The sequence below is a fragment of the Blennius ocellaris genome (assembly GCF_963422515.1).
Source record: "Blennius ocellaris genome assembly, chromosome: 15".
In the NCBI taxonomy this organism is placed as follows: Eukaryota; Metazoa; Chordata; class Actinopteri; order Blenniiformes; family Blenniidae; genus Blennius; species Blennius ocellaris.
In genome coordinates this window covers 1802846-1874411 of record NC_137664.1, presented here as the reverse complement: position 1 = coordinate 1874411, position 71566 = coordinate 1802846, and the positions used below count along the sequence as shown (strand labels likewise).

The following is a 71566-nucleotide window of genomic DNA, read 5'->3' as shown; positions in this document are numbered from 1 at the left end:
TACCGAGTCCTTGTTAGACCGTACTGAATCTTTATTAGACCATATCGAGTCCTTAGAGGGTAGAGTCTTTATTAGACCGTACCAAGTCTTTATTAGACCATATCAAGTCCTTAGTAGACCGTATTGAATCTTTATTAGACCATATCGAGTCCTTAGAGGGTAGAGTCTTTATTAGATGGCATCAAGTCTTTATTAGATCGTATCGAGTCTTGATTAGACCGTATTGAATCTTTATTTGACCGTCTTGAATCTTTATTAGACCATACCGAGTCTTTATTAAGACCATATCGAGTCTTTATTAAATGGTATAGAGTCTTGGTTATCAGACCGCATTGAATCTTGAATCTTTATTAGACCGTATTGAATCTTTATTAGACCAAATCGAGTCTTTATTGGTCCACATTGAATCTTTATTAGACCGTATTGAATCTTTATTAGACCAAATCGAGTCTTCATTGGTCCACATTGAATCTTTATTAGACCGTATTGCTTTATTAGACGATGTTGAATGTTTTCTAGACTGTATCGAGTCTTTATTACACCGTACTGAATCTTGAATCTTTAGATCGTATCGCTTTATTAGACGGTATCGAGTCTTCTTTAGACCGTATTGAATGTTTATTAGACCGCATCGAGTCTTGATTAGACTGTATCGAGTCTTGATTAGACCGTATCGAGTCTTGATTAGACCATATTGAATCTGTAGGAGACCGTATTGAATGTTTATGAGACCGTATTGAGTCTTTATGAGACCGTATCGAGTCTTGATTAGACCGTATCGAGTCTTGATTAGACCGTATCGAGTCTTGATTAGACCGTATCGAGTCTTGATTAGACCGTATAGAGTCTTGATTAGACCGTATCGAGTCTTCTTTAGACCGTATTGAATCTTTATTAGACCGTATTGAATCTTTATCTTTCTCTCGTCTGGCAGTTTCTCCTGCCCCTCTGTCGCCATAGCAACCAAAGCAAGCAGATGATTGGTCGGCATTAACTGGATAAATGATCGTGTTGTCGAGTAGTAATTGTGGCGAATACGATTTGCGGTTAACGTTCAGATGACGTGAATGTTTTTTTCACTTCGAAATTGCTTTTGTACATATAAAAAAATGTAACTCTGAGAATGCAAAAGACAGTCAATTACCAATTTGTTTATGAATAATCGCGATTAATCTATGTTTTCCGTGATACAAATTTGCCTTTCGTGACATGTGACATTATAAATGATGAATTTGCGATATTTTGTGGACCCGCATTGGAGACCCGTTCTCTCATTGGCCACTTCATCGCCGAACTCGACAGTTGTTCTCCGGCCATTATTCAGATCAAAATCTAAATCGCATCAACTAGAAAAATGTTGTTTTCACAAAAGTCTAAAAAAGCCCAGTGAAGGTCAAACGAGGGCCACTGTGGTGTCTATATTTAGAGCAGAGAATGACCGTTGCATAACGGTCCTCTTGTGTGACCCTGGCTGGGTGGCCCCGGGAATTCCCCGCTAGGCGTCACGACCAAGAGCCCGAATAAAAGCAGAAAAACACAGCGGCTGACGTGATCGCGTGACGGACACGACCTGAATCTAACATCTAATCTCAGTCGATCGCAGCGCTCTCGAGTCGGAAATCAATACGCGTGTCCACACGTTTGACGAATTGCAACCTAAAAGGGGGCGGGGCTTAGCGAGCCTCAGCTACCCAACTATAGGCATTGAGGAAATATGGTACCGGACAAGGCCGAAGTGGGAATTCCTACCTCGCGAGGAAATATAAAAGTAGATCAAAGCGGGAATTCCAACTTCAAAGGGGGGGGGGGGCATGTCTTATACAGCCCCACCTACCAAACGAGGAAATATGGTACTGGATGAGGTCGATGTGGGAACTCCGGCCTCGAGGGGGCGGGGCTTATAGCGCTCGAACTGCCGACCCTGAAACCAACTTGGAATTCCGACTTTGTTGAGCCAGCGTCATTTTTTTAAAACATGGATTCTTCACGACCTCACGAGGAAAAATTATTCTGAACAAAGGTCATTCTGGGAATTTCTAACTGGGAAAGCAGAAGGGTTCCGGGATCCCACTTAAGCGGAAGTTTTTCCACGCGGTCGAAAACAGTTGCGACTGTACATTAAGAACGCAGCAGTGACGGGGGGGCGGCCATGTTTGTTATTGTCATGCTGTCAACTGGGAAATCGTAAAAATCCCATCTGGTAGCTAATGTCGGCTGTCAAGTTCAACCCGGTCGGGAAAACGGTTTATATAGAAAGAGAAGAGTTCAGACATCCATGTTGGAAGTGGAAGCTTCTCTTCGCGGCTCCGTCGATGTGATCAAAACAGATTCTACAGCGACAGAGTCGACGGGGGGGGTGAACTCGCTAAGCTATGAAGCTAACGGCTTCGCCACCACTAAACATGGAGGCCGGAGCACGCCGCCGCAGGTCTGGGTAAACAAAATGACTCAGCGGGACTTGAATTCCTGGGATTCCGTCACGGAGGGTGATTAATCACGTCGTTGGAATATCAATATTTCATTACCCGAGTTGAACTCTTCAAAACAGAGTGCGGATGGGAGATTCATTTTCTCGGGGCTCAGCGGTTTCTCGTGGAAGCGGCGCTCGCAGACGACCTACATTCAACTTCTCTTCTCCGCCGCAACCGTTTGTGACTTTCCACCAAGTAAAATCTGTTCGGAGCCGCAAAACGTGCTTTTTGCCAGATTTTTTCCCCCCTTTTTTTCCATGGCTTTCTTCCTGTTTTTAGTGATTTTATCATTTTAAGCCGTTTGTTTATTTCATCCATTTTTAGAATTCGCGGCTATTTTTAGCGTGGTATACACATAAAATAAACATTAATATTTATTCCCATACAACTTCAAAAGCTTCAGGGAGCTGCAGACCCCTGCGCTACACAAACAATGCTACAGCTGCTATGCTAACCCTACAGCCGTCGCCAAACCTGCCAATGCTCCGCAAAAATAAACAGCTCCCCACTTTTCCGAATCGTATATCATTCTAAAGCTAACGCTATGCTATCCCGCCGATGCATTGCTAAGTCCAATGCTGCTACTGAACGGAGCCTGTCGCTATGCTAAAAAAAATTGCTACAGCTACTACGCTAATCCTGCTAAATAAACCATCGGCCAATGTTTTTTGCTAAACTTGATAATTTACTATTGGCTCCGCCCGCATTATGAAGTCATCTACATGTCTTGTGCATTTTTGGTGTGACAGTTACAACTCCACCTAAAGGTCTGGCAGAGGTACTGCATATTTCTTTTCTTTTTAAAGAACGCCAGGGAGAAAAACAAGATTGTTTATCCACTAAACGCGCCGCTGCGAAGCTAAACTGGCTACTAATGGATTAGCCTACTCTATTCTCTAATAAACAACATAAACTGTGTGTTTCCTGCTCAGACGCCTGGTACAAGGTCAACACTGATTATGAAAAGAAAAAAAAAAAACGATTTTAAACCACTCTATTTGCCGTTAATCGGCTCCATCCGGTCCGCCATGGAGTCGTGGGAGTGTCTCTGGGATCTCGGGCCGAGAGAACGAGAGCGGCAGATCAAGGGTTTTGCTCATTTTGTTGACAGGAGGCGTCCCACCGGGACGACTGTACCGCGAGGAAACTGTTATTGTGATCTGCTTTCCTGCTGGAGGAACTTCACAGAAAGAAGAAGAAGAAGAAGAAAAAAAAAATGGAGTGGATGGGAGCTGATAAACTTGGCAGGTGGTCTTTTAGGTCCGTTATCGCGCTTAAAAGCACGACTGCTGTGTTTTAAATGGGCTGGAGGTCAGAGCGATAACGCGCGGGGGCGGCGGTGGGCGGCGGTGGGGGGGGTGGGGATGTTGGCTCGCAGATCCTCGGCTGTCACTGATGACGACCAGAAGCTCCCAGATGTAAACCAGGAGTTGGGGGGGGGCTGAAGGGGGCGGGGCTTCGGACTCGCTAAACTTCAGTCTTCCCGTTTCCACTCCGGCCTCTGAAACGCTTCAATTCACGGACGTCGCTACGACTTTTTCATCATTTTAAAGACTCAAACTGAAGCGAGGATCTTTGGCCTAATTCTTTTTTTTTTTCTTTAATTCTACAAGCTAAAATACTATTAAGGAGGACAAGAAGTAAAAAGACATGAATGCTGTCTGCACAAGTGTTTTGTTTGTTCTTGTAAATCACATTGACAACTTGATACTCAACAACTCTCGTACATTTTACAATGGGGTAAAAAAGAAAAGGAGAAAATAGAGACAAGAAAAGGATAAATATTTTTTAAAAAAGGACAAAGGAAAAACACATGCTGCATGTTAGCTGATCTCATGGGGCCGAAGCGGCAAGAAGACATTCGAGAATGTGAACGTGGGTCCTGCTCAGCGTCTCTAATTCAAACCGCACCGTTAGTCGGAGGCCAAAGCTTCACCTGCTCAGCACTAAAACATTATTGGACCGTTTATTGCAGTAAGTGTCCGGGGCTTTACCGACGGTGTCCCGGGGGCACCACCACGCCCACGCTCGCCACTTGCGGCGAGGACGGGGGGGAGGGGGGAGGAAATGACGGCGAGCAACAAGTGTGAGAGAGAGGAGGAAGAGGAGGAGGAGGAGGAGGGAGAATTAACACAGCCTATTCTCACAGGGCGTCTCAGACCTGGAACGGTAAGTAAACCGAGCAGAAGAAGCCTGCAGGGCGGCCATGCTCCCCTGGTACCAGGGGGAGGGGGGAGGGGGGAGGGTTGGAAACGTGACGACAAAACCAAAAGCAGCCTTGCCATCACAACACACACGACAGCGCTGAAGATGAGGACGATTTTAACAGTCTGAACACCAGCCTGAAACTGACCTTTCACTAGTCTGAAGGGAACACTCAGTTATTTCTCTCAGGACTATTCCGATAATGACAAGCTGCAAACGACCGTGACAAACCAACGCAGATCTACAAATCTGCTCTTGAACCAGCTAGAAATCTTCCGTAAAACCAACCCAAAACCCCCCAAAAAATACAAATAAAAATCTATACTGAAATCAGACGATTCTATCCTGAAGACAGCCCACGTGTTACTTGTCCAGCCCAACTCTACCCAGTAACCAGTCCGACTCTATCCAGTAACCAGTCCGACTCTATCCAGTAACCAGTCCGACTCTACCGAACAACCAGTCCGACTCTACCGAACAACCAGTCCGACTCCACCGAACAACCAGTCCGACTCTACCCAGTAACCAGTCCGACTCTACCCAGTAACCAGTCCGACTCTACCCAGTAACCAGTCCAACTCTACCCAGTAACCAGCCCATATCTACCCAATAACTGGTCCAACTCTACCCAATAACCAGCCCATATCTACCCAATAACCAGTCCGACGCTACCGAACAACCAGCCCGACTCTACCGAACAACCAGCCCGACTCTACCCAATAACCAGCCCGACTCTACCGAACAACCAGTCCGACTCTACCGAACAACCAGTCCGACTCCACCGAACAACCAGTCCGACTCCACCGAACAACCAGTCCGACTCCACCGAACAACCAGTCCGACTCCACCGAACAACCAGTCCGACTCCACCGAACAACCAGTCCGACTCCACCGAACAACCAGTCCGACTCCACCGAACAACCAGCCCGACTCCACCGAACAACCAGCCCGACTCCTCCGAACAACCAGTCAGACTCTACCGAACAACCAATCAGACTCTACCGAACAACTAGTCCGACTCTACCCAATAACCAGTCCAACTCTACCCAATAACCAGCCCCAATCTGCCCAACAACCAGTCCAACTCTACCCAATAACCAGTCCAACTCTACCCAATAACCAGCCCATATCTACCCCTGAAGCGAATATGAATCAACACCGAAAAAAAAAGTCCAAATAACAGCGTAAATCTATTTCTATAGAATCTATCTAAAATGTACCCTAGCAACCAACCAAATCTACCCGGAAACAAAAAATACTAGGCGTCTACAAAAGATCCAAGTTCTTAATCAAAGAGCGAAATTTTCAGTCGTGTCAATACACTTTATTCGTATTGTCGCCACTTTAGCGGGCTCCTCCTCCCCTTTCAGAATCACCATGGCAACCAGTGCAAGCAGGCCATTGGCTGACGGAAGAGCGTCGTTCTCAGACGAACATCCAGACACGGGGACATTTTTAATGTTTGACATTGTGAGCGAAACAATCTTGAGATTTTGACCTTGTCTGGTTTTATTTCTATTCCAAGGAGAAGTGTGGTCGTCCTGGAAAATCTCTCTTTTTTGTGTGTGTGTGTGTGTGTGTGTGTGGATGAAATAAAAACGTCGACTTACCGATTTTCTGGTTGAATATTTTGTCGAATGTCAGTTCGTCTCTCTCCTCCAGATATTTCTGCATCACACTGCGAATGCTGTCGACACAAAGAAGAGGTGGATTAATGGAACGTCTTTCATCTTTCGTCGTCTTTGTCGGTCGACCACAGTCCTCCGAGAGTCCGTGGTGCGTTCAATGTTCACTGGGAATCGGTATTTAAATAGCCTGTGAAACTGCATTGAATATTTCACCGTGATGCATTCACTGTCCACGAAAACTACATTTTTCAAACGGAATACTTTGTTTTTCATTAAAATAACTTGATGATGCATTTGAGATTATATTGTTTTTATATTGTTTAGGCTCATGATACATTCATTTTTTCACAAGGGGGAGATTTTTACATTTTTAATTACATTTTTTTTAAAGGAAAACTGATGCATTCACTGATCATAGTGATATTTTTAACTTTTAATTACATTTTTTTTTTAAAGGAAAACTGATGCATTCACTGTTCATAGGGATATTTTTAATTAAATTTTTTTTTAAAGGAAAACAGTGATGCATTCACTGTTCATAGAGATATTTAAATTTTTTATTTAATATATATTTTTTAAAGGAACAAAGTGATGCATTCACTGTTCATAATGATATTTAAATTTTTTTTTTTTTTTAAAGGAAAACAGTGATGCATTCACTGTTCATAGGGATATTTAAATTTATTTAAAATTTTTTTTAAAGGAAAACAGTGATGCATTCACTGTTCATAGGGATATTTAAAAAATTTTTTTTTTTAAAGGAAAACAGTGATGCATTCACTGTTCATACGGCTATTTTTAATTATTAATTCGATTTTTTTTTTTTTTTTAAGGAAAACTGACACATTCACACTATTTCTGAAGATGTTTTTTTCCCCACTATTTATGGGGAGAAAGTTCTTTTTTTTTTTATGTTCATTTAAGAAGCACTGTGATGCGTCCACCGTTTACAGGGACATTTATTTATTTATTTGGCTCCCTCCCAGTGGTTGAGCGATCCTGGCCGAGCTTTGGGACTCTCCCTGCCGTCTGTCCCCCGACACAGCGGTCAGGCTGGGGAGGGAGGGAGGGGTAGGGGAGGGAGGGGGGTGCCTGGAGAGAAGCACGCCGCCCTGGGAACAGGTGTTAATAAGACGCAGAGTAGGGAGAATGAATCAATTAGCACCTCCCCTGCAGGCCCATTAACACAATATCAGCAGGACACGACGGAGGACTTCCTCCTCCGCCTCCTAAATCAAATTATCGGATTCACAATCCGATCAGAAGTGGTGGAAAATGAGTCAAAACCGACTTTAAGAGAAGCCAAGATGAGTCCAATTGAATCTACCAGTTAACAAGTCCATGTTGAAAAGAGTTCTGCAGAAAAAAAATCAAAACAAAAACTCATTCGAAATCAGTCAAAAGTTGTTTTTAAACTCAGTCCAGAAGAAGAAAAATAAAAGCCCAAACCTACAGTTAAATAAACACAATAAAGTTCAATGAAAACGAGTCCATGACCTTAAAACCAGGTTCAAAAGTCCAAAACCGATTTAAATAGGTTGTAAGAATCAAAATCAGAGTTACGATCAAGAAGAGTTGCAAAACTAAATCCTCCAAAAAGTAATATTCATCTGAAACCTCTGCTTTATTACGGTGACTGCCAAAACAAAAGCACCAAGTTGGACTGTCATTACAGTGACTGTCAAAATAAAAGTACCAGGTCTCAGGAGAATCTGGACCGGGAGTCATGACGTGACAGAGGAAACATTCTTCTTGTGGTACGGCGTTTTCGTAAAAGTTGTTTTCCCCGTTTCCACGGCGACAAGAGCTTTTAAAAATGACGATGCTCAGTTTTCAACAAAAAACAATAAAACTAAAACTCAAGTGACATTATTCTGAAATTAACCTGAACTGGTTCAAAGCTAGAATCGAGTCTGAGACTCTATTCGACACTCAAATACAACAATCACACTTTTATATTATTCAAAACTATATATAAGGATTAGACCAAAAGTTTCCCCCAAAACTGCTTAAAAATGCGAAAAAACAACATTTGAAATGAGTGGTCCAATATCAAATTAATCAAAAAAGTAATTTAAAAGGGAGCCTGAAGTTATAACGAAACCAGAATTAAAAGCAGTTTTAAATAGAAAAACAAAGTCTGAAACAGAGTCTGAAAAGTACAAAACCAGTTCTGTTGAATTGAGTCTAAAAACAAGAATTAGACTTAAGATTATGACATTTACGTTGTTGTAACAGCTGTGAAGGTGTTTTTGTTGGCCTTAAAAGTTTTCCTCCTTTTTTTTGTTGTTGTGATTTTTAGTGGTAATTCTCTGAAGCACCTGTGTTTTTCCAACACGACCGGAGCCTCCGGTCTCCCGACGGGCTTCTCCGTCTAATAAAGGGCCGATATTTCCTCGCTAAATCACCGGAGCCGCTCTCTCCGGTGTCCAATGAGGAGCCGCGATACAAATAACCAGCAGTCAGCTGCTCGTGATTCTGACGGAGCGCACAAAGCTCACAACACTCACACAAAAAAAAAGAGGAACCGGTTACTTCCTCACTTCTTCTTGTTCATGTCAGTGGAGCAGCGTGGTGCATTCAGGATCACTGGGATTTTGTTTGTTAATGCATCAGAAAATGGTGCCTTCAATTTTCAATGTGACTGCATTTCAATAAAAAAAAAAATATATATATATATATTTTTTTTTTTTTAGTAAATCAACCCATGGTGCGTTCACTGGAATGCAGTATTTTAGTGTATTTTAGTAAATCAGCCCATGATGCGTTCACTGGAACGAAGTACTTTAGTAAATCAGCCCATGATGCATTCACTGCAATGCAGTATTTTAGTAAATCAGCTTATAATGCGTTCACTGGAATGCAGTATTTTAGTAAATCAGCTCATGATGCATTCACTGGAATGGAGTATTTTAGTAAATCAGCTCATGATGCGTTCACTGGAATGGAGTATTTTAGTAAATCAGCCCATGATGCGTTCACTGGAATCCAGCATTTTAGTAAATCAGCCCATGATGCGTTCACTAGAACCCAGTATTTTAGTAAATCAGCCCATGATGCGTTTACTAGAACAGATTATTTTAGTAAATCAGCCCATGATGCATTCATGGAACTCCGTAGTTTAGTAAATCAGCCCATAATGCGTTCACTGCGATGCAGTATCTTAATAAATTAGCCCATGATGCGTTCACTGGAACCCAGTATTTCAATAAATCAGCCCATGATGTGTTCACTGGTCACTGCAACACAGTATTTGAGTAAATCAGCCTGTGAACTTCAGAAGCGTTCTCCTGCTATTTGCCGACCCGCAGTTATAAATCACACGTGAGTGACGTCAATGTTCGGTGCCTGTTGTGATAAATCAACTCGGTCAACAGTGGATCCAGCATTTACTCTGATCTTTTTTTTTTAATTAAAAAAAAGAATCCTGCTATTATTTCTTTATTCCTCAAACTCCCCCGGTGATGCGTTCACTGTTCACTGCTCCAATATAAATCAGTTTGTGATGCGTTAACTGCTGAACGGGGAATAATTGCAATCATTTTACAGCTTGTTTGGCTGTAAAATCTTGCTTTTTCTTTTTACAAATAATTAAATCTACTGTTATTTCGTTTTCATTGTGAAGTACATAGTCGTTAACGGATGTTAGGGCTCATTCCTCCTCCATCCCAATAAAGACATTCAGAGGGGGGGAAATAAATAAATAAATGAATAAAATCCTGTGGAAGTGAATTTTCCTCGGTAACAACGGCGTCCCAGATGTTCTCGCCTCGCTTACGGGAGCAGATGACCCCAGCGGAGGAACAAAGGTCCCCCTCCCCCCTGCTGTGACAGCGAGCTGAGTGACAGAATGTCCGCCGGCACGCCGCAATAAATAAACCCAAATTATCCACGGCGGGTTCCGGGTCGGGGAGGGAATGGGCGTTGCGGTCTGCTGTGTGAGAACACAGCAGATTTCATTTAGGACGGGCCCTCGGTCGCAAAGAACCTCGGAGAAGACGACCACCGAATGAATCGGGGCTGATAAACAGTCAACGAAAGACAAGGTTCTATCAGGAACAGGCTTTCACCAACAGAAGACAAGGTTATTATCCACTCATTTTTGTCCGGAGGCCCCCAAATAAAAATGTTTTCCGTCGAATTCCCAATCAGGCTCGAGGGTCAAAGGCCTCCAAGAGACGAGTTTGTGATCCGGTCGTTCCGACAGACGACGATAAGAAAGATTGTTGTTCCAACAAAAGACGACAAGATGTTTTACTATCAGTCTGCATGAAGCACAATCATAGGAAAACAAAGAAATATCGTAGAACTATAAGTAAAGAAAAGGTCAACAAGAGATTGGATAGTTATCTATCAGTCAGACTTCAGCGTAGGACAAAAATAAGGAAATATTTGAGGGGTACGTTGCTGCGATGGGACGTCTAAAAGACAAGGACATTATCAACCAGTTACGACACGACGCCAAACGGAAAGCAGGAGATACGACTGTCGTCGTACAGTTGCAACGAGGATCGGAGGAAGAGCAACAATACAAAAGAGAGCTTGACAGATCTGGTCTCTTGTTCTGTCCACTTGGAAAAAAAAGTGTTCCGATGTGCATGAGGAGACGGGACGCAAGACAATTCGACGGCGCTTCCGGCAGCCTTGAGCGATCGAGACGCTTGAAATAGACGTCTTCCGTCCACCGCGCAAACGACAGGATCCCAGACCTCCTCCTGCCGACTCAGCGACTCCTCGCGCCGACGACGCCGAGGTCCAACAAGGAGCCAACTGAAGTCTTCCAACGTTGACCTTTTAATAAACGCTCCCGCCGGCTATTTCGGCACGCCGGTCGGCCGGGCTCATTACACGCCTCCCTGAACACAAAGTGCACTTTGACGCACGCCGACAGGTCTGATTTACGCGGTTTTAGGAGTGTGAAAACAGGGTTTTTTTGGAACACGAGTCCCAGAGTGGGGGGGATTCTAAAACCCCGGCTCGTGCCGTCCGACCCCCCCGGGGAAAAAAGATGGGGTAATCGCTTCCCCTCCCTCTCCCCCCACTGCGGTCCGTGATGTCATCAAATAACCACAAAAATCAGGGACTACAAGCGAGCGGCAGAAGCTACTGACGCTAGCAGCAGGAGGAGCGGGGCCATAGACCTATAGAACTAGAAGCTACTGACGCTAGCAGCAGGAGGAGCGGGGCCATAGACCTATAGAACTAGAAGCTACTGACGCCAGCAGCAGGAGGAGCGGGGCCATATACCTATAGAACTAGAAGCTACTGACACTAGCAGCAGGAGGAGCAGGGCCATAGACCTATAGAACTAGAAGCTACTGACGCCAGCAGCAGGAGGAGCGGGGCCATAGACCTATAGAACTAGAAGCTACTGACACTAGCAGCAGGAGGAGCAGGGCCATAGACCTATAGAACTAGAAGCTACTGACGCTAGCAGCAGGAGGCGCAGGGCCATAGACCTATAGAACTAGAAGCTACTGACGCCAGCAGCAGGAACAGCAGGGCCATAGACCTATAGAACTAGAAGCTACTGATGCCAGCAGCAGGAACAGCAGGGCCATAGACCTATAGCACTAGAAGCTACTGACGCCAGCAGCAGCAGGAGCAGGGACACTGACCTATAGAACTAGAAGCCACTGACACCAGCAGCAGGAGGAGCAGGGCCATAGACCTATAGAACTAGAAGCTACTGATGCCAGCAGCAGGGCCATAGACCTATAGAACTAGAAGCCACTGACGCTAGCAGCAGGAGGAGCAGGGCCATAGACCTATAAATCTAGAGTTATATAGAGGTATATGCGCAGGAGTCTACTTCTAAATATCTATGTGCTCGAGGGGGGTACGCAACTTTTCTTAAGTGCCGCTACTGCGCAAAACTTAACGGTTGCGAAAAACTACAACCGCTGCAACGCTAATGCCAATTTATGCTAATTGCTATCATAGACACAAGCTAACGCTAAAGTGACTGAAAGGCAGATTTCACGCCGTCCCGTTTCAGATCAATAACCCACTTCCTCCTCCGGTAAACAGGAGTTCAGTGAAATTGCTACAAAGCCAGCCTTTAGATGTGAATCAGTCAGACTGAGAACGTTTGGCGGCGTCGCTGGAACCGTCTTCTATCGGCGGCGAGGCCGCAGGCTCGCGGCTCCGCGCCCGCCGCGGCGAGACGTCCAGGAAGTGTGCAAGATGTGTCAATATTTAACACGTGAACAGGAAGTGGCCTCTGCAGCTGGCTCCGCGGGCGATAAGGAGGTCCCGACCCTCGCTGATCATCTACTCTGGCCTCGTTAAAAAGGCCACGGGGAGGCGGAGTTCAGGTCCGACCGTCTGCAAAATTACCCGTCTGCTAGCTGAATCCCCCCCCCCCTCCCCCGACCGGGGGAGGGGGGGGGGGATTCAGCTAGCAGACGGGTAATTTTACTCCTGAAGGAGGGGAAACTAGTTCGAGAGGTGAACTCCACACGCTGTCAAACAAGTTGTCATTTCCTGTTTTAACAGAACTGATGAATTAGAACGAGTGAATAATTTGGAGGTTCGTAACCTTCATGACCCAAAACAGACTTTTTTTGTCGATCAAATTTAACTGGAGCCACAAAAACACAGCTCTTAAAAGTTTCATGTATAGTTTTGATATAGAAACCGTCTTCTGTTACATATTTCATTGAATTTTTTTTCCCCCTCCTGCATTATTTAAACAACTTTCACATTTGGGCTCTTTTAGAACCAATTTCTATGGTTCATTCCCTATTTTAAGCTTTTAAATCCGCATTTTTTGGGGAATTTACACAAAAACACAAACCGTTTTTGCATTTTCTTCCATATTTTAGTCATTTTACACAAAACTCTGTAACCCCGGAACCTGAATAAGTTCTTCGGGAAGATCAGGACGCCACGACTCGGCGGCGATAAACTTGGCTTGTGGAAATAATTCTAATAATAAAATACCTTACATTCATGACACAATATCACAGTAGCGTGAACTTTTTATTTTGTTCAATAATTTTCACCCCAAACACAAATATCTGTTTTCTGATTATTGCATGTACACGCTTCACATTTCGGTTTTATGAATTTATTCATGAAATCAAGGAGTTACGTCAAATGTGAATTAACACACACTTCTGTTTTATATTAATAAAGCATGTGCATACATATTCAATCATTTCAGGTATTTTATGGAGGATTTGCATTTAGTGAGATTTTCTTAAATTTATCGATTTTTTAAATTGTATTTTGGTTTTTCTGTAGTTTTAATTTGATTCTTTGTACATATATATATATATATATAGACTCACTTGGAATTTTTATAACTTGAATTAATATTTAGTTATTTTATGAGATTTTCTCAAATTTATCGATTGATTTTTTTTGTTGTATTTCGGTTTTTCTGTGGTTTTAATTTGATTATTTGTACATATATATATATATATACAGACTCACTTGGAATTTTTACTACTTGAATTGATATGTAAAGTTATTTTATGTTGTCCTTATTCAGAACTTTCACCTGAAACATGTTGGTTTTGCATTCTGACGCGTCGGCGTTCTACATTTCAGGCTGCGACGGCGTTTCTAATCCCGGATTAAATCCTAACACCTGGCTGATTGAGTGGCCGCGGCGCCGGCTTCTCCTCCGCTGGACCTCCGACGGCTCAAACCTCGACAAGTCGGCGGTACGTTTGAGAAGAAGGGTAAAAAAAAAAAGTGGGACGATCACACTGCCGGAGGCAGTTTTTTTTCCTCATCGTCTCTATTAATTATGAACGTGAGCGACGGAACGACAGAAACGGCGGCAGACTGCAGGTCCTTCGTCGGGAAATCCGTTCCCATAAACGACCAGCGGCTCCCCCCTGTGGCCTGGAAGACCAACTACACGGTTTTTAGCACATCTGTGGAAAGACATTTTGACGTTTCTTCGGAGGCGGTTCAGGATTACGTACGCGAGCCCGGGTCAAATATACTCCTGAGATCTCTCGGTTACACCCCCCCCCCACCCACACACACACACACACACACCAACCCCCCCCCCCCCCCACCTCCAAAGCTGCTGTCAAAGTCTCACCTCTCCGCCAGAGGACTTCGCCTCGGCCTGCCGGGAATGTGGCAGCACTACGCTACCCCCAATGACCCCCCCCCCCCCCAACCCCCCCCCTACCCCCGCCCCACACCCCCACCCCAATCCACCGCAGTCACACCACTCAGGCTTGCTCACCAGGCGGTGTACAAAAAACAAAAAAAACAAAAACAAAAAAAATCCACCCCAAACCAAATCAATTAGCTTTTGTTTTCCTGCCCCTCCCCCGCCCGGATCTTTTACAACCCACCCCCGACCGCACGGGGGAAGAATAAAAACCATCACGTTAGCATTTCATCGCACCGACACGTTTCCCGGCGGCGAGCGCGGTTCACTTTTTTCATTTTTTTTTTTTGAACGCGTCCATTAAGCCGGCGCTTTTATCTGCTGAGCACAAGAAATAATAAAGCTCATGTCGTAGTGGAGAAAAATAACAATAATGACAAAAAGAAAAAAATCACTAAACGCGCCGACACACATAACGGAGACGAGCCGACTAATGTGTCAGTTTCACCTCGTCATCATCATCATCATCTTCATCAAGCCCGCACCTGCAAGTACTTTCTCGGAATTTGTGGACTTCAAAGGCGGCGAGATATGCATTTACGGACCAATTGCATTGTGGGTAATTTGGCTTCCCATGTCCACGCTGGTATGATGTGGGCGGAGCCAGAACACATCGACGTTTCACGAGGACAGCAGGTGGAAAAAATAAAAATAAAAAATGCTGAAAAATGTCGTTTGTCTTTGTGTTTTACCGCCTGAATATTTGATCAAAGCAGCGTTTGGAACCTGAAGACTCACTGAACTGACGGAAAGTCTGCAAATGTGCATTTTCAACTCATTGAACACATTTAAAAAGGCGGGAATAAATCTATATTATCTAAATATTCAGTTAATTGTGTTTAAAAGAAGCCATATACTGATAAACCACGACACTTTGTGGTTTAAGAAAAGATGAAAGGGGAAAAAAAGTATAAAGTGGGCATCAGTGGGAAACGCGTGAGCTGACGGTTGCTGGTTCGAATCCCTGGACTGAGTAATGTGGGGGAAAGTGAAAGCCTCTTATCGCCACCGTGGCCTGTTTGGGCAATAAAAACATGTGGAGGTTAAAGATTAACGTCACGAGTCAAACGGAGAGCCGTAACTTCCCCACGAAAAAACACTAAGTAAATATTCATTAAAACTGAGTGACGCCTTCAGAAAGACCAACAGATGTGTTTTTTTTTTTAGTTTACTAATAAACAAACTACAGTCAAATTAATACAGATGGATAACAATCCAACTTTGGTGGCTTTATTTTGACAGTCACCGTAATAACAATCCAACTTGGTGGTTTTATTTTGACAGTAATAACAATCTAACTTGGTGGTTTTATTTTGACAGTCACCGTAATAACAATCCAACTTTGGTGGCTTTATTTTGATAGTCACTGTAATAACAATCCAACTTGGTGGTTTTATTTTGACAGTCACCATAATAACAATCCAACTTGGTGGTTTTATTTTGACAGTCACCATAATAACATTCCAAGTTGGAGGTGTTATTTTGACAGTAATAAATATCCAACTTGGTGGTTTTATTTTGACAGTCACCGTAATAACAATCCAACTTTGGTGGTTTTATTTTGACAGTAATAACAATCCAACTTGGTGGTTTTATCTTGACAGTCACCGTAATAACAATCCAACTTTGGTGGTTTTATTTTGACAGTAATAACAATCCAACTTGGTGGTTTTATTTTGACAGTCACCGTAAAAACAATCCAACTTGGTGGTTTTATTTTGACAGTCACCGTAAAAACAATCCAACTTGGTGGTTTTATTTTGACAGTCATTCTGCGTTCAGTCATTCATCCCTTCTTATACAACAGTTTAGGATTATATATTCTTAAATAAATATTTTAATAAATTGTCAGAATACTATTTTTTCAGAAAACAAACTAGAAAAACACCAATTAAAGATAAAAACAAGCTTGAGCTAACCCGGGCGAGATCACACGGAGTATTTTAATCTGAAAGGAAACAATGTGAACGCGTCGAGAGGAGCCGCGTCGTCCGATCGCACACGAGCGCCACTCGGATCAATAAAGTGTCTCCCACCACCTGCGCTGCAATTTCCTCTCAGCAAGCTCTGCGGACGGATCTCATTCTGATTTACGGATTTAATAACGGCGCCTGCTGGTAATCCAATCACCTCCACGCCTTCCATTTGGACATTTTGGGGCGGCGGCGGCGGGCGGCGGACAAAAAAACTAAATCTGGACGTTTTAGTCAAAGGCCGAGTCCATAAAGTGACCGTGAGTCTTCAGAGACAGAGACGTCACATTGTCCCACAGGGATCCGCTACTTTAAGGACAAATCACTAAAAAAGACCAGCGGCTTGATGTCTGCATGTTTTATTTTAGTTTTTTTCATCCCTGCAAGACACCATGTTTACCCAGTCAACAAATCTCGTCCACATTTTCAGTACATCCTTGAATACTTTAAAAAAAAAGAAATAAGATTAATAAAATTTTGTGTTTAAAGTCAAACGATTTCCATTTAAAGAGGCAAACAAGCAGTGTGACGGCAATAAAACCAGCAGAATCAAGTCAAAAACTAGAATAATGAGTGAAGAAGCAGTTTAAAACTAGTGTTTTGAAAAAAGTAACTCAACAGAAACCAGAACTGGTCTGAATCCAGGTTAAAGTCACACTGAGTAAAGCCCTCGGATCTGAAATCAGTCAAAATGTACTAAAACTCATTCAAAAACACTCGTCGTGAATTTGTTCTCAAAACAAACGACAAAACCATAATTGAAATGGGGGAATTTAATGTAAATCCAAGTCCAACGCCAATAAAAAAGTGTAAAAATCCCGACTATCGTCCCGTCGAAAGCTTGATTATATAAAATAAAGACTGAATCTGGTTCAAAAATAGTTATAAAACCCCGTCGCAGGAGAACATGACACTGTGGAGGCAAACGTTGTTGTTGTTGTTGTTGTTGTTGTTATTCATCTACTGAGCATGTGCAGAAGTATTATTTACTATGTCCGCTTTGTGCAGCAGCAACATTTCAGAAAATAATTGCGTTTTCCCCAGTTTCAACATTAAAACATTTTTTTTTTTTAAATTGCATTTGGTTCCCGGGTACAAATTCAAGCATTTTCAAAAAGTTGGTGTCAAGAAAAGTTGCACTTTGCTCTAATTTTCACGGAAGCGTTTTTACGAAGTTGCGTTTCGTTCCTTTCCAATGGAGACTGAAACGGAGCACTTTTCAAAAATGTTGCTGTGTTTCCCCAGGCGCCACACATTCACTGTTATTTACTTTGTGTCGTTTTGAAAACAACACATCACCTGAGGTACTAATGAGGCACGATACTGGAGTTTCTTAGCTTTTAATCCAAACTGCTAAAACTTTTAAAATCTTCAGGTATTTTACCTGATGCATGCACTTAAATGGCAGTTTTTTTTTCTCCTTTAAGGTTGGAGTTTTCCCAAACATTAAATGGACCCAGAAAGAAAAACACTTCACTCCATTTAGCTGACGATCGTCTGTTTGACACATCATCCGTCTCTTCATGAGCAGAAACCTTCACCTTGGACCAAAACCAGCGACTCCTTCACTCAAATACACTACAACTCATTTCCGTTACTTCGGTTCTCCAACACGCCGTTCGGCCTCTGGGAGGTTTTCCGCGAAAACGCAGAGAAATACCACAAGTTCGCTAAAAAATTTGCATGTAGTTTTCATGCTGGGACAATAGTTGGTTTTGCAGCAGGTTGTCTTTGGTTGCTAAACCAACAAAAGGGTTGGGAATCGAAAAAAAAAAAAAAAAAAAAAAAGATTCTCGTTGAGCCGGTTCCCGGCGTCGCAATTCCTTGGAATCGTTTGCCAGTTTTGTAAACTGCTCTCGTCTTGATTCCAGCGGGTGAGCGTCCAAAACAAAAATGCGTAGCGACGTCGATCACGAGGGATTCGACGAGGAACCGAACCGTTAAGAAGAATCGAAATCGTACAAACGCTCTGGGACCGGCCGTCGTCGTGTGATCCATCGACTTTAAGACGTCAAGAAGTCAGACGTTCGTTGGTTCTGGATAAAAGTGGAACTTTTAAGAGAACCAGAAGATAGTGAACCTTACAGGAACCCCACAGAACCACCCTTGAAATGACGACCCACGACTGTCCAACTCCTTCACAACGTCAAAGCTTTTATTTTCCAAAACCAACGCCAGAGGGAAGTGAGAACCTCTTAAAAGGCGACTTAAAAGGTCCACAAGCAAACCAATTAAATGTGAGAATCAACAAACAGACCTAAAGGCAGAGAAACGTCGGGCCAGAAACCAACCGTTGAAGCTCTCCCGGGCCGTCGGCGACGAATCGCGGAGCTCAGACTTTGAGCTCAGCGACGCGTCTCGACGAATTACACGTAATATGACCGTCAGAATCCTCTGTGCATTTCAAACGATTCCAGCTGGGTTGAAGTCGTGGCCTCGTCAAGGAGGCCGAAAGGTCCATTATTGACCGAGCTTCTCATCTTTCTTTGACAAATCATGAATGTTGTTGTGGGCCTTCAGTTTCATGTTGCTCCGTTTAGAACCAGTGAACACAAAGGCTGTAAAAACACCCGACTAAAGATCTTTCAGGTATCGAGGCATCAACGTGTCTGTCGGGTAGAAGCTTTACTGCCACGAGCGATTCGCGAACACGCATCTTGATGAGATGATATTCTTGCAGTATCAACAAAGACACGCCTTTAAAGGAGTTTGATTCCAACATTTTAACTGGTTTTAAGCAAGAATAGGCTCAACGGTCCGTCGTCAGCCGTGAATCTCTTCCGCCCATCAAGGAACCGCGATACCTGGGAACTCGCAGTAGTTCTGGATTGACTTTTCTTTCCGCTTATATTGACTAAAGATCACTATCTGGTTAAGACTCTTCTTACAGCAGCAGTAAAAAAAAAAATAAATACTTAGGGAAGGATGGTTTGGCCTGATAAGAGGAAATGAAGACAATGGAAAAACTGCCTTTCTTCATTACAGGAAGAAGAAAAAAATGCACACAAAAAAAAAGAATCCAGCGTTCAAAGCTTTGACGGGTCGTCGGGTTCATCAGTCGACCCGAAAAACACTAAAGTGACACGGTTCCATTTCCTAAAACACATTGTTTAAAAGATATCCAACCCCCCCCCCCCCCCCCCCGAGTTGGACAGATTTAAGAACTTCCCGAAGAGCCAAAAAAGACCCATGGTTGACTTTGCTCTTCGTCTTTATTCTAAGAACCTGAGCCGGAATGTGGAACTCGCAGATCGAGAGAAACATTTCAGTTCGACCGCGAAACACCCGAACCGGAATCCATCGTTCGAAGCATCAACGCTACCGCTGAGTCATCGCGAGACCCTTTTGACTGCACAAGAGACCGAAAGTGACACGAAGGGTGGGTTTTTTTTCCTTTGTGGTCTAGGAAAGGAAAACTTTGACTCCTGCGAGTTCATTTCAATACTTCAGTCACGCGAATTGAAAGTAGCTGGAGGCCCGAAGAAGAACTTTGTCATAAAGAAACGTGAGAAAGAGTTGGAGGATGTTAAAGACGAGGTACCGTCAAATAAGTCCAGGGGTTTTAAGTAAACGTTTAACGAAGTGGAGGGAAGAGGGAGACGCTTCAAACTCACAAAGTGTATCACCTCAACGCTCAGCTTCACCACATGACTGGTGCTTTGATCTGAAACATCCTTTTTGAGCCATTGACTTTCATGTACTATGGAACTGCACGATTCTAGACTGGTCCACCAGTATTTCTCCATTTATCTTTTGTATGTCTTAAATTTTCCTTCTTATTATTAATAGCGAACTATCTTCATGATTGCGTGTACTAAGATTTTTACTCCCGACGGTACGCTGGATCTCTTCAGATCTCCATTCAATTTTCACGCCATTTCAGACGATTCCCCGTTTGCTCGAAGACTCTTTGAGAAAGTCCGACTTCGTTCTTCGGGCTGAATCGGTCGAACGTTGCCGACACTTTGAGCTGCGAGACGCCACAGCCCCTAGCGGCAGCTTTCCCCCCCCCAAGATGGCGTCGGTTTGATGCTTTTTGGGGGGAAATGAAATGACTTGGCATTTTTTTGGGGGGGTCCGATAGTCCGATAGAGTAACTCGAAGTGACGCCGACTCCGGCGGCTGACCTACAAGAGTTGCCGGCGTGCCTCGCGGGCGCTCTATTAAATAATCGCCCGCCGCAGCGGGCGCTCCGATGCTAAACCCGTGTCAGTTACTACTGACAGTTGGCAGCTAGTGGAGATAACCAGCTGCTCCCAGCTGCTGCTGCTGCTGCTGCTGCTTGTCATCGCGTTGCCAGAGGTGAGACTCCATAACGCCCGGCGCCTTCCTGCATCAACGTCGCCGATAAATAAATGAGGTATAAGAAGTTGCAAATCATTTATAACCGAAGGGGGGAGAAAAAAAATGAAAAAAAATAAAAGCAGATTTGTTTATCTAGGAGAGAACACGCTTTCATCGGTGGAGGGTGGGGGGGGGTGAGGGGGGAGGGGGGAACTCAAACATTCATTACAGTGTGTAATGAACTCTCCGCTTCACCGCTTTCTGCTGAACGGCCAGGACGAGTCGGAAAAGCGAAAGAAAAAAAAAGAAAAAAGAAAAATTGCTGACTTCCTCCCCCAAAAAGCAGCAGCCATTGGTTTAAATATTATGTCCGTTTGAGCCACTCGCCAGGCCACCGTGTGGGCGCGTCGCTACTTTACCGGCGTGTGATTGAGAAAAAACATGAAGTGCAAAAAGAGAGAGCGAGAGAGAGAGAGAGAGAGAGAGAAAGTAAGGCCTCCAACCGAAGCCAAGCTGGCCTCGTCAACAAACTCCGTCAAGCAACCATCCTGCGAGCGCATCCTCTGATCAACCTGCTCAGGCGAGGCTCGTTCACGCCGGCCGGGGGACAAAAGGATGTGCAATTATGTGTTAGATGTTGGAAGGAGCCGAGGAGGAAGAGGAGGAGGAGGAGGAGGAGGAGGGCGTTATTTAAATCAGATTGTAGCTGTTAAGTCTTTCCTCGATGGGCCTTCACACTGGCTGCGTGCAAACACCACCGATTAGGAATAAGCCATGATAAACAAATGTAAATATATATACACATATATATATATATATATAAAAAAAGGTAAACATCGGTATGAGAATTTTTTTTTTTTTTTTTTAACTGCTTATTTCCAGTGTAACCAGTACCAGTGTCCACAGGAGCAATTTTTTTTTGGGGGGGGGGCGGGATTGGAAAAAAGGCTGTCAAATGCAACACTCGTGTACTGGACCGTGTGTAGTGTAGAGTAGCCTAGCTACACACTGCTGCGTGCCGTCACACCCTCCAGCTCGCCGTTAATAAGTGTTTTAGTCTTACTTTAATCATGTGTAGCATGTAGCATCTCTGCTGTGTGAGCCCGGAAACCCTTTAGCTTGTAGCATGTAGCATCCCTGCTGTGTGAGCCCCGAATGCTTTCGCATGTAGCATCCCTGCTGTGTGAGCCCCAACACCCTTTAGCATGTAGCATCCCTGCTGTAAGAGCCCCGAAACCATTTAGCATGTAGCATGTAGCATCCCTCCTGTGTGAGCCCTGAAACCCTTTAGCATGTAGCATCCCTTCTGTGTGAGCCCCAACACCCTTTAGCATGTAGCATCCCTGCTGTATGAGCCCCAACAGCCTTTAGCATGTAGCATGTAGCATCCCTACTGTGTGAGCCCCGAAAGCTAATGCTGGCATTTCTGCAACAGTCCGGCGAAAAGTATTTCTGAAAACATTTGAGGCGAGAAATTAGCTGTAGCAGTTTTTTTTTCAAAAGATGACGGGCAACTCCAGGGCGACGCGACGCAGCGACGCAACCTCCGAAACGCAACTCGTCTTGCAGCGCGGTGCAGCAACGCCGTCACACCGCCGCCCGAGCCGCAAAAGCAACAAAAGCTTGAAAACGCGTCGCAACGCCGCTGGAAAATGACGGGAACAAAAGTCAGAGATGCGCCACGCCGTGGCTCCATTAAAAAAACAACAACAACAACAACCTGCTATGCCACACCCAGCATGCACTGGGGTTCTTCCACATAGACGATGACTGGGAAGCAGGAAATGGACGGATCATGTGACTCTGTGGTGCCGAAGCATCCGCCGACTCTGGATCGTATCTCACTTTAGCTCTTAACGCTGCGGCCGCCTTTCTTTTATTACGTGCGGGTTTTTAACTCGTCCATTAACTTATTCATCCGTACACTTTGTTCTGCCTTTTCTTTCTTTTTTTTTAAAAAGTTTAATCATAGATCGGGGGGACCAACGACACAAGTGTCTTATTACCCAGTGTGAAGGTCTGTTTACCTGCATATAGGACAGTAAACATCTTGAATATTGGTCGTAACTTGTCTTTAAATAATCGGTAAATGTCCTTTATCGCGCCGGAAGAGGATGGTGTCAGATCGGTGGTCTGTGCAGAACAAGAACCTGCACCGCAGCATCTCCACAGAGCCGACCGACCCTAAAAACCCGAAGGAGAATGTTCACAGGAGCGCATGGAACGACAAAGGGCGACGCGTCCGTGCGGCGCCGAGCCGCGCTTGAGGTTTAAACTTCCTGTCAAGTTGCGATTTGCAAGGCATGAGGTTTGAGGAGTTGTGCAGAAGCTCGAAACAAGTCATTTCGAGTGTGACAGCTCGCCTCCACCTCGATGCATGCATGCAACATGAGAGAGAATTGAAAAAAAAAAAAAAATCAATCACCCATCATGCATCCAATCCAACACGTCTGTGAGAGATGCACGAAGCTCACCTGGGCTCCGGGAGGATGATCTTCTTACTCGCCCTGGCTGCTGGAGTCGACTTGCTCTTCTCCATCGCCATCAGATAACTGACATCGGCGAGCACCGCTTCGAGGTCCGCCATCTTTCGACCCTGGGACGACCAAATATCGATGAAATCAAGCGGCGCAGCAGGGGGGGAAGAGGGGGGGGGAGGAGGAGGTGGAGGAGAGGAAGGGGGGGTGTTCGTTTTGTCTCAATCGAGGTGGAAGGTGGAGAGGAGGATGAGGAGGAGGGTGGTTGAATCAAAAAGCTGCCGCGTCCTCCTTCCTTCCTCCGCCGGGCAGGAGCGACATGAAGGCGCGTGCGTAAAAAAAAAAAAAAAAGTGCGTCTCGTTCGGCGGCGGCGGCGGCGCTTCCTTCACACCTCCTCCGTCATCGTGGCTTCAAACGGGGGGCGAAGGAGGAGACATCTGGAGTCAACGCGGCGCTTGTAATCCCATTTAGTGGCAACGATAACACGGGAGGAAGAGGAGGAAGAGGAGGGAGGGAGGGGGGGGGACACGCAGGTTTCTTTTTTTGCGTGCGTAACGAGCGCAGGAGATGGATGGATGGATGGATGGATGCGCTTCACGGCGCGGCGACAAAAAACCAGATTGCGAGGAGGGTTGAAGGGAAAAAGATCCTACAGGTCTCCGGGGACTCCTCTCCTGGACCTGGTCGCCCTGGTGCCGGTCCTGGTCCTCGGTGTGTGCAGGCGGATGCAGGCTGATCTCCAGTGCGGCATGGAGATGCAGTTCTTATCCGTTAAAAAAAATAAAAAATGTAAACACCGAGCAGACAGCTCTAATTCTAGTGGCTGCAGTCAGGAAGGAAGAAGAAAAAAAAAAAAAAAAAGCCTTCCTCGTTTTTAAGAGCAGAAAATTAGATGCACAGTTTTTAGAGGATCACTTGTTCCACGGTGCAAAACAGAAAAAAATGCAAATCCTCCTGGTTTGAACACAAATAAAAGCATGCAGGCTGAGCGGAGCAGCCAGGACTCATGACAGGATGATTTGCATTCCGTTAAAAAACAAATTCACACACACACAAACATACACACACACACACACACACCACTGCCGCTGCTGTTTGTGTTGCCTTTTGTCGCTGGCTTCCTGTGTTCAAGAGCTCCAAATGCTCCCGATCGGCGCCTCGATCGCGCCCAAAAATACAGCCGAAAAAGACCTTAAGAGGTTTAGCACCGGGCAAGGCGGTGTAATCGACTAATCGCACGCTAAATCCCAGCGCACGTCCCGGGGAGAGCTTAATTTAGCCCGTCGGCGATATGGACTCTGGGGTCCAGCTACGCTCGTGCTAAGTTTAGCCGCCGCGCTAGCTCGCAGAAATCCAACGAATGCATGAGATTCTTGTTTTTTTTTAAAGGAGTTTACAATCCTTTATAATGTCTTTTTTTTATTTTTTTTTATTTTTTTAAATCCCCGCTCACTTATTTCTGTCCCCTTTTTAACAGGGGCTTGGCTTGAGGAGATTCAGCGTTAATAAGCTAACTGCTGCGGGTCGCCTCGGATTGGGGAAGTGTGGGGAGGAAACACTCCGCCGCTGGCTGGCTGGGGGGGGCCGAGGGGGGGTTGTGCGGGTGGTGGTGGTGGTGGGGGGCAGCAGTCCGGGCAAAAAAAATAAATAAAAACCCGTCAAAAACACGGAGGGGAAACCCGCAGGAGGTAATCCATGGCTTCGGCTGGAGAAGGAGAGGGCGACCCTCCTCGCTTCTGGAGACCCAGCGCAAGGGGGGCTGCCGACCGTGGGCTGACGGTGACGCTGACGGTGGAGGAGGAGGAGGAGGGGAGGGGGGGTCGGAGGGGGGTTGTGGAGGGGCGGCGGAGGGAGCGCTGCTGGTCAGCGGTAGTTAGGCTGCTCGTTAACCGATAACTTTTCACCCCGCGGCCGGTAAATAAACCCAGCGATCAGGTGCACGGGTCTCCCCTCCAGCGATTCAAATAAAAGTCGCCTCCTCGATGCTCGGCGTTCTGAGGAATTAGGATTTTAAAGAGAAAGAAGGAAGAAAAAAAAACACGAGCAGGTCGTCGAGCTCCGCGCGAGAGACCGACTCCTGCCTACCAGGCTGATCCGAGCTGAGGGAGCACACGCTCGGCTTGCGAGGTGGGGGTTTTTTAGACGCCGTCCCGCCCGCCCGCCGTCTCCGCGCGCGCCAACCCGCCTCCGTCGATGGCGTACCGCCGGCTCCGGGCGTGTGGGTCAAGCCGTTCGCCTCCCGGATCCAATATGGCACATGTTTGACGCGAAGTCCACCCGGTTCTCCGTGTTTTTTTTTCCTTCTGTATTTTCTGCCTCGCGCACAGTGGCTCGGCTCGCTCGCTTTGTGGTCCCACTTCCTCCCACTGCGGCGCGGCGGACGGCCGCAAAACCCGGAGCGGAGCGGGGAGCCTGGAGCTGGAGCAGAGCGGATCCAGGTGGACTGGACCCGGACCGCTTTACCAATAATAATCGCGTTTAATTAAAAATAAATAAAATAAAAACCCGTATTAATACGAGAATCAGAATAGTTGTATAGTCATTAGACAAAGTTTGTTATAATTACATTTGCCAATGAAACAACGTTGACTGAGAAAGTTGTTTTCATCTGTGCATTTATTTTTTTATTTTTTTATTTTTTTATTTTTTATTTTTTTATTTTTTTATTTTTTTAATTTTTTTATTTATTGGTTTGTTTATGTGTTGTGTCGGTTAGATTTTGAGATGTTGCGGACCAACTTTTTCTGCATTATTCTTATTATTGTTATTATTATTATTGTTGTTGTTATAAAAATAATAATATAAATGTAAAAGAAATTGCACAAAAATGTCCCATACCGAGCGGATGAGAGAGGCACTTCATTAAAATGCAAAAACTGTGCGTTTGTACTTGAAATGTTGTCACATAAACGAGGTCTTAACTTCCTGTCTGAATGTCAACAGTCAATTTAAATGATGATTGACATGCTACACGGTATTTATATATATATATATATATACTACTTTTTCAATTAATATTTCAATAAATTAATTAATTTCCAAACAAAAACAAAAAAACAAGTGTCCATATGGTTGTCTTTCACGTGTTTTTACTTTTTCTTTTTTTTTTTAAGTTGTCTTCTTTATACCAAACAACACAAAACAAACACATAAAACTAGCCTGCTGTGTATTTTCAGTCATTTTATCATGTTTTCCTGGAACCAAACAGACCAGTTTATGTATCCCCCCCCCCCCCGGGGTGTGGGGGAACCATCAAGTCTGACAACATGGAAGCAGCAGATTTAACGCTTTCATTTGTTCTTCTCTTCCTCCGAGCTGTTTCCGTCTCTTCTGACCCTTTATTTCACCCCACCTGGGGGGCACTTTTCTGGGTGTTCTGCCCTCCCCTTGGCGTGATGCGTGAGAACTCGCATCGGTGGAGATGCAGCGCCCCCCTCTGGCCGCAGAAGGAACTGCAACACTTCCTGCCGGCTTCGGCCTGTCAGACAGCGCGCAGGGCACGTTAGTCCTTTTAAAGAGGATGTTTTTTTTAAGCACTTTGCCCTTTTTCTTCCAATTACTGGCTTTTTATTAAAGTTTTTTTTGAACATCTTTACTTTTACAATACTCTGAATTTTCCCTTATCTTACTAAAGGTATTTTATTTTCCTGACTTTCATATTCATGCCTTCTCTCGTATTTATTATGAAAGTATGTTACAATTATCAAGTTATTTTCTAGTATTTATTTTACACAGTATCTTATTTAAATGGGTTGATAATTAATTGAGTTTATAAACTATATTTTATGAAATTTTTCATTTATATTCTCTAAAAAATGTAAAATTTTTCAGCTTTTTTCACAATTTTACTATAAAATCTGTTATTTTAAATCCGCTTGTCTCATTTTTCATGCTTTGACGGGAAATTGTATTTTTCCTCTTGTTGCCACGGAGATCGTTTTCAAAAAGTTCCACTTGAAATCCAAACTGGAGACGACTCATCACCGCCCCCGAACGCATAAAACTGGCGCTGCGTCAACCGTTAACTCTGCTCCTTTAATGCGAAAACATTGGCTAAACTTTTTAATTCAACCCCTATAAACACGATTTCGTTTTTCCCCCGTTTCCATGGAGACGGAGTCGGAGCGTTTTCAAAAAGTTGTGTTTTCAGGGGCTCCATATTCGACTTCAATAATTTACTGAATTTTCTTCAACAATGCAGTTGAAAGTAACTTTTAAATGTTGAAAGCGTAATCTAAAAGAAAACCAATTCCTGTAGCTATAAATGTCACTTTGCTGTCGTTATTCTAAAATTCATCAATTAAATTGCAATAAATTGTCAAATGTCATAATTATCTTGTCAAATCGTCGTTGTCGGGTTAAAAAAAACCCGCCGGAAACGTGATGAAAGTTTTCAGTTTCCACTTAAACAGGGCCTAACTTTGATATTGTGCACACAGTTTGATAAAATATGAATAATTAATTAATTTTTTTTGGGGGGGGGGGTGTGTGGGGGGGGTTCCGATTCGGTTGAATGAAATGTCTTTTGCGCGACAAACTTCATAAACGCCGGAGCGAGAGAAGCAGACACGTCGGTCAGGTTTAAGAAAAACAGTTTATTCAGCAGAGGGTTGAAAGGTGAAAGGTCACACGGGAGAGGGGAGGGGTGGAGGGGTGGAGGGGAGGGCGGGGGAGGGGCGGAGGGTGGTGGTGGTGGTGGTGGTGGAGGAGGCGGTTACTGCTGAATGCGGCGGATGGACTGGATCTGAGGGGTCTGGCAGTGGGAGCCGAACTCCCTGAAGTGTTTGTACTCCCCGCAGTGACGGTCACACTCCATGATGTACTGGTAACCACGGTAACCGGGGTACTGGTAGCACACGAAGCTGAGGAGGAGGAGGAGGAGGAAGCGTTGAGGTGTCGCAACAGATTGTGAAAGTTTCTATTTCCACAGAGGCGGACGGAGGAGAAGGGGAGGGGGGGGTTAAAAAAAAAAGTGGAAGTTGTGGGGGGGGGGGTTAAGGGGGGAGGGGGGGGGGGGGGGGGGGTTACTCACGCTCCGGATTGGATCCTGAGAGAGCCCACTTCGTTGTTGCACCAGCCCATGGCCTGGAGGGAGGGGTAGTCGTCGCTCAGCTCGCCCTTACGGCCCAGGAAGTTCTCACGCTCGTAGATGGTCATACGACACTCTCTGTGGTTCTGCAAGAGGAGGAGGAGGAGGAGGAGGAGGAGGAGGAAGAGTTCAACAAAACGAAACAATGGATTTCTAGTTGTTTTTGTTTCTGGCCAACGCTTCACCTCATAAACTCTCATTATTATTATCAACCAGCTTCTAAAGGTTTTTATCTTTACTTTTAAAGAGGTTGTATCAGAACACCTTGAATCCACCTTGAATCCACCTGGAAATGTGGGCCGTTGATATAAACCACAAGGTGGCGCTGTGGATATATACGGGAAGGTTTTTCTGTCATGGAAACCGTTTTTTTTTTTTTTTTTTAATGTTTGTGGAGTTGTTTGTTGTTTTTTTTCCCACTTTGGACGCAATAAATGATTGTTTACTGCAAAGAACCAGCAAAAAAAAAAAAAAAAATCTGCTGACACTGCTTTTGTTTGATAAAAATAAAAATAAAAATAAAAATTGTTCTATCATCATAGAACCCATATTCTAACAGTCTGGAACACATACGTTTGATTTTTGACCAAAATCATTCAGTTGATGATACAAAAAAAAAAAAAAGTACAAGCCATTAAAGATTCCAACATGGCCGTCATTTTTCCAAGATGGCCGCCAATGCATGGATAGCTCACTCTTACTGTAAAATAAAATTTAAAATAATTCTGGACTCATGTAGCATAAATAAAACATTTTAAAAAATCATCCAGAAATAGGATTTCTCTGCCTAAAATCAGGTTGAACGAGATTTATTTCGGAAAATAAATCATGGACTCTGGCCTACGGCGGCCATCTTGGCGGCCATCTTGTATATCGGCCGCCATATTGGAGTGTCCGGTAGAGTTTCCCCCACACCAAAATTCCACATCATGATGGCAAAGTACAACTCTTTGGCCATGTACTGTGATATATATTTTTTTTTCTAACGTTAAAAATCGCCATCTTGGAAAATGGCCGCCATGTTGGATTTGGAAGTGGCGAGCGCTATTTTCTATGTAGGTGAAAATTGGGCCACCCTCCCCCTGAACTAAAATATATCCCCCACCCCGGGAGTTTGGACTCACGGCACAGGCGATGGGTCTGAAGGAGGTCATCCTCTCGGATGTGGTAGGCGTTGCTGCCTCCGAAGGCGTCGCACTGGGGGTACTCGCCCCTCTCCAGCACGAACTGCTGGCCCTGGTAGGAGGCGTGCTCGTAGCCCACCCAGCTGTGCGGGGGGGGGGGGGGGACAAATCAGCATTAGCAGGGTTGAAAGCAGCGGCGGCGGGTGGTGGTAGCGGTGGCGGCTGCGGTGTGTTTTTTACTCACGCGCCGCTCTCCACCTTCAGGGAGCGAACGGTCTCGAAGCCGAAACTCCATCACGTTGCAGCACTCGGAGGTGAACTCATGGCGGCGGCCCTGGAAGCACTCCTCGTCGAAGACGATGATCTGAGGGGAGGAAGCACAGCGGGCGGCGTTACAGAGGGACAGACGCACCTGTCAGGACGCGAGCAGGGCAAAGAGAACCCTTTGAACCGCTCAAAGTAATCCCATCAGGTTGTAAATTGAGCAAATGTTTAAAAATGAACACATTTTTTGTTGTTGTTGTTTATGTTTTTATTTTTATTTAGAAAACTATAACTGCAACAATAATGGTAAAGTTCTAAAAAGATGATTTTTAGAAAAAAAATTTAATAAAAAGGAGAAATTTAAGGATTATTACAAGCAAATGTTTCAAAATGAACACATTTTTGTTGTTGTTGTTTTGTTTTTTTTATTATTTAGAAAACTTTAACCTTTAACTGCGACAATAAAGGTAAAGTTTTAAAAGGCTGATTTTTTTTTTTAAGAAAAAGGAGAAATTGAAGGATTTACTGAAGGAAATAAATCAAAATTATAACCCAGTGGATTTAGTAAAAGGTAAAAGTCTTGATCAAGTTTGAAAAAATGTTAAGAATAAAATGGTACAGGAAGAATTCTGAAATTTGGGAAAGTTACGAAAAGTGGAAAAACAGAAAAATGCAAACGTTAACGTTTGCATTTTTTTTTTGCATTTTTGTTGTTTTACCACAACTCTATTTAAACACACATAAATGTTGTGAAAATTATAATCAATTCGTACTAAAACCTTTTTAAAACCTTGTTAAAACTATTAAAACTTTGCTATAACCTTTAAAATTGTTAAAACTGAATTAAAACTGTATTGACATCTTGTTAAAAGTGTATTAAGTTTGTGGTAAAACCTTGTAAAACCAGTGTTAAAACTGTCAAGAACTTGAAATAAGCTCTACAAAACTCTTCTCAAGATCGTGTTAAACTCTTTTAAAACTGTCAAAACTCAATTAAAACTATAAAAACCTTGTTAAACCTTTGTTGATAAAAAAAAAAAAAAAAACTTTTTAAAAATCTATTAAAGCTTAAATAAAATGTCAAACAACTGCAGATAAATTCATGTTTGCGTTTGGTGTTTTCTAGTTTTTTTTTTCAAAATAATTTCAGATTTTTCGATAAAATTCTTTCATCAAAGCTTCATAAATACAGTTTTCAGGACGTCATTATTAAATGACATTGTGACTATCAAAGAAATACGGGGCAGTACATATCGATAAATGTTTATAATTCGCACAGAATAAAAATTAAATACGGAGTACCACAAGGATCAACACTCGGCCCGCTTCTATTTCTCATTCTAACAAGTGATTTTGCATTAAACCTTCATTAAACTGTCTAAAAAACCATCTGATTGTTAATCCCATCAGACCCTTGTGTTAGCCGCCAGCTGCTAATGCTAATTCTCTCAGCGTATTAATGCTGATGGGAGGCGTTCGCTCGCTCACCTTCCAGTGGCCGGAGAACTTGGTGCAGTGGTGAGTCATCTTGTCTGGAAAAGAGGAAATGGAGGAAAACAAAAAACAACAGATCATGAGGAGAAACAGTCATGACAAAGTGCATCAGAATTGAAAAAACAACAACAAAAAAAGTATGAACATGAAGCTTATTTCAACATTTTCCAGACGTAAATGTGAAAGCTTGAGTATTTGAGCACGTTTGTCTTTTTAAAATACGATAAAGATAAAGTAGTTTTAAGCACTTTTGAATGACTTTGTCATAAAATTCTGTGATAAGTGATATTATTTAAGAACTTCATCACATAAAAACATGTAATTAAAGAAAAAAAACCTGCTTTTTGACTGAAGTTAACATCAATTCACAAGATCTTTACTCATTTGAAGCAACTTTACTGTCAAAAATGTCCATTTAATTGAAATGAGTGAAAAGATTCTGCCTTGAGGAAAAAAACTAAACTAAACTATACTGGAAATAGTATTATTGAGATTAAAAGTTGCAAGAAAAGTCAAACTTAACACTTTAAAATTAGATTGAAAATGAAGTCAAAATGTCCAGTAAATATATTGAGAGCCAAACAAATTGCTTTACAAAAGTTTCACTTAAAACACGATTAACTGAAGACAGAGTTTCAATAAATAAGATCAAATGTAAAAGCTTGTAAACAAAGTGAGAATAAAACACAAAACGCGAGGAAAACAGGTTAATTAAATGTCAGAATTACATGGAACTCGTTGAAAAAAGGATAAATGTTAACAGAAGAGTGGAAATCAGGAGGTTAAATGTTGTTTTTTTCATTTTAAATACAAGACAACAAAGTAGAAACGTTGAAATGTTCACATTAATATGAGAGATTTGACACTGCAGCTGAAATAATGTGAAATATGAGAAGTTCAATGGAAAGATTGAAGAAAAACTTTAGAAAAAAAGATAAATAAAGATAGAAATGAGTCTCAATGTGACATTTTCCGGAACAATCTGACAAATAGTTGGCATCATGTTTTTTTGTTTTTTTTAAATAAATCTGATTAAATAAATCTTTTTTTAAATAAATGCTTGGAATAATGAGCATTAGCAGTAAGATTTAAAACTGGAGCTGAAATGTTAAATACTGAGAGAAAAGTGATAAAAAGTCATCAGAACTACAAAAAAAAGTGAGAATTTCAGTAAAAATGCCATTTAAACCAGTGAGTAAAGGACAAATGTTAAACTAAAAAGAGTTTAGATGGTGAATCTTTGAATGAATTTGAAATAAAGTTGAAGCGTTGGTACAAAAAAAAAGTATAATTATTTAGATTAACTGACATTAGAATAGAAACAGTATAAATGAATCTGTTTGATTATAAAGTGTTTGAGCCTTAAAAAAAAAAAGGCACATCAGCATTCAGATTTAAAACTGAAGCTTAAATAACTTTACATTTAACTTAAATTATAATTAACATTTCTGTTAATTCAGTGAGTAAAGTAAAAAAAAAGAATGAGGGGGAATAAAGAGTTTAAATGTTAGATCTTTTGAATAAAGTGGAATATTTTGGATTAGAAAACAGAGGAAGAGGAGGACCTCTTCCTCCTCTTCCTCCCGCCCCGGCTGAGTGCAGGGGGCCGGTGTGGTGCAGTGTGATGAAGAAGATGATGATGATGAAGGTGATGATGATGAAGATGATGGGGCAGCAGCAGCAGCGGGGACTCACCTCGGTTTGATGCCCTTCGGGTCGTTGCTGCCGTGTGAGTGAGAGGAGCAACGCGCCCCCACCCTTTTAAAGCCTCCCCTGGCAGGGGGCCATGGCTGAAAGCCCCGGCTCAGCAGCAGGGAGGGGCCACCACCACCTACCCCCCACCCCCACCCCTCCATCCCCCCCACCAGACACTTTTTCCTTTTTTTTTTTTTTTGTCCCAGCTCTGACAAAAGCCAGTTAATCTGTGGAGGGAGCAGAAGTGCAGACGCCACATTATCACTGCAGAGGATGGACGTATCAGAGGAGGAGGACGAGGAAGAGGAGGAGGAGGAGGAGGACGAGGAAGAGGAGGAGGAGGAGGAGGAGGACGAGGAAGAGGAGGAGGACGGGGAAGAGGAAGAAGGAGGATGAGGACGAGGACATATCAGAGGAGGAGGAAGAAGGAGGAGGAGGAGGAGGAGGAGGAGGAGGAAGAGGAAGAGGAGGATGAGGATGAGGATGAGGATGAGGATGAGGATGAGGAAGAGGAAGAGGAGGAGGAGGACATATCAGAGGAGGAGGATGAGGAAGAGGATGAGGAAGAGGATGAGGATGAGGAAGAGGAAGAGGAAGAGGAGGAGGAGGACATATCAGAGGACGAGGAAGAGGAAGAGGAGGAGGAGGAGGACACATCAGAGGAGGAGGAGGAGGAAGAGGAGGAGGAGGAGGAAGAGGACGAGGATGAGGATGAGGATGAGGAAGAGGAAGAGGAGGAGGAAAAGGACATATCAGAGGAGGAGGATGAGGAAGAGGAGGAGGAGGAGGACATATCAGAGGAGGAGGATGAGGAAGAGGATGAGGAAGAGGAGGAGGAAGAGGAGGAAGAAGGAGGAGGAGTCGTGTTTCCATCACTTCTTTGGAAACCCCCCCCCCCCAAAAAAGTACAGTTTCTCCATGAAATGTCCGAAAATAACATGAAAACAGAACAAAAAACAAATGTGATCAATAAAGTTTGTACAAAAAACAAACTCTTTTGTGATTCTTTGTAAGAAATTAAAAACTTTTTTTGAAATTCACATTATAACAATAAACAAAGAAGGTGAATACAACATGTGTGTCTGATATGCAGCAGCGCATGTTGGACTTTTCCACTAAAACCAGTTTTTTTTGGTTGAACTTTTGAACCCTCGACCAAATTCTACACACTAATACAACAATGTACATCAATAAATGATTTATGAGGATTTTTTATTTTTTTTTGGTCAGTCGTCTCATTCAGAGTCAAAGTTTAAAGTCTGCAGCGTAACCAGATTATATCGTATCTACACACATTTATTCTTTTTTTTTAATCATAATATTGCGTAATAATAAAAGAAGATTTCCCCCAATGTTGACATTCCCAATCAAATTTGCATTTACTTCTAGCGCAAATATTAAAAACAACATCTCGTTCCGTCCTCTTAATCTCCCACTACTGCAATTACTTCTTCTTTTCTGCGGATTCATGTATTTATTCTAAATAGTTATTTAGAGTTTTATTCCAAAAATGCATCAAATGAAATTAATCACCCCAAAATACTTGATAATCAAGATTATCCTTGCAATGTTGTTGGATATATATATATATATGTTCTAATACGAATTTCAGTCAAGCAGTTTTATAAATAATTATACTTCAACAAAATACTATAAGGAGGTTAAATAATGTGATTTTTTTAACTTTAAACATTTAGTTTGTTTTAGTTTGTAGAATCGTTTAAAGAACACATTTAACCCATTTTGACAGTATTTTTTTGCTGGGAAATGGTAAAGTCTGTTATTTTGGAAATGATAATTTTTTTGGCTTTTATCCGTATCTAATGGCAAATAAATGATATTGTTGAATCGTCTTTTATTGTGTTGCAGGATTGATCACAGGAAGTCATGGTAACCTGGGTAACTTTCACAGCTGATTTTGGGTGTGAACCATGGTGTGTGTGTGTGTGTGTGTGTGTGTGTGTGTGTGTGTGTGTGTGTGTGTGTGTGTGTGTGTGTGTGTGTGTGTGTGTGTGTGTGTGTGTGTGTGTGTGTGTGTGTGTGTGTGTGTGTGTGTGTCTAAGCTCTGGGCAGCAACATTTCCTAAACAACAGCTTCATAAACTGAGAATCCACAACTGAATTCCACCAGAAATTAAACACATTTGGCTCAAACCCGAAACTTCATAACAATATTACAAATATATAATATTCATATATAAGCGACGAGGTAAATTGCTTCAGTCTGGAATGTCGTTTCTCTTCAGATTCGACTTTAAAATCTACTTCGATGCAAAAATGCTTCTTTTCAAATAGAAGCCTCTCTGGTGCAGAGCTGCTATGTGCCGCCAGACCTGTAGGGGGCAGTGTGACGGGCAGCGTGAAGCCATGGTAGGGTTGATCACGTTGGGGTTTTTTTTTTTTTTTTTTTTAAATACCCGGGTTCACGTAAACGTGGCCTGAATTTTTGCTCATATCGAAAAAAAAATTGTGTCCAGATCATGAAAGTAAATAAATAAATAAATAGTTTTCAGGGTAGCGAAAGGTTGACGTCAACGAAGTGAAAAATATATAAGATATGCTTCAATTGTGGATTTTTATTATGTCCTCTATTGGTCAGTTTTCTCTCTCTCTCTCTCTCTCTCTCTCTACATGGTTTTCTTATTTTTCTTTTTCTTCTTCTTGGTTTAACGGCGGTTGTTGCATCCATAAAGTTGCATTACCGCCATCTGCTGGTACCAGCTGGTCCATACCATTACCACCGCTCGAAAGAAAGAAAGAAAGAAAGAAAGAAAGAAAGAAAGAAAGAAAGAAAGAAAGAAAGAAAGAAAGAAAGAAAGAAAGTCTTCTTCTGGGTTTTCAAGAAGGACGTCTAACTGTAGCATTAGCATTAGCCTGCAGTCCTTTAGCTGTGTTGAGCATCAGCAGCGTTAAACAAACCTTCGCTTTCATTTAAAATATTTCTATGAAATAAGTGGCCGAGTTTCTGACGCTCTAGCAGCTCATTCGCTCATAACTTTAGTTTTTCCGTGAACTGCTGTTAGCCTCTGTTAGCTTTAGCACTGGCGGTCGGCTAGCAGCGGGCGCTAAAGGCCTAGCCGTCGTCCAAAATGAAGAAGAACGGTTTGCTTTTGACGCCATCAGCAGACGTAGAATTGTTTTAGTGCCGCGTCCACACCGGACCAAAATCCTCTTTGTTCCCGTCGTCGTTCTGCAAAACTGTGTCGTACACATGCCCGGCCTGCAGGTGGCGCTGTGACGCCGCCACAGAGATACACCCCCGCAAAAACAAAAAAAAATGTAGAAGAAGACTCGGAGCACGTGAAACCGGACAAATGTCCGAAGTTTTATTTCGCCCTTCTGGAGGATGACTTGGCCCTCAGCGATCTGTTAGCATTCAGTTAGCGATCAGTTAGCGGTGGTGGCTTGGCTACCGTTTCACTAAACTCCTGTTCACGGTCGAGGTTCGACGTCCGACCGCCGCTCAATTTCACCTCGATAACTAAACTGTGGTTCAGAAATATTTCTTGTTCTCCTCCACAAAGAGAGAAACACTCCCCCCCTCCCCCACCCCCACCCCCCTCCCCCCTAAAAAAAAGTGTCCCGCCCACTCAGATTACACAGCGGGATTACTTCACATGTCAAAATACAGTTTAATCCGGCCTGCGTGGTGGAAATAATCACAGCTGAGGTGAAATAATCCCGTCGTAATCCGCAGGCGATAATCCCCGAATTATCACCAGGAATCGTCTCCACGAGGTTTCCGAGGCCGTTAAAGAGGGAAATGCGTGTTTTAGGCAGTTTTAAAAAAAAAGAAATAAATTGAAAATCAAAGGATTGTATTAAATGAAGGATTATAACACGATGCTAAAAATCTAAACATTTCTCAAAACGGAGTTTCACAAAAAATCAATGGATTAAATTGTCATTGAAGGAAAACCAGTTAAATGATGAAAGCAAATCGAGTCGTGAACAATTAAGGAGTTAAAATGAAAATGAAAACGATTCACTTGAATGAAAGTGTTTGTGTTGTAGGAATCATGAGAAACAAACAACCAACCAAATGAAACCAACAAACCAACTAAATTAAACCAACAAACCAACAAAATTAAATCAACCAACCAACAAACCAAATGAAACCAACCAGCCAATAAAAAGTGAGAGAAACACTGAAAAAAAATATAAAATGAATTCAAATAGAATGAAGCAAAACAAAGTAACTATATAATCAAAGAAAAAAGCTTAACGCTCAGTTGTACAACAAATGAAGAATAAAATCAATAAAAACTTACTAGTTTACTAGGTAATACACACAAAAAGTTCATGTAAATATAATTTAAAAATCGACAGGGAAACGAGATAAAGCAAACTAACAAAAAAACAAAGTAAAAGATTGAAGTGAGAGAAAAAAGCAGTTCCTTTTTTTAAATAAAAGAATAATATTTTTAATAAATAAATAATACGTGGTGACGATGCTGTGAAAAATCTGACGAGTTCTCAAAATAAATTAAAACTGAATTAAAAATAATAATCACAAAAAAGGAAAGAAAAAAACAATAGAAAATACATAAAATGTTGTTTTCCAGGTTCAGTGGGGATGAAACCGGTAGAAATACGACAAAAATTTAAATAAAACTAAAATTCAAAAAACTGAAAACTGTTGAATGAATAAAAAATATTATCCTGAAAATAATTTTTTATATAGTAAAAAAAAAACAAGATGAATATTTATTTGTAATTTTTTTAAATCAAAATTGAAAGTCAGACTGAGGGATAGGGGGGACGGGGGGACGGGGGGGTGGGGGGGGGGGGGGGGGGGCCCAGCCGCTCGTCCTTTTGTTTTCCCCACCGCCAAATAATGTGTTTGTGTGTTTCAGAGGCAGAGGATTTCGCCTCTTTGTTGTTTTGCTGGGAACCTTTTGCATTCCTCCTCGTCCCCGGCGGACCGGCCGCTCCGGGACGCCGTTGTGGGGGGTGGGGGGGGGGGGGAACGCCGACTCAGGGCTTTTCTTTGACTGTGAAATGCTTACAGGCAGGGCCCTGGTGGGGGGCGGTGGGGGGGGGGGGGTCGACGGTGTTTCCAGGCTGTGCCACGGCCCCGCCGGCCAGGGCCCGGGGCCGACTGTGATGACGAGGGGCTTTTCATTGTGCGCTGAGCCTCTGCCTCTGGCCTTTGCCAGGGTATAAAAGCCCCGGCGGAGCCTGGAGGGGACCAGCACGGGCCAGCATCCCTCACACGGCACTCGCCAGCTAGATTGACGCAGGTAAGGACACACAGACACCACACCCACAGCCAGAGCCGCCCCCCCCCCCCCCCCCCTACATATCCCCCCCCACAACCCCCCCCCTCCCCCAACACACACAGAAGTCGTGGTGTGCATCACTGCAACATTTAGTATCGATCCGATATCGAGTAAATACATTGTTGCCGATACCGATACTTTTTAAATAATCAAGGTTAAAGCAAAAAAAAAAAAAAAAGGCTGAGTTGGATGAATTTAAAAAACAAAAAAAAATTCCCCCCTTTGGTTTGTTAATTTAAGAAGAGGATTAGGACCACTGTGGAAAAAACACAGTTCCGAAAAATGCTGGCTTTAAACTCCGAATTCGGACTTTTAAACTTAAATTCTGGCTTTTTGCTCAGAATTCTGGCTTTTAAACTCCAAATTCTGACTTTTTGCTCAGAATTCTGGCTTTTAAACTCCAAATTCTGACTTTTTGCTCAGAATTCTGGCTTTTAAACTCAGAATTCTGACTTTAAACTCAGAATTCTGACTTTTAAACTCACAATTCTGACTTTTAAACTCACAATTCTGACTTAATTCTGACTTTAAACTTCTGACTTTAAACCCAGAATTCTGACTGGAGTTAAAGTCAGAATTCTGAGTTTAAAGTCAGAATTCTGAGGGAAAAAAAAGTCAGAACTCAGGTTTTTTTTCCCCACAGTGGCCCAAATCCTCTCCCGTATTAATTAGTTAAAACCCAGAACAGAATTTGAGAAAGGTTTATAAGTAAACAAATTTTAATAAAATAGTAAAAAATAACAAAAAACGAAACAACTTTCTCTCATAAGCGCCATTTTTTTTCTTCAATAAACAAAATGGAGAAAAGTTTGACTCCAGGAGAAATTAAAACTAAATATTATTTGGATATTCGGATCGATCCTGAAGCCGGCGAACCAGAAATGAGGCAAAAACCTTAAAAAAAACCTCCGGTTGACCGCAGAACCTCCTCCTCCTCCTCTTCCTCCTGCTCCTCCTCCAGACTCTCCTCAAGCTCCTCGCCATGTCTCAGACCGCCAAGTCCGCCTCCAGCCAGGGCACCGACGCCAAGGACAAGGGCGCCCCCGCCCCCGCCGCCTCCAGCAAGGCCACCAAGACCGGCGAGCCCGGCATGGGATCCTTCAGGGTGAGTCCCGTCCACAAAATATCAAGATTTTATTAAAAAAAAAAAAAATTTCCACTCTAGAATACAAAGAAAATCTCAATATCGGCACTGAATATTTGAAATACTTACATTTTTACCTCCACACATAATGTAAAAAGCTTCTTTAAAGCATTAAAAAATGCAGCAGAAGTGTGATTTTTTAAAAACTTTTTATGCAGTTATTTAGAAAAAACGCCTTTAAAAAGGAAGGATTTTGATATACTATATTATTTTTTTATTGTATGAATGACTAAATGTAAAAATTTGAAAAAATGATCAGTTAATGGTGACTATTGAGGCAAAAACACCCTTAAAAGGTGTAAAATATGTGTCATACTGTTGATTTAGACACTGTTTTGGAGTTTTGGCGCCCCCTTGTGGGCGATTCCGTTTTGCACAAATAGCCCAAAGTAAAAGAAAATTAAACCTCCAATTTCAAACTCCAAAACACCTGTTTTAACATGCGACGGCTCCTTTAAGAGACGCTGCGCTAACGTTAGCCCAGTTAGCGCAGAGCTAACAGTCGCTAATCTGCTTTAGCTTTTCGAAACTAATCTGTTAATATTTTACTTGCTTTACAATAAAACACAATGGGCAATTAAAAAAAAAAAACATTTTGTTTTCCCGGACAATACTAAACTACAGCAGTAACATTAGCCTAGCCAACCGACATTAGTTAATAACCTTTGAACTAACAATGACTCTTTTAAAGCAAACGACTCTCTAAACAAACAAGGATCCATGAAAACTAAACACAGACTCAGGAGAAAAAAAATTTAGTTTTAAGATTTCTTCAAAGAAATCGTTAACAAAGACGATTCAAGCACTTCAAAGACCTGGGCTCTTTGAAGTGTCCCGATGTTAAACCCAGAGGCTGCTAAGGCATTTTCAGTGTTGTGAAGGTGACCTGGTGTGTTTGCAGATCATGCTGTTCGACCAGGAGAACTTCCAGGGCCGCATGATCGAGATCCAGAACGAGTGTATGAACGTGTGTGACCGTGGCATGGAAAGAGTTCGCAGTATCATCGTGGAGTGTGGCCCGTAAGTACTGCACTCTTTTAATTATACTTCAACTCTATTATTTACTTTCTAAGTTTTATCATCACAAATATTCCTTTATTCAGAATTTTAAAAGCATCAAAATCAGATTATTTTTCATAATTCCTTCTTGTACGACTTAATTTCTTGGAACTTTATTAAGTTATATTAAATAGATATTTAATTTCACATATTAAATTAAGAATGGTGAATCAAAGCAAGAATTTTAACACAACGTAGATTAAAAAAAATTAAATCTTAATTTATTTCTTCATAGAATTTGCTAAAATTTTTCTTTCTAGTTTTGCTGTTTTTACCGACTTTTTGAGGTCGCGGGGAAACTTGTCAGGAAAAACTTGATTTGCAGAAACTCTGATCTGAAGCTACCTTCTTCTCCTCCTCCTCCTCCTCTTTCCTCCTCCTCCTCTTCCTCCTCTACCTCTTTTGTCTTCCTCCTCTTCCTCTTACCCCCTCCACCTCTTAACTCCCTCCTCCTCCTCTACCGCTTTCCTCTTCCTCTTCCCTACTGCTCCTCATCTACCTCTTTCCCCATCCTCCTCCTCCACCTCTTTCCTCCTCCACCTCCTCCTCTTTCCTCTTCCTCCTCTTTCCTCCTGCTCCTCCTCTACCTCTCCCCCCTCCTCCTCTTCCACCCCATCCCCCCCTCCTCCACCTCCTCCTCCACCTCCTCCTCTTTCCCCCTCCTCCTCCTCCTCCACCCCATCTGTCCTGCTGCTCCTCCTCCACCTCTTCCACCTCTTTCCCCCTCCTCCTCCTCTACCTTTTTCCTCTTGCCTCCTCCACCCCATCTTTCCTGCTCCTCGTCCTCCTCCTCCTCTACTCCTTTCCTCCTCCTCTTTCCCCTCCTCCTCCTCCTCTTCCTCCCGCAGCTTCGTTGCCTTTGAGCAGACCAACTTCCGTGGTGAGATGTTCATCCTGGAGAAGGGTGAATATCCTCGCTGGGACACCTGGAGCAACTCCTACCGCAGCGACTGCCTCATGTCCCTCCGGCCCATCCGCATGGTATCACCTCCACCTCCACCTCCACCTCCACCTCCACCACGCTCTCCTCCACCACCCTCACCTCCCACCAGGCTTCCATACCTTCATCATTCATAGCTCACATTAATATATACAACCTCCACATTATATCCAGCTTTTTTCATCTATAATTTAATTATTTTACATCATAAATTTGTTCATTTTAAAAATCACAAAGCTTTAAGCATCTAATTCCAGTGAGCGATGAACTGACATCAGGTTTTTCTTTCAGCATAAAGAAGAGAATAGTTGGAGCAGCTCCACTGAATCTCTCCAGTCGGCAACAGTTCATGAATTAGATTAATTTTGAACAACTTGGTTCGTTTAGCAGAAGTTCAAGGAACTTGACTCATCAAATAGTCGCATTTTAGAAGTAGGAAGCATAAAACGGGTTTTTACTTTTTTGAAAGAGTGTTAAAAAAAAGAAAGGTTGACTTGATAAATCCTTCTTTTTCACAACTAATAAGGAATTTAAATAACAAATATTGAATTTTTTTTTACCCCAACATAGCATTTATGTAATATTAATATAATTTTTACCTAAATATATTTATTGTAAATTAATATTACATGTAATATAAATATGATTTCACCGAAATATCCTATTTATTGCAATGTAATATCATTTTTAACCTAAATATTATATTTATTGAGTATATTTTTAAGCAATTCTGGAAAAAAAAACTTTCCACATGAAATTATAAACATGTTTTCACTGTAAAGTTAATAAAAAAAAAAAAAACTTGTAGCAAAACCTGCATTACATTTCATAGCAACCCCACCACCGCCCCCTGCAGATCCACGGTGGTACTGCAACCGAGTGAACCCAACCCTCTCCCCCCCTACAGGACAGCCTGGAGCACAAGATCTGCCTGTACGAGATGTCCGACTTCAAGGGCAACAAGATGGAGATCCAGGAGGACGACGTTCCCACCCTGTGGGCCCACGGCTTCTGTGATAGAGTGGGCAGCGTGAGGGTTCCTGGAGGAGCGTGAGTACCCCCCCCCCCCCGAAACCTCCCCCCCCCCGAAACCCACCGATTCAACCCAACAGGGCCTCCAGAACTCCGTAAAAAGTACTCGAATCCTGTTAAAAAGAGCATCCCTCCACGTAGAACCTTACCTAAAATCAGAACCCTTTAAAGGACCTTGTTAAAAAGATGATTTAAAGACATTAAGTTTCTTCTCAACTGCCAAACAGAAGTCCTTCTATCCCGGGAACGAGCGATTTTTTTCTTGTTCCCGTTTAAGTAACACCGAGTTGTTTTCAGAATTTGTTTTTTTTAATTTAATTTTGGCGCTTAAAAAAATAAAAGGCACAACTAAAATGGAAGAAAAAAGCTCCTACAACAAGTTTCCAAACCAAAAAAAAAATACCGAAAAAAGAACCTTAGAAATGGCAAAATACTTTGATCGCGATTATAAGGTAGTATTTGGTATCGATACAATAGCAAGTCAGTACGTGGCTAGTATCGCCGATACCGATACTTGATAATATTCAAGGTTAATGTGTCGTCAAATGGCGAAATCTGGATGAATTTCCATGTTTTTATGACTTTTTCTCTGGTTTATTAATCAGTTAAAACCTAGAAAAGTGTATCGCGAAATTAACATTTCTTTCAAACACCAAGAACAAAAGACTTTTCTCCAAACATTGTAATGTGTAGATTATTTTTCTCCCCCTTAAATAAATAAATAAATTACATTTAAATCAGGTTTGAGTCCAGGATGGATGCAAACCGAAACCGAGTAGCGGCCTCTGGTATCGTTCCACACCGATACCCAACGTGGGCACTCGGTACTACCGATACCGGCGATCCCGTGAAACCCGAGCGTGCGATCGGTCCTGATCGTGTGTGGATTTTTTTTTTCCCTTAAATAAATAAATAAACTACATTTAAATCAGGTTTGAGTCCAGCATAGATGCAAACCGAAACCGAGTATCGGCCTCTGGTATCGTTCCACACCGATACCCAACGTGGGCACTCGGTACTACCGATACCGGCGATACCGTGAAACCCGAGCGTGCGATTGGTCCTGAGCGTGTGTGTGTGTGTGTGTGGGCGTGTCTCCGCAGCTGGGTGGGCTACCAGTACCCCGGATACCGAGGCTACCAGTACCTGTTCGAGTGCGGCGACTACAGGCACTACAACGACTTCTGCGCCTTCCAGCCCCAGATCCAGTCCATGCGCCGCATCAGGGACATGCAGTTCCACCAGAGAGGCTGCTTCACCTTCACCTCCGCCAGCAAGTGAACGGGCCCCGCCCCCACCACCGCCGCCGGGCGCCACCGCGGCCCCTCTCAGCTTTTTATCTCTCCAGAAACAAAACCCCCCCCCCCCGAAACACCTCCTCTCCGATCTCCAGTCTTTTTCCTGAATCTCCAAAGCGCCGCCTTCACCGCTCCATCCTGAAGGAAAGACAGACTGAGACACACTGGACGACGTTAAGTGACTTTTTATGGTGCTAAGAAATAAACATGTTGTGAAAGACATGAACCTGAAGCCTGATTACGTTTTTGTTTTGTTTTTTTTTAATCCACGCCGCAGATTCGCTTTTCCTCTTTAGATGAGTGTTTTAATTGACGGTGTTCAATGGTTGTTTGCACTTATTTTGAAATTCAAAAGCTAAATTCGCAGAAACGTGCACTTTGATGTACTTGGGTAGTTCTCTTCTTTTTAAATTAATCTAAAATATCAAAAGGCAGCAACTTTATTACAGTTTAAACTGTGATTTTTACTTGTATAAAAAAATAATAATAGAAGTATGTGTTCAAATTTTACAGTAAAAATCAAAATACATCAAAAGGGAAGCAATTGACTATAGAATACAGAAGAATGAACGATCTAATGGTGCTCTTTAAAAAAAAATCTAATAATAACACATGTAACCATAAAAATACACAATATTGCAAAAAAGAATGATAAAATTACTCGAAAGAGACAAAAAAAAGACCATAAAATGATACGAAAGTCGGACAGAATAATAATGGAAAGATAAAAATGATCACAAAAAACATATAAAAAAAACCTCAAACGTACTAAATTTGAAACAAGGAGAGATGCGATATTCATTTTAACATACAATTTGAATTCTGAATTCAAAAAATGTCAAAAAGACCACAGAAATGCAGAAAAAAACCTTTAAAATAACATAAAATGAAATAACACAGGCAAGTAAAAGTTAACAGAGATGCCTCAAATAAATAAATAGACAGAAAAGTGATTCAATAAACAAATATTAATTCTAAAAGACACAAAAATAGCCAAAAAATAAATAAATCACAAAACAAACCCTAAAGTAAAAAGTGATCTCATTAATGACTCCTAAAAATCTGCAAAATTACCACAAATCAACACAGAATAACCACGAAATCACATAAATAGACTCAAAACTCAGAGGAAAAACTGAAGTGATGCAATATGAATCAATAAAATACACAAAAAACCTTCAAGAGAAACTTCATTAAGACACACAAACAACCAGCCAAGACACCAATAAATATTAAATCACAACACAAAACACTGAAGGATCACAAAGGAATCATCAAGAGGAACAAAATGATCACAAAAAGTCCCACAATATTAAAAAAAAGTGACTAAAACTGACAGACAATAAATTCAGAAAGACACAGAAAAATACTACAAAAACGAAATATTGACAATAGGCACAAAATAACCTCAAAATGAAATACATTACACTGTATTCACCAAGAGACATGAAACGTCATGTGATGCCTTCACGATCGCCTATCGTCGTTTTAACTCGGCTCGGACGTCACACAACTATTTCACGCAACGTTTGCACAGTTAAAATTACGCACAAAACAATTAACAAATATACCCGAAGAACGTGGGAAAACCTATAACTTCAACATAAAGTCCAATTCATTCGTTGTAAACTAATTGTTTCAATATATCGCTTTTTTGTGCGACTCGCGTCAATTGCTCGTCTAAAAAAAATTCCGGATGTTCCTGAAAGCATCGGTGCCGTTTACGAAACCCGGTGAAATACAGCGTGCTGGAGCTTTTGCGTATGAAGAGAGGAGGAAAAGTGACATGGCAGCGCTTTTTACAGCAAGAAAAGGTGAGTGCACGGACGGGACGAAGACATAATGACTCACCGTAACGGTAGGAAACTTTACGGAGAAACGACAGTCCTCGTTCGCCTCACCTCCGCGCTCTTCAATGGAAGCAGGTTAGCTTTAGCCGCCTTCATAACCAGCAGCTGCATCTGGATCCAGTTTCAAAACACCTCGCTTTAACACTGAAGCTTACATACATTTGGGGGAATAAACGTATAATAACGAGCACATTCACCTTACAACCTGTAAGGGAAGCCGCAATAAACGCGGTGTAATCGTTCGCCTCCATTCGGAGCTGAATTAGCCTGCTAACTTATCACTAATAAACCAATATAAACCCTCACGATGAGAGTGAATAAGGTTAAATGTGCTTAAAATGTGCAGAGGCGCTGAATAAAGGGTGTTGCAGTGAGGTGAAGGTGAAGACTGAGGCTGATTGTGACCTTTCACCCACATCACGTTGAACTGTACTGTGCTGCGTTCAAAGACCTCGAAAAGTAGGAAACTATCGAAACAAAACACAATAAAGTGAAGATTTAAATCTAAAATGATCCCCATAGAGACATAATATCAACAGTAAAATGCTAAAAGATCTATACGAGATATAAAGATGTTAAATAGGCAGGGTTAAATGACGACTGTGAGACCACAATGACATAAATAAAGGTTAATAAGCCTCAAAACAGGAGCCTTGAATAGTTGAAATACAATGAAAATGACACAATAACTATTTTGAGAAGATGTAGATTAGTCTTTGTGAGACACAAGGTGAGAAAAATCACACGTATATCATCAAAGTTAAGAGGAAAAGATAAAAAAAACATCCAAAAATAGCATTTATATTCTATCCAAAGCAACTACGTGATGCAAAAGGATTAAAATCGTCTGTTTTTGTTTTGTTTTTAATCCAGAACAAATGCAAAATGCATTTGTAGCCCAGAAGGCAACCAAATATCTCAAATTGACCAAACGTGTTTTGTTTTTTTGGCCGAGAAAAGATGCAGAAATTCCATGTTTAAAGGTTTAAAGGTAACTGATGCAAAAGAACCAAATGTTTAATTTTCTTTTCAGTCCAGAAAGGATGCAAAGCAGCTACATAATGCAAAAATGATGAAATGTGTTTAATCTTCTTCATTCAAGTAAGTCTAGAAAACATGCAAAACTTTAGCCCAGAAAGTAACAACATAATGGAAAATGACAAATTTTCATTTTTTTAATCCAGAAAACATATAAAATAAACATCGTTTGATTTTCCTACGCTATCCAATTTAATTAGCTTGTCTTTGGTAACGTATAAACCTGATTTCTCTTCATGGCTGAAGCACTTTGAGTTCGTTTGAGTTTTTCAACCACTGGTGTTTCCTCCAGATCTCGTCAGGTGAGCCGTGGGAAATCATCCAATTTCCCTTTTTTTTTTCAAAAAAAAACATTTGCTCTCACAGCCGACAGTGTGTTGCAGAGTAATCATGTATAAATACTCTTCGCCACTAGAGGGCAGCACAGAACTTTGCCGGTGAAATGTAAAGTGACAGACGTCAGTGTGGTTCATCTCCACCTCCTGCTACCATCTTGTATCAAAGTACTGTGTCAGTGACAGTGATGGAGAAGTTTTTGAAAAGGAAGAATGTGAACCAGGATCTCAGCTCTTCATCCATCAGGTCCAGGTTTCACACTGAGGGAGGCACTATTAAAAAAAAGAAATTGGGAAATACTTTTTTTCTGTATTTATTTGATTCCTGTTGATAAAACTTTGATGAGAATGACTTTATATTGTTAATAGAGGCTACAGAGTTTCACATTTGAACATTTCCGGGTGGTGGTGGTGTGCCTCCAGATTTTTCCAAAGACAAAAGTGTGCCTTGGCTCAGAAAAGGTTGAAAACCACTGGTCTCAACGTTGCTCTGCAGGGTGATTATTTAATAAACTTTTTGTGTTCTTCCTCTCTCCTCCAGCTCTTCGCCTGTGCGTCGGCGGCTGCCGGAGTCTCTCCCAGCTGGCCGAGCTCCCGGACACCCATCAGCTCTTGAGACAGACGTGCAGAGACTTCGCAGACCGCGAGCTGACGCCCATCGCCGCCCAACTGGACAAGGATCACGCCTTCCCTGCCAAACAGGTACCGAGATCCCGCGGAACCACGTTCCGTCGTCATTGACCTAAAAAGTTCATTCACGAGGCCTGCAGATTTTAAAAAAACCACGAGGCCACCCTCCAAATTTCAGCTCATTTGAACAAACTTGTTAGCATGTGATGCTAACACCTGCGATTTGCCTGAAAAGCGCAGAGGATACCTCCCAGGTGTGGCCGACCTGGAATCTGGAGTTATATTACACTCTGACATGCTACGCTAACTAGCTTAGCGGGGCGGCTAATTAGCTAGTGTGCCGTGAACGCAGCGCCCCCATGAGGCCACCCTCCAAATTTCAGCTCAATTGAACAAACTTGTTAGCATGCTAATTGGCATGCTAACAAGTGTTGATGCTCAGGCATTGGCATCAGCATTAAAATGCATTGAATTGAAACTTTTTTTTTTTTTTTTTTAACCTAAAACAACAACAAACTGACCCGGTGGGGGAGGGGGGGGGGTGAATGTGGGGGATTGACGATGGTGCCGTGGCCGTTGTGCGTCCAGATCCAGGAGTTGGGCCAGATGGGCGTCATGGCGATGGAGGTGCCGGAGGAGCTGGGCGGAGCCGGGATGGACTACCTGGCCTACAGCCTGGCCATGGAGGAGATCAGCCGCGGCTGCGCCAGCACCGGCGTGGTCGTCTCCGTCAACAACGTACGTCTTACACACACACACACAGAGGTAGTGTGTGTGTGTGTGTGTGTGTTTCCTTATGTGTGTGTGTGTGTGTGGTCTCCGTCAGTCCCTGTACATCGGCCCCATCTTGAAGTTCGGCTCGGAGGAGCAGAAGAAGGCGTGGGTCACGCCGTTCACCACCGGGGACAAGGTGGGCTGCTTCGCCCTCAGCGAGCCAGGTAAACACACCGGCACTGGCCCCGCCCACAAACCGGGGTCGGAGGTCGGAGACGCTCTGTTCATCCCGGCCTGAGATTAGGTCCTGATATCGTGCTTCTGTTGGGATTAACGGCGTTGGAGAAGTTCCTTTTACTGGGTAGTGGGGAGAGAAGGACTCTGGAACTGTTAAATTCATCTGGAGTGACTTCAGTTAGGAGGAAGATGCTCTATAATCTGGTGTTAGAGGAGGAAGATGCTCTATAATCTGATGTTAGAGGGGGAAGATGCTCTATAATCTGGATTAGAGGAGGAAGATGCTCTATAATCTGGATTAGAGGAGGAAGATGTTCTATAATCTGATGTTAGAGGAGGAAGATGTTCTATAATCTGACATTAGAGGAGGAAGATGCTCTATAATCTGAGCGGAGGAAGATGCTCTATAATCTGGATGTTAGAGGAGGAAGATGCTCTATAATCTGATGTTAGAGGAGGAAGATGATCTATAATCTGGATTAGAGGAGGAAGATGCTCTATAATCTGATGTGAGAGGAGGAAGATGCTCTATAATCTGATGTGAGAGGAGGAAGATGCTCTATAATCTGGTGTTAGAGGTGGAAGATGCTCTATAATCTGGTGTTAGGGGGGAAGGTGCTCTATAATCTGATTTTCTAGGAGGAAGATGCTCTATAATCTGATTTTAGAGTTGGAAGATGCTCTATAATCTGGATGTTAGAGGAGGAAGATGCTCTATAATCTGGTGTTACCACAAGTTAGATTACTTACTTCTGACTCGATCGACTTTAATCTTCTGCTTCTTTCTTCTATTTAAGAAGTTTGTTGTTTTGTTTGTTGTTTTTTTGTTCCCTTGGGTTGCGTTTCCCAGGCAACGGGAGCGACGCCGGCGCCGCCTCCACGACGGCCCGTCAGGACGGAGACGAGTGGGTCCTGAACGGCACCAAGGCCTGGATCACCAACAGCTGGGACGCCTCGGCCACCGTCGTGTTCGCCACCACCGACAGGAAGCTCAAACACAAGGCACGGCGGCCGCTAGCCGCTAGCCCGCGACGGGACGGCGGGCTAGCGGCGGTCCTGACTCTCTGTGTGTGTGTGTGTGTGTGTGTGTGTGCAGGGTATCAGCGCCTTCCTGGTCCCCATGCCACACCCGGGTCTTTCTCTGGGCAAGAAGGAGGACAAGCTGGGCATCAGGGCCTCGTCCACCGCCAACATCATCCTGGAGGACTGCCGGGTGCCGCTGGACCACATGCTAGGTCCCCGAGGCGCCGGCTTCAAGATCGCCATGGTGGGCCTTCGCGCCGCCGCCGTGCTTTAGAGCGGAGAAACGTATGGTCGCGCGCCCCGGGAGCCGCGGAGAACGCAACTTTTATTTTGAAAGTGCTCCGTCTCCGTGGAAACGGGTGAAAACGCTCAGCCTCCGAGAAGATGGAGGGAAAAGATGCCACGGAAAGCGCCACTTTTTAAAAAATCGCTCCGTCTCCATGGGGAATGGGAGGAAAAGGAAAGTTTGTCAAATCGCTTCGTTTCCGTGGCAATGGAGGAAAACGTCCCCCGTGTCCATGGAAACAAAGGAAAGGAAGCGATCCGACTGGGTCGCCATAGAAACGGGTGAAAACACTCCGTCTGGAAATTGGTGGGAAAACGCGACTTTTTGAGAAAGTGTTCCGTCGCCTCGGAAACGGAGGAGCGTGCAACATTTTGCAAATGGTCCCACCCGGTGTCCGTGGAAACGGGTGAAAAAATACTCCGTCTCCATGGAAACGGAGAAAAATTCTACATGTCTTTGGAAACGGTGGACAACGAAACTTTTTGTGTGTGTGTGTGTGTACATTTCAAAAACAAACAACAGCACCAACTCGTGGCCCCAAACATGAAAACCACATTGTCTTCAGCGTAAAGGGACGTCCTTTTCAAAACGTCGCCGGAACTTTTCTGAAACGATGCGTTTTCACCCGAAACGTCATACCTTAGCGGCAAAAACTTAAAAAAAAAAAAAAAAGTTGATAAATCTGGTGTAACGCGGTGGTAAATCTCTCTCTCTCTCTGTCTCTCTCCGTCTCTCTCTCTCTCTCTCGCTCTCTCGCTCTCTCCCTCCCTCCTTCAGCAAACGCTGGACAGCGGGCGGATCGGCATCGCGGCGCAGGCTCTCGGTATCGCCCAGGCCTCTCTGGACTGTGCCGCCGACTACGCGCTAAAGCGTAGCGCCTTCGGCGCGCCGATCGGGAAACTGCAGGCCGTACAGGTGAGACGGAAAAGTTACAATACTGGTTCACGTGGAGGGCGGGGCTAGGGTGGGTGAGGGGGCGGAGCCACGACGTCACACTGCGTCGCCTCTCTTCCAGTTCAAGCTAGCCGACATGGCGCTAGCGGTGGAGAGCGCTCGCCTGCTCACCTGGAAGGCCGCCATCCTCCGAGACTCCAGGAAACCCTTCACCAAGGTACCCGGTCTTTTTAAAACCGCCTCGTCCTCTCGCAGAGTAATAGATTACTCACCCCCCCCCCCCCTACACCTTCACAGGAGGCGGCGATGGCAAAGCTAGCGGCGTCCGAGGCGGCGACGTTCTGCGCACACCAGGTACAAACCCCCTCCCCCCTTTTTAAAAGGTGCCGTTTTATTTTTTTGGTTTTGTTTGTCAACGATTGAGCGTTTCCCCCCCGTCAGGCCATCCAGGTCCTGGGGGGGATGGGCTACGTGACCGACATGCCGGCCGAGCGCCACTACCGGGACGCCAGGATCACAGAGATCTACGAGGGGACCAGCGAGATCCAGCGGCTGGTCATCGCCGGCCAGGTGCTGAAGGAGTACCAGCTGTAAGGGAAGGACCCCCCCCGCGGAGCGGCGCTAGGGCGAGTCGAGACGTCCAGGAAACCCGGGGGTCTTTGAAAGACCGCGCCGCTAGCCAAGGGTCAGTTCACCTCCGTTCAACCCAACGGCCCGGAAAAGACGAATAAAACCAACGTTTTAGACGTGAAATAAACTTTTTTTTTTTTGATTCTTCAAAATTATGGGGGCAGATTATTCCGAGAAATTGGCAAAAATTAAATTTTTCCGCTTTTTAGTTTTTCACAGTTTAATAAAGGGATTTTTTTTTTTTTTAAATGTAGGTTAACTGAAATAAGTTGAGTAAATCAGGGCGATATGAGCTTAAACGTGGTTTGAAAGATGCATCAGATGTGCAGAAATACACAAAGACATGAGATGAATAAAGACGCTTAAATGAGCTGAAATAGTCACTTTTTACACTTTGATCCTGTAACACTTTGATCCTGTTTATTAGCGTTTAAACTAAATTGAAGTGTCTTTTCATGGCTTTTTTTTTTTTCTTAAAATAATAAATTCATCTTTAATTTCCAATCCACAGCTGAAGATTTATATATTTGTAAAAGAAAAACCCAAAAGAGATTATTTCATAGACTTTAAGCCTCGCGGGCTGCACTGACCTCTAGTGGCCACTGCAGGAACTGCAGACATCAAAACAGTAGATATTTGTCATTTTTTCCCCCCAGTCTTTCGCTTGCCTGAGTGTTTAATACACATAATTGGTAAATATTAGTGTGAACTGACCCTTGAGAGTGGATTTGCTCCGCCAGCAGAGGGCGACGGAGAGCCTCCACGTCTCCTGATTGACCCTTCCAGCTTCTGTCCTGACTCTTTGATCACCGAACGAGTCTGAGAGAGAAAACTGATTCTGAATCAGTGTCTCCGTCTCACTTTCTGCGCCGGAGGCGAAGCGGTGAACGAGTGGCGTCTCACACCTCCGCTGCCTCAGCAGCTTGTACATATTTGAATGTAATTTATTGTGTGCAGACGACGCGGTTCAAACACAATTATGGGACTTTGTAGACGATGAGAAGGATTTGTGGATTTTTTTTCAACTTTGCAGAATGGATTTATGAGCCTGATTAAATGTTTAAAGATAAACTGCGTCATTATTTTATTTGTTCCACATGAAGAAGCTGCTTCAAGTCACCTGAAGAGAAAAAATAACTTTTATTTATTATATATATATATATATATATTCAAAACTAGTCTTTTAATGAAATATTAACATTATTGTATTGTATTCCAGAAAATTTCGTTTTTTTCAACTTTTTATTTATTCAATATATTTATAGAATATTTATTTATAGAATTTTTTTTCAAAACTAGTCTCTTAATGAAATCTTAACATTATTGTATTATATACCACAAAATAGATTTTTTTACTTTTTATTTATTCAATATATTTATAGAATATATTTTTTTCCAAAACTAGTCTTTTAATGAAATATTAACATTGTGTATATATACCAGGAGTTTTTTTTTTACTTTTTATTTATTTAAAATGTTTTTAGTTTTTTTTTTCAAAACTAGTCTTTTCATGAAATATTAACATTATTGTATTATATACCACATATTTTTACTTTTTATTTATTCAATATATTTATAGAATATATTTTTTTCTTACATTACTGTATTTAGTTAAATTAGTATAATCTCGTCTTAAACTAGTATAACTTAAAACCTTTAAATGGTTTAGTTTGATTAAAACCAAGTTTAAAAAAAACAAAAAATGGAATTTTGATTTGAATAATAATTTTATACGAATGACATCATCCCATTGTTTAAAGTTGTGTTTTCCATATCATAATGCTGGTGGAATTATATAATATAAAGATCTTAACAACATAAAAGAAAAAAAAATTGCATCTAAGTGACAAAAAACCGAAAATTTCCGGCATAAAAATACACCTTTTCAAAATAATGTAACTTCAATGACGCATGTATGAACTTTCCTTATTAGATATACATTTATGACACGTTTTTAAAGAAATCTCAATAATAACCAGTAGCAGCTGCTGAGTTAAAAAAAAAAAAAAAAAAAATAGTTATTTCAGGTAATCTGCATTTAAACCGGTTTAATTGCTTTAATCCCAAATAACAAAAGTGTTTTAAATCGACTTCTCACGCGAGTTTAACTGAAACCAAGTCTAATGTGATTTAAACTAAAATAGTCTCAGTCTAAACTGTTGTAATTAATCTGGAGCTCCAACAGGAAACACAAACAATTAGTCTGCGACATTCCAGTAATGGATTTGCCCCACTTTCCGTGTGTGTGTGTGTGTGTGTGTGCGCGCGCTCCCGCGCGTCCACGTGAGGGCCCTGATTGCCCCCCGGCCAGGCTTCCTGCTGATTGTTGATCCGGGCGATGGGCGATGGGCGGCGGCCACATTGTGCTCGGCGGCCCGCCGCTCCTCCGGGGCTCCGGCCGGCCGGCCGTGTGAAAAAAAACCCCCGCGAGCTGATTGTTGTTTACGTCATTTACATTTACTGGGCCATTGTTTGTTTCCCTCATTTCGCAAACAAACACGCGCACGTGCAGCCTTGTTTTCTGGGGGGGGTGGGGGGTGGGGGGGGGGGGGGGCTGCTTGATGAGCTATTGTTCTCAACGCTCCGCCCGTGTTGGACCGTTTCCACGTTCAGACATCACTTTATAGACCTTTTACTTTTATTTGCAAGTCCTGTTGAAAAACAAAACTTGAAAAGTAGAAAGGAGGATCCGAGAAATACTAAAGTTTTAGGACGAATCAGAATATAGGATGAGGTTTAAACATGCAAAATACATTTTAATAAATAAAATCTTATTTTCTTTCAAAGAAAAAAAAATAAAGTAAAATATTTTTAAACAAATTTAACAAGTACAGTAAAAATTCTTATTTTTTTTCTATATTTAAACAAATCCTGCATAATTATGATGATAATAATAATAATAATGGAAAAATCCAAATAAATAAATGATATATATGATAAGGATTGTTATTGTTGAGAAAAAAGTTTTAAAAAATATTTTTTAAAAGTCCCAAAAATAATATACATGACTTAAACATATATTATCAAACATTAACATATTATTAAATATTATTTAAAAAATCCTGCTTAATGACAATGTGAAAAACCAATTAAAAATATTTGATTAATTTAAAGAATATATATTCATAAGAATGATTTTATTATAGAGTGACATTTATGATTGTAGTATCTTTTAAAAATTATTTTTAAAATAAAAAGCATTTCCTCATGTTTGTTTAAAAAAAATTAAAAGTACAATAAGACCGAACAAACTAAATAATAAAGATATGACAGAAGTCACATCTGCCAAATAAATAAATACATTCTGAAGTTTTTTATTATTGTTACCTTCCAGAAGCCTGCATGAACAATCATTTGTAAGTCGATGGTGAAAAGGAGTGTGTGCTCTTTTGTTTTATGGTTGAATATGAGTAAATAAAACATCTACCAAATGTTAATTATGTTTATCTTTATTAATCTTTACTTTTTTTTTTTTTAAAGATGCTTATTGTGTGTTAATGGGATTTTCTAGCAGGATATAAAACTTGATGTGTTCACAAATAAATAAATAATGTGTCTTCCTCCATCCACCGCCCCCTCCTCCTCCTCCTCCCCCTCCTCCTCCCCCTCCTCCCCCTCCCCCCTCCTCCTCCTCCTCCTCCCCCCACATGAAGGGTTTTCCCACGAGAATGACCCGATTTCAGGAAAACAAACTCATTGACAGGGAAACTTGTCCAATCAGGAAATGAAAACAGTCCAAAAGCTCAAAATTATTTCATTCTTTCTTTTCTTTTTTTTCTTTATTAGAAAAACGAAGTACAAAAGACCTGGAAAAAACAAAAAACAAAAAAACTGTACAACGAACCCATTCGTATGCTAATTCCCTGCTTTGATCACAACATGAGTGCACATCGAGAAAGAGGCTGCTGCACGTTCACACTGAGAAAACGACACAACAGAAGATATTTACATAGAAAACTTTTACATTTTGATCCGCAAAATACGCAAATTTGGCTTCTTTTTGTACATTAAAGTCTTAAAAATAAAATATTACAGATAAAAAAAAAACAGTCATATAAAGTCAGTGCGCTGTGCGTCCTGCAAATCCAGTGTGTGTCCTATTAAAAGCCACATAATGCACTTTTTTTTTTTTTTTTTTTTACGCAAAGTTCGTGCCAAATGCGTAAAGACGCATTGACTCCACCGGATCCACACGGATCCGTTTTACACGTAGTGCTTCTTGTCGAAGTCCCCGGTGGCCGTGATCGTCTTGGTGGGGGCGCACTTGATCGGGTAGCCCCCCCGCACGCCCTGGGAGAAGGAGCAGCACAGCAGGGTGCCCCCCAGCAGCAGCAGCGCGGTGGCCGCCCAGCCGATGTAGATGGCCGCGCCGATCTCCCGCTTCTTGGAGGGGGGCACCTGCGGGTTGTGGAAGTCCACGATGATGTTGTTGGCCATCCAGCACAGCGGCACGAGCACGAAGAGGCCGCTCGCGATGTACACCACGCCGCCGGCGTGCACCACGCGCGCCTTCACCGCCTCGTCGCGGATGCAGTTGGTGCACTGCGCGCCCGCCACCGTCACCGCGAGCGCGACCGCGCCGAGCACCGCGGCCACGACGGTGAGCGCGCGCGCCGTCTGCAGGTCCTGCGCCAGCGCGAGCACCGAGTCGTGCACCTTGCACTGCATCTGGCCCGTGCTCTGCACGACGCACGACATCCACAGGCCGTCCCAGATCGTCTGCGCCACCACGATGTTGGAGTCGATGAAGGCGGTGACCTTCCACATGGGCAGGCCGCAGGCCACCATGACGAGCAGCGAGCCCGACACGCACAGCGCCAGGCCCAGGAACTCCAGACACGCAGAGATCATGGCTCCCGGTTCTTCTTCTTCTTCGGCTGGTCCAGATGTGCGTCTGGTTCCTCGGTGCGTCAGGACGCCTTCTGCGCTCTTACGCGCAGCTGGGACTTTTCATTTATCACGCCGCCAGACGAGCCGGCGAACTTTCCACCAATCGGGTGCTGGTGCGTCTCCGGCTCGACCAATGAGGGGAGCGTGCGGGAGGGGGGGGGGGGGGGGGGGGGGGGTAGCAGGAGCGCAACTGGAGGAGGTTTCCTGTGATTCGCTTCTCTGCAGTGATTCACCGGCGAGAACGAGGATGAATTTCACCGTTTTTCCACCGTTCATCCTCACGTTCACCCATTTTCACTTCTCTCTCTCCACCCTCTGACTCCTCCATTCCTCCGCTCTCTCTCCTTCCGTTTCTTCCTCCCATTTCCTCCTCCTCCTCTACTATTCAGAACACTGCAGTGAGTCACTTCGGTTTCTCGCCAGAAATGGTCAGTTTTTCTTTTGTTTTGGAGGGGATCTTGCCTCTTAAGAGTAAAATTATTTCCTTTTCTCATTTCATTTTAGAAGTGAACAATTAAATAGATCCTGTCGGGGAGATTCTGCAGATAGAATCCCTCAGCATCCCGGAGAGGAAAACCCTCGTCTCTGCTTCAACATCGCTGTACTTTGGCGTAAAAATATGAATTAGATATCGAGAAGTCGTCATAAACATATTTTAAGAGGCTTTTAGAAACACGGCCACTATTTCTTCGGCCGTATTTTCTGAAAATTGAGCGTCCGAATGACGGACAGCTGCCTAAAACCACAGTCTCTTCACAGAACAAGCATTTATTTATTTATTTATTTTTAAATTAGTGGAAAAAAATAATAAAAACTGGAGGTCGTTGAACTAATCACACATTCATGCAACCGATCCCCCCGCCTCCAAAAAGGGGCGTGGCCTCCGTCCAATACATCTTTACTTTCAGGAAAATTGCAAATAATAAATAATTTTTAAATCGTGTGACATCTGTATTAAAAAGTTGATTGATGACGTTGTGTTTGTTCCCATTTTTTTCATGGTACCTGAACGCACCGTTTTTGACTCGTCAAGCACAAATGGAAATCCATGGCCCAAGAACAGAACCCGCGGTCCCTTCAACCCCCCCTACCCCTATGTCACTCTGCTCAGGATGCCCCCCCCCCCCCCTCCCCCCTCATGCTCAGAAACACAAAACAAAAAAACACTGCAAAGCTTTTCAGCAGCGCCCGTCGGAGCACAATGGGACCCATCAGTCCTCCGGACATCCGCTGGGCTCCTCTGTGTGTTTGTCAAAGCCCCAGAAAGCAAAATGGGTTAAAACTGCAGGCAAGAAAGAAAAAATAAATAAACAAAAAAAGAAATGAGGCGACTGAGTTCAAAGATGTGGGTCACGGGGTCAACAAAGCTCCTGAGGTCATTGATAAAACATTTAAAAGGAGACAGAAGTGAATATTTAAGAGTTGTTTTGGGACTTAATTGTTAGAAATCGGAGTGTCGTGATCCTCATGTGTAGCTCACGGCGTCCCGCAGGGCTCAACCCTGGGACCACTGTTGTTCATTCTATACAGGAACAATCAGACGACATCAACCTCTATGCTGACGATACAGACGTCTCTTTTAGTAACGATCCCTTTTGAAGAAGACGTTTTGATTTTGACCCGGTTCTTTAAAGGTTCTGCTTGTTTCTCCATCGTGACATTTTTATTAAAGTTGTAAGAAATTCATATTAGTTGTTAAGTCGCGTTCTTGTTATTTTTTTACGGCCCGTCTGACTCTTATGTGTGTGTTTCTGATCCGATCGGTGAATTATTTGTCCCAGTGGACAGACGGAGGACGGAGGGAAGAGAGACGGAGGACAGGCGGAGGATCGATGGAGGAGAGACGGAGGAGCGACGGAGGACACATGGAGGACAGACGGAGGACAAACTGAGGACAGACTCTCCGTTTTTATCGGTTTGACCCGAAGATTTCAGATTGAGGTCAGCAGGCGTCCCAACCTGGACGTCAACACGCCGACAAACAACATTCCTGCAGCCAAACAATCAGCGCTGCATCTGGAAACATCATTACTGAGACACACACACACACACACACACACACACACACACACACACACACACACACACACACACACACACACACACACACACACACACACACACACACACACACACACACACACACACACACAGGGACACACAGAGGATGATGTCACGTAGCAGGTGAGTGGGTCATGAAGACCAACTTCCTCTCGGTTTCAGAGGAATTACAGACAGTGGGGATTGAAACACGTGCATGTGTGTGTGTGTGTGTGTGTGTGTGTGTGTGTGTGTGTGTGTGTGTGTGTGTGTGTGTGTGTGTCCTCAGAAAGCCAGATGCTTCCTCTCCTCGCTGTGTTTTTCTTCGTGTTTACCGCCACTCAGAATCTCCTTCCAGCTCGTCTCATTTACTCAAGAATTGAAACGGTAAAACCATCAGGCCTCATTTTGAAAAGACAAAAACAACAAAAAAAAACCCAACAAAAATTCCTTTTCCAAGCAGTAAAAACACATTTAGAGTTGGAATACCTTCTCGGGAAGTAATGCGGGACTGTAACACCGATGACCTTGAAGCTGAGACGTATTAAACTCACACTGCTGTCGATTAATACGTTGATATCTCATATCTACTTTCAGCTTTTTAAACTAACATTTAATTTAATTTCATTTAATTTCATTAATTGATCAGCTCTCGTGGTGGTGTTGTTTTTTTAAAAGTCTTTTAAACATATTTAGATATTCTCAAACTGCTTTTAAATGAATTTTTTTCCCTTTGTGTGTGAAAGATGAAAGAACGTGGGGCGTCACGCTTTAAACTTCTCAGGTATTCAATTTTATGGAATGCTAAAGCTTTGCTGACATTAAAAAGGTCCCATATAATACAGATGTTGGAACAACATCACACAGCTATCAGGCGTCGAACAACGTTTTATTTAAAGTGTCTTTCCCCAAATGCAGCGAGTCTAAAAGTCCCCCTGCTGAGAACAGACCGTTTTCTGTGTCTGTACCTTTAAAAGCTTACGTCTGTTTCATGGTGGCGTTTGCGAGGAGGAAAAAATATATAAATAATGGCGCCCTCTCGTGATTTTAGGGGGCGGAGCTCGTCTCCCCGTGGGAGGATCAAAGAGAGAACCCACTGCCAGAGGGAGGGGTCATTTCCCCTCGTGATGTCATGAAGGGGAAATCGACTGTTCAAAAGGTTTCCCAGCAGTAATGATCGTCCCCGTACCAGGAAGAGAAGACAGTGTGTCCTCTCTCCCCCCGGCTTGTTCCGGGTTTTAAAAAGTGTGTCGCTCCAATCGGCCAATCAGAAATCAAACCCTCTATAGTGTCATCGGGGGGTTCAGCCAATCACAATCAAGATAGGCTCCTCCCACAATCAGGCAGCTCTGCTCTGGCACATGGCGCCACGAGAGGAAGTACTTCCTCAATCTCCCCATAGATGGGCGTGTGTGTGGGCGGAGCCAGTCCAGCTCACACAGACACAGCAGATTCTGAATGTAGCTGCTAGGATCTGATATTCAAATGGAGGCAAAAATCAAGGAAAAGCTGGAAACTTCTTTTCCAGCAGGTTTCTGGACCGACAGACCAAGAGGTGAACATCTGGATGATATGACTCCTTTAACTGAACGCTCAGTATTTCCCTTCACCCATCATGGGACAGCCCACCCTCCTGTCCCCTGTCCTCTGTCCTCTGTCCCCTGTCCCCTGTCCCCTGTCCTCTGTTTTCTGTCCTCTGTCTCCTGCTTCTTCTGGCTTCCTTTTATCTTCTTCTGCAGCTGTTGCTCGTTGCTTAATTGATTGCTGCCTGGGTTTGGGCAGTGTGTGTTGCCTTCAGGGGCAATGGGGAAAAAAACAAACTCTTCACACAAAAACAAACAAACAAACAAACAAACAAACAAACGTGCACTTCCACAAAGTTTTTGGTGAGAAAACTTCACGTTTCAAGTGAAAACACATCATTTTTTGCGCACAGAGAACAAAACATGTAATCGTCCATCACTTCAGATCGTTTCAACTCGTCTCGCAAAGCATGTTCTCAAATCTTCAGACTGGATGTGTGTGTGTGTGTGAGTGAGTCAGTGAGTGAGTCAGTGTGTGTGAGTCAGTGTGTGTGTGTGTGTGTGATGGGAGTTGTTTACCTCTGACAAACTGAAGCGTGTTGATAAACGCTGGACCTCGTTTCCCCCTCGTGAGCAACAATCTCACTGTTTTCATTTGACCCACAAAAAACATTGGACGTCGTCCTGCTGGACAATGTCTCACCCTGGTTAATGGAGAGGGGTGAGGAAGAGGAGGAGGAGGAGGAGGAGGAAGAGGAGGAAGACCAGAGATAAAGTCGGAGGCGTGGATTGAGCTCGAACACACAGAAATGTTTACAACTGAAAACTAACGTCTTTGGTTTACACACACACACACGCACGCACGCACGCACGCACGCACACACGGAAAATGTTACTTGTCACTGTGATTTAAAGGTTTTTTTTGTTGTATTTAAAAAATGTTTTTTTTTTTGGTGAATGTTTTACAGGTTTTTTTCATATGTGATTTTTGTGTGTTTTTGAGGGTTTTTTGTGTTTGAGTTAGTTTAGTTTCTTTTAAATTTGTGTGTGTTTTGGATGTTTTTTTTGTGTGTTTGAGTTTATTTTAATATTTTATTTATGTGGCTTTTAGAGGGGTTCTGTGTGTTTTAGAATTTTTTTAATGGCTTTTTTGTGTGTTTTAAGAATTGTTTTTTATGAGTTTTGGAGGATTTTCAGTGAAGTTTTCTGTATTTTAGAGGTTTTGTTGTTTGTTTTGGAGGTTTTGTTTCGTGACGTTTTGAAATGTTTGAGGTTTTTCAGTGAAGTTTTTTTTTATTTTAGAGTTTTTGTTGTATTTTTGGAGGTTTTTCAGTGACGTTTTTTTGTATTTTAGAGGTTTTGTTGTACGTTTTGGAAGGTTATTTTAGTGACGTAGGACGTTTTTGTGTGTTTTAGGTTTTTCAGTGAAGTTTTTTTTTGTATTTTAGAGGTTTTGTTGTATATTTTGGAGGGTTTTTGTGACGTTTTGAAACGTTTTGGAGCTTTTTCAGTGACGTTTTTTGTGTTTAAGAGGTTTTGTGGTATGTTTTGGATGTTTCTTTCGCAACATTTCAAAGTGGTTTATGATCGAGTGTTCCAGGTTTATTTTTGTGTTTTCAGTGAAGTTTTTGAGTTGTTTTTTATTTTCCCTCGTCAATTCTGGATGTTTCGGTTACGAGCCTCGGCGGCGGCGGCCTGAAGCTGCAGCTGCTTGTCGGAGCCGCCACGTCGAGGATGTCCTGTCTCTTATCACTTCCTGTCCACCTCATTGTTCTGAGAGCCTCCGGCAATATTCTCCCGCCGCTCGTTCCACGTCGACGCTCTTTATTACCCGCGTGGAGAAAGTCACCTGCCGCGGGGGAGGGGGATAAGGGGGTAAGGGGGGGGGGGTTTGGCCGTGGCCGAGGCGTGAGGCCTTGGCTTGCCCGTGTTTGTGCGTCAGCGGTTCAGAGGTCGACTTCACGCCGCTTCTTCGGTGTGAGAATCTGTCGTGTTGCATCCTGCGGCCACGCCGGACTCATAAAATACAGGATTCAAGCACTTTTTTTTTTTTTTTTTAATTTCTGCACGTGACTTATTCCTCCCCCCAAAAAACTCCCAAATCAAACAAACTGTTGTAAATCACTTGCTTCTAAGTCGTACAACGACTTTTACGTTCAGATTGTTATGATTAAAAGAGTCACAGTGAATCTAGTTTAACTGGATTCTTTATATTTCCCCGTCTACGTTGCAGAGCTGCTGTCTCTCTGTTTGTATTGCTTTTAGCTGTAACAGTTATTGTTTCATTTCACTCATTAATCCTGAACTAACTCAGACCTCCAGAATTAAACATTAGCCTGTAGCGGTTAGCATTAGCCTTGAGTAGCAGTTTTAACCGTCGCTTCTTTTATTAAGATTTTCTAATGCAGACGGACGACTTTAATGAAGCATAGTGCATTTGCATGGAAATATAAAAATTTACTCTTTTTCCTGAATTAATGACATAATTATCTCAGAATTCTGAGATAAAATAAATTATTAAAAAACACCTGACTCGGTTTTTCTGACTTTATCAGATACTGTTTTCTGAAAAAACCAGAGCCAATTTTTTTTATATAATTTATTTTATCCCAATAATTCTGAGATAATTATGTCATTAATTCAGAAAAACAGAGTCGATTTGTATTTTTTCATATGAATGCAATACGCCTCTGTATCCTAAAGTCCTTATGACACCAGGAAAAGTAAAGAAAAACAAAAAGGCGGAGGTGACGTAGCGTAGCGTCCCGCTCATCCTGTGTGACTCCGGCTCCTCTCTTCGTTCTCTGCATGAGAAAAGCCATCGTCTCCTCGTGTCGCCGAGCCGCCGGGGTTAACGTGGCTAACGTGGCTAACGTGGCTAACGTGGTTAACGTGGCGTCGGGCGTTCGGGTCGGCGCACAACGACGCCCTCGGCCGCACGGCGACCCCAATGACCCCCGACGACCCCTCCCCCCCCCGGGGGGGGGAGAGACAGGAAGCAGCTCCGACACCACCTCTCAATCAAACTGTGTCACGGAACGACGGGATGGTGAAGCAAAACCAAACGAGACATTATTTTTGAAATATGGAATCGTTTGACGTCTCGTCCTCCAGCCTTCCTTCTCACAGTTTAGTGTTTTATTTGCAGGTCATTTTTCTATTTTTTTTTTTTTATTTGTAAACTGTTATTCTCATATTTCAATCTGCATCATGTGTCTTTTTCTTTTCTTTACTTCTTTTTTTTAAATCTATTTTTCACAAAGTCATCAAATGTTTGTGGACCTAAACAAACAAACAAACAAACAAACAAATGCATAAATTTAATATAAATACAAATAATAAAAAGATAAATATAAATAAATAAATACATTTAATATAAATACAAATAATATATATAAATATAAACAAACAAAATAAATGAATAAATACATTTAGTACAAATCCAGATAATAAAAAATTTAAATAAATATAAATAAATACATAAATAAATACAACTATAACTACAAATATAAATATAAATATAAATATGAACAAATTAAAATACACACATAAATAAATAACTCCAAGTAATCAGTCCAGGATCCAGAAGGACTTCATTCAATTACTTCTTTACAATACAAAAGATTTTTTTTTTTTTTAAAGGAATTCCAAAAACAAATAAGTCTAGAAACAGACAAAAAAATAAGTGATCAAAAGAGAAAATAAAAGTTATTTTAATCTTTTGTTCTTCTTCAACATATTAGCTCTAAAAGACACAAAAACTCGGAAAAAAAGAAGTTTTTGTTATTTTTTTAAGATATAGAGGAGACAGAGGAGAGACATAAAGTCAATAAATGACCTCGGTTAGTTAAAAATGCTCACATCAAGCTAAAATGGCTCCGACCAAGTTACTAGTGAACTCATATAAAAAAAAAAAAAAATGACTTCAAGAAGTTACAAATTAACACAAAAAGATACAAATAAACTCAAACGATACAGAAATGCGACCCAAGAAAGTTACAAGAATAAACAAAGAATCATATTAAACTTGAATTTACCAAATAAAGAGGAAAAAAGTCACGTCGCAAAGAGACGCTAATAAAACACACGGCAACATTAAAATGGTGAATAAATAAAGAAACAAACATACAAAATAGTTGATTATAAAGTACAAAAGAAAAGCTGCTAAGGCTAATGCTAATGCTAACGCCGTAGCGTCCCAGGCTGTGTGAACCAGAGGAGGAGATGAAAGCTGGTGTTTATTTAAACTGACACATCCGGCGAGGAACTGAAGTGTTTGGAAGAAAAACAGGAGCGACAAAGTAGCTTTGTCGCAGTGGAGGTGAGGAGGCCTGGTGCCGCTGCAGCCGGGGGGGGGGGACCTGGACTGATGACAGACGCCTCCCGTCAGTCACTGGCTGCTTCTGCTCCACCTGCAGCCTCGTCCAGTAACCCGGGGTGGGGGTGGGGTGAGTGGGAGGAGGGGGGTAAACAATGAAGAGAGCGTGGGACTGGGTTGTTAACTGCCCCTGTTTCCTGAGTTGGGAGAGAAAACACTGGGGGGGGGGGGGGGGGGTGGACAATGAGGGACCTCCACCCGAACTCCATCGCCAGAACTCCGTCTTACCCGAGGGTGGAGGAGGGGTCTGATAAAACTTTATATGACATCAGACTATAGAGCATCTTCCTCCTCTAACATCAGATTACAGAGCATCTTAATCCTCTAACACCAGATTATAGAGCATCTTCCTCCTCTAATCCCGATTACAGAGCATCTTGCTCCTCTAATACCAGATTATAGAGCATCTTCCTCCTCTAACGTCAGATTGTAGAGCATCTTCCTCCTCTAACACCAGATTATAGAGCATCTTCCTCCTCTAACATCAGATTATAGAGCATATTCCTCCTCTAACACCAGATTATAGAGCATCTTCCTCCTCTAACACCAGATTATAGAGCATCTTCCTCCTCTAACACCAGATTATAGAGCATCTTCCTCAACATTCATTTCAGAGTAATTAAATCAGTCATTTGAACTTTATCTTAAGTTGTTTTAATAAAACTAATTTCAAACTTACAATTTTTAATGTCAGTGATAAATTAGGTCTAAAAGCAGATTTATCTCATTAAAGTCTTTTTATTTTATTTTGTAAATCCTGCCGGAGATTTGAGGGATTATTTCTCGAGCTCAAATGTGAAGAAACACTCGATCACAAATCTCCATCTACACCGTTGACCCAGTTTTTCTCTTTCAAACGTCGGTTCTTGCAGGAATAGAAAGAGAGAGAGAGAGAGAGAGAGAGAGAGAGAGAGAGAGAGAGAGAGAGAGAGAGAGAGAGAGAGGTGGAGCTGCTCCCTGGTTATCTCTCTGATTTCCACCCACACAGGCAGGAAATGAGCCGATGGCAGAGATTAGTGCAGGGAAATGTCTCCGGAAATCAAGACAAACCCAGAGGACGGACCTGAGGGACGGACCTGAGGGACGGAGCGACGCCCAGGAGGTGGCGGTTTGTAGAATCAGTCCGAAACACAAACAAAATAAACAATAAACAAAATACAACTGAGTTGATTTTAAATGTAAACGTGACATCAAACGTCACCAGTTATAGTTGGAAAGAATGAAAAAAAAAAGTCTCCATTAAGGTTAAAATCCTGACTTTGACCTCGTTGTTCAAGCAACTTTTCGAAAATTACGTCTGGAAGGTTGAGATTTTTACCCCGTTGCCATGGAGAGAGAGTGTCTTCTGAAAGTTACGTTTTTAGTTTCCCACCTGTTTCCACAGGGATGGAGGATTTTCAAAAAGTGACATTTCCCCTTGTTTCCATGGAGACAAAGTAATTTTCCAAAAAGTTTTTTTTTTTTTTTTTTTTTTAACGTTTTCTGGAGACAGAGTCTGAGTGTTTTCAGAAAGTTGCACCCCCCCCCCCCCCCCCCCCCCCCCCCCCCCCCCCCTTCTACAGAGATGGAGTGTTTTAACAAAAAAATAGCATTTTCTTACTTCGTTTCCATGGAGGACAGTCGGAGTGTTTTCAGAAAGTTGCGTTTTCCCCCCGTTTCCATGGAGACAAAGTGATTTTCCAAAAAAGTTTTTTTTGGGGGGGGTTTTTAATGACCGTTTCCTTGGAGACAGAATCTGAGTGTGTTCAGAAAGTAGCCATTAGATGGGACCATTTTCCAAAAGTTGCACATCCCCCCCTAAACCCTACCCCCCGTTTCCATGCAGACAGGTCATTTGACTAAAACATTCAGTTTTTCCTAACTTCCACGGAGGAGTCACAGCGTTTTTCAAAACATTTCACTTTTTCAAAAAGTTGCGTTGCCATGGCTCTGAACACCTTCATCACGTGACCACACGCCAAACACGCCACAAATGTTTTGCTATTTTTGCGTCTTTCAAAAAGTTTTCTCCTTCCCGTTTCTCCTTCTGCTCAGTTTTTATACGTGTATTTCATCATAAACAATTAGTTTACAATAATAAACACGTTCTGAATGAGATCATATTTAGTTATTTTCCCCATAAAAGGTTAAAGTTTTGACTTATTTTTGTATTTTTCCACCTGTTGTGTCACTGAATCTCATATTAGTGTTTCTTTCTGATACATTTCAGCCAGTTTGTATACATTTTTCAGTTTTGTTGTCCTTGTCCTGCTTATTTTATAAAATTATTATTATTATTTTTTTTAAAGTGTGTCTCCGCTGTTTACTAATTTGGAGTTTAACTGATCTTTGTGTCTTTTGTGGTGATTTCTGTCGCCCTGTAAACGTTTATGTCCTATTTTATTTAGTTTTTAGGTCTTTTTATGTCACTTTCTTGTATTTTAACATCCGACTGTGGGTTTTCCTTGCGCGTTTCTGTCTGTTTATGGTTTTCCTGTGTTACTTTACGATAATTCTGAGTCCTTTGAGGTGTTTTTAAACCTCTTTGTTATTTCTAATTATAAATTAAGACTCAATTCTCCAGCCACGTGGTGATTTTGGATCTTAGTATTCTACATTTTGTGTGATAAGTGACAATTCTGCCGTTTATTTGATGTGTTTGTGGTCGTTTTGTGATTTAAGCTCAGTTAAAATCTTTCTCCTTTACTTCCTCGTGTCACTGAGACTCTATTTAGTGAGTCTAATTGTTTTTATTTGCGTTTCCTCCCTTTTTGTGGCGACGCAGCGTCTCGTGTTAAAAAGCTTTTAGGTCTCACATGAGTTCTCCCGTCTCTACTTGTGGTCGCGCCCTGACCCCTGGCGGCGAGAGCGTGTAACTGCACCTTCAGCTCACCTTCAGGCCAATCGAGACAAAAACTCTCCTTCCTTTTCTTGTGTCGAGCCTCAAAACACACCTGGTCACTGATTCTGCTGCCTGATCAGCTGATCTGCTTCACCTGCGAGCTGGAGGCGTTTTTTCGTCTGCACAACAATAAATAAATAACTAAATAAATAAATAAATGGGTGTTTTTGTGTCCAGAGATGTAACATGAAAAAGCAGTTTTTTATCACCAAACGAGCCCCTTTTAATCACTTTTCACCACAAAACAAGGACAACAACTCATAAACTTTTACATATTTAATATTTAAAGTGTAGATTTTGTTGCATCTATGACATTTTACTTGTTATTTTAGCATTCGTGGCTGTTTGAATGTTTTATCCTCTTTTTTTATTTTTATTTTAGCATTTTAATCATTAAAAAAAAACTACAGCAAGAAAAAGTTCACGTGGTGAAGTTATGTACATTTGAGCCAATTTAAACTAATTTCACATAGTTTGTCTTGTTTTTACCTGCAATTTACTCTTTTAATGAGTCTGGTGTGTAAATATAATTAAAAGTCCCCAAATCTTGTGTATATTTTGGTGAAAAGTTAAAGAAGCCAGTTGGAACTTCGTCTACCCAATAAGACGGAAGTCTGCAACCTTTATAAAAATAAAAAAATAAACTTGTTTTTCTATTGGAAATTTTCCACCAAATGAAAATTTCCTGTAAATTCTCTGAAATTAATACAAACAAAAGATGAGGTTGCATTCATAAAGTGTCATAGGTACAATTCACATATATGTTATTTATTTATTTATTTTTTAACATAATTTTTCATTTTTTAAACAAATTTTTTCCATTTTAGCTTTTTGTGTATTTTGGCTATTTTAACCGTTTAACGATTTATAACTTCTGCATGTTTCCTCGTGATGAGAACAGTTTTAGCAATAATTTTCTTTTATACACCTCTTTCCTTTTTATTTCTTTTTTCCACGCTTTTATTTCTTTTTCATTTTTCTTCACATATTTTCCTTTCTTATTTTCATGGGAAAAAGCAAGCAACTTTCATCATTTTAGTCGAAAAAATTCAAAAAAACCTTTGATATTTAATGTAATTTGAAGCCATTTAAAAAAAAATATATATATATATTAAAAAAAATGTAAGTCCAGCCATTCTCACTGTTTTACTTCACTAGGCTGTTATAGCCTGGAGACTCTGCTTTAAAAAGAAAAAAAAAAAAAAAAAAAAAAACAGCGTAGTATTAAAAAAAAAAAAATGGCAGCAAAATTTTTCTTTACAAGAAATAATATTTAGATACATTTCCAACGCCGCCTCCCCTCCTGTGTCGTCGTGATGTAAACAAAAAACAAAAAACAACATCGTGACTCGTCACACTGAAGTTTTTCAAGTGTTTTATTCAGTTTTCACAGGATTCACACCGTCACACCGTCCCGTCCCGGTCGTCTTCACACCGGGGGGGACAAAGAAGGAAAGAAAAGAAAAAACAAACAAAAAAAAAAAGAAAACAACCCCCGAACATATGAAACGACACGCCGACACGCCGACGCGTCGTTTCTTTTCTTTAGACGTCACTTTACACTCATTTCTTCACAATAATTTAAATATCGGTACGTTTGCAAGCTAAAGTCTCTACAGTGGAAACTCGTCCAACAGATGCAGGAAACACAGAGAATAAAAAACATCGACGTGTTGAAATCCAGTGAAATCATAAAGTGGAATTTGCTCTGCGGGGTTTGGAGGAAACGAGATGAACAGTTTCCAGAGGCTTCAAGAGGACGACATCAACTGGGGGGGGGGGGGGGGGGGGGTGGAATACAGTATATATATATACGACTTGTGGATGGATGGATGGAATGGACGGATGGATGGATGGGTTTCATCTCACAGACTCTCACGCAGCAAGTGACGTGAACGGGGGTGGGTGGGGGTTGGGGGTGGGGGGGTGTAGTTATGCATAGACTGGCTCAAGTGCTCACTCACCCCGTGACCGCTGGGAGAAGGAAGAAAAGAACAAAAAAAGAAAAGAAAGAGACTGGTTTTAAAACCTGCAAAGTTCTCCTGCTGACGTTTGTTGCATAGGTTCATTGGGAACGAGGACCCCTGGTGGCCACAAGCACCAAGCGCAGGGTCCTTTCAGATCTTCAAAGCGATCTTCAAAGGCTGTTTCCTTTGACATTTTTTATGATCTTTACTGGATTTTAGCCTCTTGTTTGACACCATGCTGACATGAAGCGCACACATCTGGTCATGTGACGTATTACGGCATAAGGAACAACTCGTTTCCACGACGACATGGGGAAATGTACATGGATGTTTCCGTGACGACCGAGTCTAACAGCGTGCAAAGCGACAGGCTTCCATGACGACTGATAACGACGACCTGGGAAGGAGAGGCGTTTCCATGACGACGGAGTGTAGCGACAAGCGGAACGTCACGTTTCCATGACGACCGAGCGCCAGGACATGGGCAGCAGCTTGTTTCCATGACAACTGAATACACGACGTGCACAATTGAAAAAAATTCTAGTTTTCAATTTCTATAATTTGTTAACTAAAGAGCTAATATAATTTATAAGTTAACAATTTATAGAAATCGAACACCTATTTCTAGTTTTAAATTTCTATAATTTGTTAACTTAAGAGTTAAGACAATATATAAGTTAACAATTTATAGAAATTGAAAACCTGTTTCTTGTTTTCAATTTCTATAATTTGTTAACATATTAAAAGTTAATATAATTTCTAAGTTAACAATTTATAGAAATTGAAAACCTGTTCTAGTTTTGAATTTCTATAATTTGTTAACTTAAGAGTTAAGATCATTTATAAGTTAACAATTTATAGAAATTGAAAACCCATTTCTAGTTTTCTATATACTTATAAATTATATTAACTCTTAATTTGGTTTTGGGTGAGTTAAAGAAACAAAAAAGTTTAAATTTAAATGGACAACTTGACAAAAGTCAGAGATAAATTGTGTGAACTTTTCCGACTCACTACTGCCGCCTCATGGACAAAAATGGAATTACACAAACGCGTCTTGTACTTAATTTAATAATTTTTCTCACCATGACAGGCAACACAGGAATTCTGCGATACAAAGCCTGTGTTTATTCAGGTGACATATTTATTTGTGCCAAAAAAAAACAAAACATGAAAAACTAAAATTTGTGAGAAACAAATATTTAGCGTCGTCCTCGATCGGTTCAAAGCAAGAAGAATAAATATCCCGTGTGTTTCCTGGTTTCAGCTTCATGAACGTATTTGATCCAAGCAGAGGTGAGTGTTGCAGCCGCGTGTTTTCGCAAACCCGCTAATCTCCTAAGATTAATTTCAGATTTTATTATTTCCTACGTCGTTCACCTGCAGCAGCGTGTTCGTAAGTCATGCAAGTGTTTTTTTTCAAGTATGTTGCCTCTGCGGGGGGGGGGGGGGGGGGGGGGTGTCGCAGGGCGGCGGAGGGAAGGGATGGCTTGTTTCAGGGAGGGGGGCGGGAGCACAGGCTCTACAAGTCCATGCGGGGGGGGGGTAGGGGGAGGGGCTACTGGTAGGTGGCGCTGTTGTCCCGCTGGCCTGGTGTCCAGAGGAGGGGGGGGGGGGAGGGGCTCAGAGGTTCAAGTGGGTTGGAGAAGGTGGGGGTCTCCGGCTGAAACACAAAACACACGGAGGGGGGGGAGGGGGGGGGGGGTTAGTTTCTACTTTTTCTTCTTCTGCTACGATTTCTGGGATTAAGACGCTCGCGACATTCAAAATCTGCCTCGTCTCTCATTTCCGTCGCGAAGACGAACGTGGACGAGTCCAGAAACACAAACGGAGACAGAGACGTCGGACAGAAATAAAACATGATCCCAGTGAGACATAGAGTAACAACAGGATGCTCTGTAATCTGGTGTTAGAGGAGGAAGATGCTCTATAATCTGGTGTTAGAGGAGAAGACGCTCTATGATCTGGTGTTAGAGGAGGAAGATGCTCTGTAATCTGGTGTTAGAGGAGGAAGACGCTCTATGATCTGGTGTTAGAGGAGGAAGATGCTCTGTAATCTGATGTTAGAGGAGGAAGATGCTCTGTAATCTGGTGTTAGAGGAGGAAGATGCTCTATAATCTGGTGTTAGAGGAGGAAGATGCTCTATAATCTGATGTTAGAGGAAGATGCTCTATAATCTGGTGTTAGAGGAGGAAGATGCTCTATAATCTTATGTTAGAGGAGGAAGATGGTCTATAATCTGGCGTTCGTGGAGGAAGATGCTCCATAATCTGATGTGAGAGGAGGAAGATGCTCTATAATCTGATGTTAGAGGAGGAAGATGCTCTATAATCTGGATGTTAGAGGAGGAAGATGCTATATAATCTGATGTTAGAGGAGGAAGACGCTCTATAATCTGGATTACAGGTTCGGTCAACAACAGAGAGAAAAACCAAAACGTCGTAGAAGAAGATAAAGACACAGGGTGTGAGCTGGATGAGAGAGAAGTACTGACAGAAGTACTGACAGAAGTACTGACAGGAGTACTGACAGAAGTACTGACAGGAGTACTGACAGGTACATGCAGGAAGTAAGAAGTCAGTGTCCGTCTCCTCCTATCACCTCTACCGCTACTCGTCTATCCTCTATCACAACCATTTACCTCCTTCA

At 42.4% G+C, this 71566-nt stretch overlaps 5 protein-coding genes across 5 annotated transcripts in view; 2 read left to right on the top strand and 3 right to left on the bottom strand.

Annotated features, from left to right (window-relative positions):
• grk3 (G protein-coupled receptor kinase 3) overlaps positions 1-23288 on the bottom strand; it is a gene marked incomplete at both ends in the record, with an annotated part of 41831 nt that extends 18543 nt beyond the window's left edge. Inside the window, 2 exons of the mRNA XM_080509861.1 lie at positions 6287-6363; positions 23176-23288. Coding sequence (XP_080365987.1) covers positions 6287-6363; positions 23176-23288 — 190 coding nt within the window. The remainder of the gene's footprint in view (positions 1-6286; positions 6364-23175) is intronic.
• Positions 23289-27894: 4606 nt separating this feature from the next.
• On the bottom strand, positions 27895-31184 carry cryba4 (crystallin, beta A4; the record flags this gene model as incomplete). Its single annotated transcript, XM_080510356.1, is given in 7 exon segments — positions 27895-28042; positions 28213-28355; positions 29394-29429; positions 29431-29536; positions 29638-29681; positions 29683-29757; positions 31146-31184. Coding segments are annotated over 7 exon segments (591 nt in total).
• A 6813-nt stretch (positions 31185-37997) lies between these two features.
• crybb1 (crystallin, beta B1) lies at positions 37998-43583 on the top strand (the record flags this gene model as incomplete). The annotated part of the gene is made up of 6 exons (XM_080510357.1): positions 37998-38088; positions 39089-39232; positions 40173-40291; positions 41179-41311; positions 42178-42320; positions 43406-43583. Exons 2-6 carry the CDS (start codon positions 39110-39112, stop codon positions 43581-43583), a joined length of 696 nt encoding a protein of 231 aa, XP_080366483.1. The 5' UTR covers positions 37998-38088; positions 39089-39109.
• A 1742-nt stretch (positions 43584-45325) lies between these two features.
• On the top strand, positions 45326-52302 carry acads (acyl-CoA dehydrogenase short chain). Its single transcript, XM_080510325.1, has 10 exons — positions 45326-45414; positions 47365-47525; positions 48042-48191; positions 48280-48391; positions 49255-49406; positions 49501-49671; positions 50491-50628; positions 50729-50824; positions 50905-50961; positions 51049-52302. Exons 1-10 carry the CDS (start codon positions 45387-45389, stop codon positions 51199-51201), a joined length of 1218 nt encoding a protein of 405 aa, XP_080366451.1. The 5' UTR covers positions 45326-45386; the 3' UTR covers positions 51202-52302.
• A 2711-nt stretch (positions 52303-55013) lies between these two features.
• cldn5b (claudin 5b) lies at positions 55014-56151 on the bottom strand. The gene has a single exon (XM_080510624.1). It carries the CDS (start codon positions 56086-56088, stop codon positions 55441-55443), a length of 648 nt encoding a protein of 215 aa, XP_080366750.1. The 5' UTR covers positions 56089-56151; the 3' UTR covers positions 55014-55440.
• Between the last annotated feature and the right edge of the window lie 15415 nt (positions 56152-71566).

What these genes read in the sequence shown, in the direction of transcription:
- cldn5b (XM_080510624.1), bottom strand. Translation starts at nt 56,088, where the DNA reads ATGATCTCTGCGTGTCTGGAGTTCCTGGGCCTGGCGCTGTGCGTGTCG.
- acads (XM_080510325.1), top strand. Translation starts at nt 45,387, where the DNA reads ATGGCAGCGCTTTTTACAGCAAGAAAAG. An exon ending in GCTTTTTACAGCAAGAAAAG is followed by an intron (nt 45,415 to 47,364) that starts GTGAGTGCACGG and finishes TCTCTCCTCCAG; the next exon opens with CTCTTCGCCTGTGCGTCGGC. An exon ending in CGACGTTCTGCGCACACCAG is followed by an intron (nt 50,962 to 51,048) that starts GTACAAACCCCC and finishes CCCCCCCGTCAG; the next exon opens with GCCATCCAGGTCCTGGGGGG.